This window comes from Erythranthe guttata, chromosome 10 (genome assembly GCF_056151865.1).
Source record: "Erythranthe guttata isolate IM_541 chromosome 10, IM_541, whole genome shotgun sequence".
In the NCBI taxonomy this organism is placed as follows: Eukaryota; Viridiplantae; Streptophyta; class Magnoliopsida; order Lamiales; family Phrymaceae; genus Erythranthe; species Erythranthe guttata.
The window spans coordinates 6,958,031-7,030,119 of record NC_142542.1 but is presented as its reverse complement, the minus strand read 5'-3'; the positions used below and the strand labels follow the sequence as shown (position 1 = coordinate 7,030,119).

The 72,089-nt window shown below is 35.3% G+C and overlaps 1 protein-coding gene, 1 long non-coding RNA gene and 2 pseudogenes across 3 annotated transcripts; all 4 read left to right on the top strand.

Moving 5' to 3' along the window:
* The first annotated feature begins 20,508 nt into the window (after positions 1-20,508).
* On the top strand, positions 20,509-28,405 carry LOC105971463 (uncharacterized). The gene is made up of 15 exons (XM_088824594.1): positions 20,509-20,579; positions 21,208-21,263; positions 21,779-24,014; positions 24,087-24,392; positions 24,475-24,574; positions 24,671-24,731; positions 25,545-25,644; positions 26,035-26,112; positions 26,214-26,372; positions 26,455-26,699; positions 26,807-27,010; positions 27,139-27,231; positions 27,318-27,419; positions 27,538-27,909; positions 28,106-28,405. Exons 7-15 carry the CDS (start codon positions 25,548-25,550, stop codon positions 28,403-28,405), a joined length of 1,650 nt encoding a protein of 549 aa, XP_088680720.1. The 5' UTR covers positions 20,509-20,579; positions 21,208-21,263; positions 21,779-24,014; positions 24,087-24,392; positions 24,475-24,574; positions 24,671-24,731; positions 25,545-25,547.
* LOC148767400 (uncharacterized) lies at positions 21,789-24,018 on the top strand (annotated as a pseudogene). Its single transcript, XR_016033919.1, has one exon. The product of XR_016033919.1 is annotated as an uncharacterized LOC148767400 (transcript).
* Positions 28,406-36,779: 8,374 nt separating the features above from the next.
* On the top strand, positions 36,780-38,852 carry LOC148767399 (uncharacterized). Its single transcript, XR_016034073.1, has 3 exons — positions 36,780-36,909; positions 37,013-37,053; positions 38,637-38,852. It is a non-coding gene; the product is annotated as an uncharacterized LOC148767399 (long non-coding RNA).
* A 22,141-nt stretch (positions 38,853-60,993) lies between these two features.
* On the top strand, positions 60,994-62,242 carry LOC148767398 (mitochondrial carrier protein CoAc1-like; annotated as a pseudogene).
* The last annotated feature ends 9,847 nt before the right edge of the window (positions 62,243-72,089 follow it).

Here is a 72,089-nt window from a genome sequence, read left to right as displayed (position 1 = left end):
GATAAATCAATCTGCCAACGAGTCTCCTTTATTTAGTTGGATCATTTAGCAATGGTTCATCATTAGGAGTTAGCTTCAAATTTTGTTCCATGGGGAACTTGTCTGGTCGTGATTCTAGAAGTCCCGAGTCTTGCAAAATGTCTAAGGCGTACTTTCTTTGTGACATGAAAATACCCTTTCTTGAATGAGAAAACTCAATGCCCAAAAAGTGCTTTAAGTCTCCCAAATCTTTTATACGGAAGCGTTTCAGAAGGAATGCTTTGAGACGATTCATTTCTTCAAGATCATTGCCTGTGACAAGTATATCATCTACATAGATAAGAACTGTAGTAAATTAGTTGGATCTTTCCTTGACAAAAAAAGAATAGTCATCCTTAGATTGCTTATAACCAGCATTTTGAATAGTTTCCGAGAAAGTTGCAAACCAGTTTCTTGATGCTTGTTTGAGGCCATTAAGTGATTTGTTGAGCCGACATACAATGTTCTCCCCTTGTCGGCGAATACCAGGTAGAGGTTCCATGTATACAACCTCATGTAAGTCACCATGAAGGAAATATTTTTGTACGTCTAATTGGTGTATGAACCAATTATGAGCGGCTGCAATTGTAAGGAGACAACAAAGTGTGGTGAGCTTGGCGGTGGGGGAAAAGGTTTCTTGATAATCAACGCGCTCAACTTGAGTGTAACCCTTAGCAACAAGGCGGGCTTTATAACGCTCAATGGTACCATCTGAGCGATATTTTTTATACACCCATTTACAGTCGATGGGTTTGTGACCAACTGGTAATGGGATCAAGGTCCATATGTTATTCTGTTTCAATGCTTCTAATTCTGTATTCATAGCTTGCTACCACTTTGGATCAATGATAGCTTGAGCATATGAGTGAGGTTCAACGTGGCTTGTAATACTAGCTAAACAAGCATAATGGGCAGAAGATATACGAGAATAACGAGAGAGAGGAAAGCGAGTACCTAGTTGAAGATTTGGCGTCGAGCAAGATCGATTGACTTGGGCCGACAATATGTAATCATTATGCCATGCCGGAGGTTGATTCGAACGAATAGACTGTCTTATGGGAGGTTCAAGAAGACTTGGAGAATTAGAGATGCCGGGAATAGGTTCAATTGGTTCAATTTGAGGTGAAGGAATAGATGAGGTGGTAGGATTTACAGAATTGTCGGTTATTTGAGGTGAATGTATATGTGATGAAGGGTCTTCTCTGGTTGATGGTTCCTTTTGTCAGGGTGATAAATCTACGAAATAAGGTTGTGAAAAATGCCAATTATCCATGATGTTAGAGGAACTATGATGGGACATTGAACTAGGATTAGAATTAGTAGAAACGGAAGGAAAATTGTTTCATAAAATTTGACATCATGACTTACAAAAAAATTATGAGAATCCAAATCGTAAAGTTTGTAACCCTTTTGAATAGTGGGGTACCCAACAAAAATACAACGTCTTGTACGAGGATCAAATTTATAAGTCGGATGAACAACAGTGGCATAACACAGACAACCAAAAAACTTTTAAGTGATCAAGGGATGGTAGACGTTTCTACAACATTTCAACGGTGATTTGGCACACAATAGGGGTGATGGTAATCGATTTATAAGGTACGGAACAACTAACACACATTCACCCCAAAAGATGAGAGGTAGATTGGATTGAAAAAGTAATGCACGTGCTACGACCAAAATATGTCGATGTTAACGTTCAACAACTCCATTTTGTTGCGGAGTGTCAACACAAGTGCGTTGGTATTCGATACCACGAGATTGGATTTTTTTTCTCATAGATATGAATTCAGAACCATTGTCTACTCTGATAGTTTTAACGGAAGCGTGAAATTGATTTTGTGCAAATGCAATAAAGGATTGTAAAATTTTTTAAGTTTCGGATTTGTATTGCATAAGAAATACCCGTGTGCATCTTGTAAAGTGATCAACAATTGTAAGAAAGAAACGAGCTCCTGAGTGTGTGTGAATTCTATGAGGACCCTTAATGTAGCCATTCAAAAGGTGCATTAGTGGAAATAGAACTTAAAGAAAATGGAAGTCTAGTTTGTTTAGCCACGGGGAAAATACTGCAGTTATTGTCAAAAGAAATGCTTTTATTCGAAGGTAACAATAAAGAAACTAACTTCAGACGAGATGATGAAGGATGACCAAGACGCATGTGCCGTAAGTTTGGATGATGAGAAACTTGATATGAGACAGGTGTTCTGTGCAATTGGAACATGTAATAGAGACCACCATATTGTCTACCCGAGCCAATCATCTTCCCCGTAGCCAAGTCCTGTAAGACACAAAAAGTGGGGAATAAAATGACACATCAATTTAACGCACTAGTAACTTTACTAGCAGACATTAAGTCTAAACGAAACGAGGGAACACATAAAACATTGTCTAATGTAATATCTGGTGTAAATGGTACGGTGCCGATAGAAGTAATTGGTTCACAAGATCCAGTGGGTAAATTTACTATGGGAGTTTGTGATGACGTAGTTTGAGTAAAAAGTATAGGATCGAAAGTGATATGGTTGGAAGCTCCGCTATCCAAAATCCAAGGCTTAGTAAGTACAAAATTAATTGAGGCATTAGCGATAAGAGACAGACCTGCGGCATTTGCATAAGCATTATTGTTACCTGAAGTTTGATTTGAAGATATCATAGACAAGGTGTTGGCAAGTTGCTGAAGTTGTTCTATAGAGAACCCATGAGTGGAGTTCGCCATATTGGTAGTTTGTGATTTAATTCCAAATTGTGATGAGTCTGTTGCATTGGCAGCAAGAAAAGTATTTGACCCTTGAGACCCTCATTGTTGTCGGCTTCCTCAATTTCCAGAGTTATTGGAAACCCATGTGCCACTCTTAAATTTGCATCTATCCTCGGTGTGACCCTTCATGTCACAGTACCTGCTATGAAAGTTCAGGGTTCGGCGATTTTCGATTGTATGGCCTTCTCTGTTGCAAGTGTTCACAATACTTCTATATTGAACTTATTTGGCAGATTGTTGGAACGATCATGGACTGCAACAGCGATAGAGAAATTCTTGATTGATTCCGAGGTCATCTGTCGTTGCGTTTCATCTTGTATGACAAGACAATAAGCTTCACGAATGTTAGGCAAAGGAGATATCATCAGAATATTAGTGCAGACAATATTATAGGAGTCATTGAGTCCCATAAGAAACTGTATCATTCGATCTTCTTATGTTTGTTCATTATGCGCCTTCATTTGATCGCAAGTCGGACTAGGTCGATATGCCTCTAGCTCATCCCAAAGACCCTTGAGTCTTGTGAAATAATTTGAGAATGACATGTTGCCTTGAGAGAGAGATGCCAATGACTTTTGAACTTAATAGATTGCCGGAGCATTCTTTTGTGAAAATTGGTCTTTAAAATCTTCTCAAACCTGATTGGTAGTCTTTGCATGAACTACCCCTTTGGCTCACTCTGGTTCCAAAGAATGGGTAAGCCATGACAAGGTCATGCTATTGCATTGATTCCACAGAGCATAATCTGCAGGTTCTTCTTGTTAGAGTAGGTGACTGAAGAGACAACTTATTGTTGTGTTTTCTCACGCTACTCGTAAATAATCTATTTCGTAATTATGATAAAACCCCCATTTGGCATTCTATATCTTTGTCCCTTGCATAAGCATAGATATAGTCCTTACAGTTACTTAATTACTATAAATAGATCTAGTCGAATCATGAGATTATTTATTTAAGTATAGTAACTGTTAAACGTGGTTCCTAGTCAACGAGTTACGCCACTAATGAGGATATCGGCGTTTCCCATTCGAGACTAGCACTAAGTGTATGTGTATTGCGTCTCATCAGTCAACGGTGTTGTGACATCGGCATACATAAGTGGGTGCTCATAAGTTGATGAGTTCACTGAACTCCCTCATCCTAGAAATCTCTAAGTGGTTCTCAATAATCGAGTAGAGGTTTCTATGATATAGTTGTACACCATAATCCTTAAGACCCAGACATCACCGTGACTTCACTTGAGGACTAGCTGTATCGTGACCTGTCCCTGAGTTCCACTGAGGACAGGGTCTTCACCACCTGCCGTCGCGCCGTCACCAGCCGCCGCCACATCAGGATCTTCATTTTTCCCTTCGTTCTTCTTCGTTGCACTTAGCCTATCACGTATCTAGTGCTGCGTGGATAGTGGATTGAATATACGAGGTGAAACCTAAGAGGAGGCATATTATTATGCCGCTAACGCCGCCACCAGGGTCGCCTCCACGCGCCGCCACAAGCCGGTGATGCGAGAAGGCAATTATGAAAAACTGGTCTCCGATTTTCTGCGCAGTCCGGCGAGAAAATTTTCCATAAATCAACCGGTTATCGGATGGACGTGAAATTTTGACTGAAGCTTCAAGACTCATAGATATACAATAATCCGGAAGGAGTTGTCCATCCAGTAGATAAACATGGAGATATTGAAGTCGGAACAGGGCCGTAATTTTAGATCAACAAATAGGTTGGATCAGTAGGAGTGGGAAGAGCAGCTAGCCATGTTCTCGAGTCTTCGTTCGATTTACGCTTCAAGGGTAACATATCGTTTTCCCTAATTAATAGTCATGTATTAATTAATTTATATTAATTGAGATTAATGTATATTAATTGATTATTAATCACATGAATCTATATGTTCAATTATGTGTTTATGTGAATCGTTCGTTGAGCATGTTAATTATTTGATTTAATTTCGCGAGCATGCTATGATGATTTAATTTATGTCATTTAAATTAATTATATATGCGAGCATGTTTGTCGGTGATTGGAAGCGAAAAGGTATGTAATTAATTGTAATTATTGTGCATGTGTTTGTTTATATAAATTAGTTTATATAAATAAAATATAAAAATTTTGTTTTCCGCTGCGTACACGTGCCTGATCCCCAACACTTCTATCTCAGATAGCGGCTGCATAGATCCATCGATAAAACTGATTTTGTTTTTGGCTGTGAGAGCATGAATCATGGATCTACTCCATGATGGATAATTGGTGCCGTTCAATTTTGTTGGTACAAACATGTGACCGGGAGTGATGGACAAAATATGGTTGTGAAAGATCTATGATTTTTTGATATTTGGAATTTTCTGTTGTTTGATCTATAATTTTGGTAGTTCCAGAAGCCTGCTTTGATGCCATCTTAAATATAAGATGAACTCAGAAGATGATAATATTGAAAAGGGAGAAAATAATATTAAAGAGATGATGGAATGTGATTGAATTTTCTTCTGTGTAGTTTATTCACTAAACAAACCGTAATATAAATACAATACAAATTAACAGATTCATTGGCTAAGAATCCGTGATCCAGTGTTACAGGGATTTGATAATGCCTATTCTAGAAAAATAAATTATACATAAAATATTCTAAATATTAATACATATATTTACAAGATATTTAATAAATTCCAAGACTCTAGTTCCCTTATCACACACTTTTTGTTTACAAGTTTACTTGGTTGGTTTATAAATCAAATTCTACAGTTATATATAATACTTCGTGTATCTAATTGATGATATGATTGATTTAATACTATGATTGAGAGTGGTTTTGTAGAGCATTTAATATTCTAGTTACATTTTAGAATGTAAGTATAATTGATAGTTCATAGGGAACTACTAGAAATTTTTACAACTTGGAGACAAGTTCCTACATACGAGTTTTTACTAATGGTTTTTCTTTTGAGCTAGTTAGGTTATTCTAGTGAGAACCTATTTAAGAGACCAAATATCATAAAACTTGATCTAATGTAGGTGGATCGTCACACAGAAGGGCTAGTTGATATGAGCGAGAACAACTAAAAGATAAGTGACAAAGAATCAGTATAAGTTGCAAAAGGAAAAGAAATGAGAGGAATTGATTTAGGCTAGTACAAACAAATTACATGAGTAGCATTGTGATATATCATCTAGCAACGCTCCTCCTCCGAAAGAGTCCGGCATGTCTCACAGTCGCGTGGAAAAGCAATAACTCGATATGCATTGGTAGCTGCTGAGCTTCTTGGCACTCATAAAGTTTCAAACCGGGAAGAGGATGAGGAGGCATCGAGAACTATTAGTAGGATCACCACGTATTTTATTATTGACGACCGATATAATTTCATTTTTCTTCTTCGGGATGCACTTAGTCGAAGGTTGGAGATAAATAACGATATGGGATGTAAACATGGGAAGGGCTTGAATTTCTTAACACCATACAACTCACAAAATTGCAAAACATAGGGAAGATCTTTACCCATGCAAAAAACATATAGAAGCTTGACATAAACATTGCATTTGAATGATACTGGTAGGTAGAGTTGAAAGATTTCCGCAATTTTGGCAAAGTAAGTGGTATGGGAAAAATCAATCCCTATCAAAATTGTTCTAGAAATCAAGTGTTGTAACAAGTATAAGATTAAGAGGACGATATGCCTCTCCTAGCTAGGAGGAAAACCTCGTAATAAGAGGGAATTCCTAGGTTGGATATTATATCGTCTATATTATTCGAGGTAACTAATTTAGAACCCCAGTAGTCCCCGTCGCCGGTGGGAGAATTTGAGGAATTTGAAAGAGAGGGAGATGCATGTTAAAGTTCTTCCCATGAAAAATGATCTACATCTGATTCATTTCTACCCTAGGGGAAGTATGAGGGTTCGCTCGCGTTTTCCAGATTTGGGTAGGATTTAGGAAGGCAAGGAATCAAAGCCATTGCCGTCCTCGTCTAGCGGATGGAGACGGGAAGCTTGAGTTGATAGTTCATTCGATCGGGTTGATAAGCGCATAGGACTATACAAAGAAAAATATAAAACTATAGCGAAACGAGGAGAAAAGTTGGCGAAAGGCAATAACTTAAAGAAAACCCTAAATGATGCCGGAGGAAATTGAGATTTTTTTATCAAATAGATGCCGGAATTGTGAAGTCCTAAGAGAAGGAAAAGATTGCAGAGGGTTATCAAAACATGGGGTAAAAAATTAAAAATCCATAGGAAAACCGCCTTTATATAGGAGAGGAATTCTTAAGGTTATATAATCCGAACTATCCGATTTAACGACTCAAATTAAGTAAGAATTAAGTTTGGCTGGAATGACGCCAAGTGCCACTTCGGGACTCAAATTAAGTAAGAATTAAGTTTGGTTGGGATGACGCCAAGTGCCACTTCGGGCGGTTAACGCAACAGGCGAAACATAACTTGATATTGGTTGTTGATTGATTTGCTCAATGGTCCGATTATTAAATGGTCAAAACTAGGGTTTAGGGAACCGTGGTGTGCACAACTCATTAATTACAGTGTGTGTTGGACAACCCTCATGAGCCATCATTATATGGACAAGTGAAAAGACACGAAGAAAAGCCTCCGTGCAATTCATACTCCCGATCGGATTCTTGAAACCCAAACGTCCCAGTAGGGGGGAGTCGATGACACGGACGGAAATTCCCATATAAGCCAATTGATACGATCTCTTGAGTATCATAAGAATTCTTTACGAAACGTAAAAACTCTTCTTTATTATTTCTCTTCCCAAAAAAAATCTAGCACAAGACGACTATTTAAAGATAAGAAAAACCTAAAATCCTAATATAACTAGAAAACACTAAATAAATACTAACTATACTACCACTAACACACGGCAAACATAAACACTAACCTATACTTTTCTAATTAATTAATTACTAACTACTAAATAAATCAATAACTAAACTATTAATTGAAATAATAATTATAATCGTAACATTCATCCCCTCTTGAAATGAACCTTGTCCTCAAGGTTCGATCAATTTGGCTGTGTTCGGGCTCGAAAATCTAAAATAGCCTCTTTTCTCTTTTCTAATAAATTTGCGCATATACTTCTCCTTTCTCTTATCTTGTTGCACTCATTACCCCTTATCAATGTAAGTGTGTCGACAATCAACTTACACATATATTCTGTATATAAATGTATGTTTAATATTTTATTTCATTCACATTCATCAAATATAACATTGTTGTGTTCTGAAAATTCCCTATGTTTGTGGTTCAGATAATAGAAGGCACGGGAGGGGCACATGCTATTTTCCATCCAACTTAACTAAAAGAGTAAACGGTAGACCAATTATGTCAAAAAAATGGCATGATTAAAGACTAATATTGTAACACCAAAATATTTAGGGACAATGTTGAAAAGTTGATAAAGTTGGAGGACGAAAAATGTAATTTTCTCCAATATCGTTAACCATAATGCCTCCTCATAAACACTTCTGATAGATGATAGATCAGCACAATCATTGGATCCTACCATTAAGCCTTGATTATAGAGCATATATTGTGCAGCAAAATTTGGCTAGCAAATACGTCTCATTCATTATGTAATATTCCATATATATATATATATATATATATATATATATATATATATATATATATATATATATATATATATATATATATATATATATATATATATATATATATATATATATATATATATATATATATATATATATATATATATATATATATAGGGTCCATTTGATATACACCCCTAGAATGGAAAATATATAGGGATAGGTCCACCCCTAAAATTCTTTCTTTGAGATACCCCCTAGAGATGCAAAAGTACTATTGTGCCCTTAAGTGCAATTTTCGCCCAACTACATTCAGTATTTCCGTCCCTACATTCAGCATAATGCTGAACTGCATTTAGCATTTTGGGCCTGCATTTATCATTTTTCTAGATTATTTTAATAAAAAATATAAATTCTTATTTTCTTATTATTTTTTATATATATCGTATTTTGTATTTTTTTAATTTTTTTAATTTTTAATTTTTATATTTTTTTATTTTTGTAATTTTGTTAATTTTTTTTTTAATTTTTTTAATTCTTTTAATTTTTTTAATTTTGTAATTTTTAATATTTTAATTTTTTTAATTTTTTTTTTGATAAATTTACAGTATTGAATTGACTATATATGACTACAGTATACCACAATCATGTATAGTTATATGTAATCATGTACTGTCTTTTTACCCCAAAATTAATCTAAACAAACAACAAAATTCAGAATTTAATCTTGATATTATAAATCAACTAACCCAAAAAACAAATGAAAAAACACAATCACATGCATATAATCTTCAAAACATGAACACGCATTACTATACATTAAAAAACACATAACATACATATAAATATATGTTACTACACGTGACTATAGTTATATACAATTATCTATAGTTATATAAGTAACATAAGTCTGGAGTACTGTAGCATGAATCCAACTTCACAAAGGCACTTCATCGAATTTTATTCTCTGCATGTCATAAACCTATAATAAAAGCAAAACTTGCGACAAAAAAATACGAGTTAAATAGCAAAATGGAACATGCGAGTTAGATTACATGAAAAATACAAAAAAAAAACATAATTGTTTTGTTGATAAAGTTACTGAACTAAAATCGACTACAAATGACTATAGTATACTACAAGTCCTATATATAGTCATGTATAGTTACATGTAGTCATGACTATACATGACTACATGTGACTGACTATATATGACTGTATATGACTAAATATAACTGTATATTCACCTGACTCAAATCACTCATGTAAGTAACCACTACTGGTTAAATTTCTATTACAGACAAACAAAGCTCTCACACATTAGGCATTTCAAATCATCTTCAAATAAATACAAAAAAAAAAATTATATATGATTTATAATAAAAAATCAAATTACATGAAAAATACAAAAAAAACATGATTGTTTTTGTTGATAAATTTAGTGAACTAAAATCGACTACAAATGACTATATTATACTTCAAGTCCTATATATAGTCATGTATAGTTACATGTAGTCATGACTATACATGACTACATGTGACTGACTATATATGACTGTATATGACTAAATATAACAGTATATTCACCTGACTCATATCACCAATGTAAGTAACCGCTACTGGTTAAATTTTCATTACAGAAAAACAAAGCTCTCACACTTTAGGCATTTCGAATCATCTTCAAATAAATACAAAAAATAAATTACATATGATTTATAATAAAAAAATCAAATTAATCCAAAGAAAAATATTTTAATATTAATTGTTCATAGATCTTCAAAAACATAGTAGATCTGGTTTTTTTTTTTAAATAAATACAGTAAATATATACGAATCGAAAACCACCAATTCCAGATCTAAAATTCACCATTAGATCTGACACAATTTAAAATTTTCGAATTCAGTTTGTTTATAAAAAAAAATAATAAAATAAGGTGAAATAGTGATAAGAATTCAGATCTTCGAAAAATAAATTAAAAATGGATTGGCATTCATAAATTAAAAAAAATAACTTAAAAAAAGTGAAGTGGATTAGTATCGAGTTCAAGACGGTGGGAGGAGCAACGACGGCCGGCAGCGGAGCAGCGGAGCACGGCAGAGCAGCGGAGCACGGCGGAGCACCACGGAGCAACGGAGCACGACGGAGCACGGCAGAGCAGCAGAACAACGGATGATTGGGTAGAGATATTGTAACCAAATATACCTTACTTGAATACATTAAGGATCTGAACAGCAACATGAGGTTTCCATAGAATCCAAATGTATTGATTTATGTCCGCCCTATGCATAAACGAAGGAAACCCTAATTTCCAGGCAAAAGTTTTTAGCCTTGTCACTGGGAGTTTTTGTTCTAATATTGCGAATAATGTAATCCTCTGATGTTTAACTATGGTTTTGAGATGATTGAAAATGGGTTGCTGATTAACCTCGCGTGCGTTCCAAATCAAGCCCGACATATTAATCTTGTTGGTTGGTGGAGAAATTTACCAGTGACCATGTAACTCAATATGTGGGAGGCACATAGTATCTACTAGTAGGTGGTGGAATTGTTTTCTTCTTAACTCCACCTTTTCTAGCCACTTGAAATTCGATGTCCGATTTTGGAGATAACGAAACCTCTGTTTCTTCGTCATCTTCTCAATTAGAATGATAGACTGTGAGAGCATAGTTTTCTTCCCCTTGCACTTGTAACGCTATCATCCACTTTGGGATCATTCCTCCCGTTGACAATTTGTTCCACGTCCGTTTGCACGACAGGGTTGTTGTGGATGCTAGGGTCAGATGTTGGCTCAGGAACCCCATCACCGGCTGATTTTGAGTTATTATTCTTAGTTTCAATTGCATGGTTGTGTTTACTCGTATCATCTACAACGGTGTTTTTAATCGGGGGCTTTTCATTGTGCGGGTTACTAATGGCAACAACGACGGGAGACTTGATGGTATTTTCCTTTTTTTTTCAGGGTCACTGCAGAGGTTTGTGGAACGGAGGTGGCAGCTAGTTGCATATGTTTTCCTACTTCTGACAACTTAATCATCGGCTCTGATTCACCTCTATGTAAGATACGTTAGGGCTGCTCCATTGTTAATTTGGTTTTGGCAGGAAGCTTTGTCAACCCCTGATTTTTCCGACAAGCTCAAACAAGATGCCCTAAAAGACCGTAATGGGAGCAGAACATATGATTCCCGTCGTACTCCACTTTCTGCCACCATCCATCTTCCTTTGATGTACAAATGACTATCGATTCCGGGCTGTGCTACATTAACCTCGATACACACCCTTTCATAATGAGTGTGTGTAAAGGCTAGTTTCCGATCATCGCTTGGAGAACCATACCTAGGGCTACATGTTGGTTGAAATACCTACACGCAAGTGCATGTATCGTACAAGTAATATAGTGGACAATTAAATTCGGATATCGAACCCACAGAGAATATTTAATTACTTAATCCTAGGCGCTAAATCCTAACAATTATTATCAAGCCCACCCTACACAGTCGAATTTTGAGAGAATTAACTAAATCAAACTAAATTAAAAAGCAAGCAAAAACTAGAAAGCAATTTAAACACTAAGATTAATCAAAGTAGACAAGCCTAGGATTTTATTATTCCCCCTATGTGATTATTACTCCCCCAATTCCTTCAATTATGCAAGCAATTAAACCGAATTTTTGACCTGAGATACTAAAATAACCATAACCCGCTTCCGTGTGTATTACGATTCTAATACTCTAGATTCAATTACTATATTTATATACAATTAATTCTAGAACACAACATTACACACAAATCTCAGTAATGGCTACCTAAGAGATTAACTATATTCCTATGTTAATACCACAAAGGCTCTTCTACCACAGTTGTAATTATTAACCCGATCTTCCGATTCATGCGATTAACAATAACATAAAAGCACATAAAGTGGCCAGTTTCATGAACTTAATAAAACAAGTAGAAAAAATAATCTGAAATTAAAACTTGCATAAAATCATAGAATTGGGTTGATAAATCCCACATAGGGTTCCAAATATAATCCTAGAAATAAAGACTTAGCTACTCATGATTCTTATGATAAAGAAAATAAAATAAATAAATAAAATAACAAAAACTATGCTTGAGTCTTCGTTGATCTCATTCCTCGCTTTTTGTGGTGTATAATTTCGTGCTTATGGTGTAGGGACTTGTTGCTTTTATAGGCTTTTCTTGATAAGGAAGTAGTGGAAACCTAATAGGAATCAATTTACGCCACTTTCCTCCATCAGAATTTGTTCTTCGATTTTCTCCATTTTGGAGTTCGAAATTTGGAATGTTGCGTAAATAATAATTGTAGCCCTTGAAATTAGCTTTCCAATGCCGCAAAATCAGCTGATTTGGAATTTGTATGAGAGAGATATGCTCGAAATGGTGGACACTGTCAAAGTTGTGGCGAGATTCCTTCTTCCAATTTGATTTATTTCCTTATTTGCAATTTTTTCCTTTCTTTTTGATCTTTTTTCCTTCATGGACACCTAATTCTCGTTTTCACCTATAAAACACAAAATCAATCAATTAAATTTTGTAATTAATGCACAAATATAATTAAATCTAAACAAAAGATCCACGTAAAGTAAACGTATTGAGCGTAAAATTTACACTCAACACTACACCCATGCGTTCCAAAGACGACACATTAAAATCCGTTAGTGGTAATTTAGGGAGTCTCACCCAAACTGCCACTTTGCTGCTATCTTTACCAATTGCAAATTCCGGGGTCCAACGGAACAATCTAAACATGCAATTCTATATACTGTTAGAGTTGCGAGAAAGAGCTAACTTCGCGTCTTTGACATAGCCCATATGGATACTGATGTGACGTGGGTCAAGGAATCCTATGGCTGGTGCCGAAGTAAGATTTCATTCCGAATTGATGTGTGTGCGGATATATTGCAAGCTCGCGCGTTCTGCCCAGAATTTCATGATCAAGGTGTTATCGACGTGGCGATTCAACTGATCCACCTCTAGGAGCGTAAAGAGTACCGCCGATGATTGCTCGATAGAGGCGGTGGGCCTTGGAGCTAGGGCGACAAGAGGAAGACGGGGAGGAGATATATTTCGGTGTGAGGATAACATCGCCGCAAAGGAGGGCCGTGGTTGTTGCCCTGCAGGCGCCAACGGCTGATCCGGTGGTTACATGCCGCCGGCTGTAGGGGAAGATGCAGTTGAAAAGACCTAGGGTTAGGGTTAAGGACAGGAGAGAGGGGAGAGCGTTTTTTTAGTCAAAGCTAGTCAAATCAATTAAAATTGTCCGACAAAGCTTTGATTAGTCAAAGCAATTAAAATCGTCCCACGCACGTAATTCACCAAACAATACTTTAAAAACGAATTTTTTTTTAACCATGAATAAATTACGATTTAACCGATTCTTGATTCTTGTATCTATTTAATATAATATAATGAGATAGATATTTAAAAATTATTTCTCCAAATTAAAAGCGGGTTTATCTTAGTCAAAACAATTAATATCGTCTTAATTTACCAAAAAATAACTTTAACCACGAAAATAATTTTTAACATGATTTAACTGCCTTTTGAAAATTGTATCTATTTACTATAAAATAATAGATATTTGAATTATTTTTTCAAATTCATACGGGTTAATCTTAGTCAAATCAATTAATATCGTCCTAATTAACCAAAAAATAACTTTTAAAACGAAAATATTTTATTACCTTTAAAAAATTGTTATTTAATCGCATTTTGAATCTTGAATCTATTTACGAGAAGAAAATAAATATTTCAAAAATTATTTTATAATATTAAAGCGGGTTTATGTTATTTAGAACAATTAAAATTGTCCTAATTTAGCAAAAAATAACTTTGAACACGAAATAATTTTTAACCATGAAAAAATTAAGATTTAACTGCTTTTTAAATCTTTGTTCTATTTAATATAACGAGATAATAATTTTAAAAATTATTTCTCAAAATTAAAACGGGTTTATCTTAGTCAAAGCAATAAATACCGTCCTAATTCACAAAAAATAACTTTAAACACGAAAATAATATCTCAACCTTTAGAGTATTATAATTTATTCGCATTTTGAATCTTGAACCTATTTATGATAACGAAATAGATAGTTTAAAAATTATTTCTCAACATTAAAGCGGGTTTATATTAGTCAAAGCAAATAGACTCTAATTAAAAAAAAAATCATAAAAGATGCTCTCTTCTCTCTCCTACCTCACGCTCCCAGTAACCCTAAACCTAAGTTTTTAAAGGCCGGCAACATGTAAGAATCACCACGGTTTCTTGCGGGTGGTCCTGCCCCCTCTGCAACTCCATCGTCCTCCTCTTCTCCGCCATCTTCACCGGAAAATATCAACCTGTTGGGTCGCATTTTTGCTCAAGTATCGATTCCAACATCACCTATGCCTCATCCCTCTTGGTTTCATCCTATCGCTTCTTCGCTTCCACTACAAGAGTTTACTTCTATTGAGGAGGTGCCAACATGTTTCTTCTCCCCGCTTGAGATGGACCTGACATCAAAGCAATATTGAAATTTTCCAGTGGTCTCCACGAGATTCACTCAAGGATATATTATCTTCACAAATCTTGCTTAATCGATCCTCGCCATGTCTTGATCATCCCAGGATCATATGAAGATATGATAACGGCGCTCGCTCGAGATTCTAATTCCATAGGAACCTCCATGTTCCGAATTTCTCGCTGGACTAGAGACTTTAATTTTGATAAAGATAGTACCCGCATTGCTGCTTGGATACGGCTAACACTAATCTTCCTGAATCATCTAATGCAGCAGAAGATCGGGCAACGATCTCGGGAGCTGTTCCTACAGGGGATCGTTTTGATGCCTTGGAGCAAGATAATGTAGAGGAGCTAGGAAGACCTGCTCCCGTCGTCATTACATGACCGCCTTCTGAGTTGGAAATATCGACAATCGAGGGTGATTGAGCTAAGAATAATCCAGCTCCTTCACCAACGGGAATTATAATGGGTGATCAAGAGAATAATAATGATGATATTACTATACGCAATGATCTCTTCACAAATCTTGAATCACAATTTGTTGATGAAGGGTTACTCTCCGATGGTCAACAAAGGGAAGTGGACTATGAGGTGACTGATGAACAAAATACTAGGTTGGATAATCCATTGGAAGCGGTAGTTACAACTTACAACCGTTGGAAATCAACAACATCAATCACCTCTCACTAATAAACGGGTCCAGGTCGTCCAATGAAGTTTGTATCTATTTACGATAATGAAATAGATATTTAAAAAATCATTTTTTAACATTAAAGCGGGTTTATGTTAGTCAAAGGAATTAAAATCGTCCGACACACATAATTCACCAAACAATACTTTAAAAACGAAAATAATAATTAACCATGAAAAAATTATGATTTAACCACTTTTTGAATCTTGTATCTATTTAATATAACTAGATAGATATTTTAAAAACTATTTCTCAAAATTAATGCGGGTTTATCTTAGTCAAAGCATTAATTATGGTCTTAATTTAGTCGCATTTTGAATCTTGAACCTATTAACGATAACAATATAGATATTTGAAAATTATTTCTCAACATTAAAGCGGGTTTTTGTTATTCAAAACAACTAAAATCATTATAATCGCAAATAATCTATGCTTTCTTCTCTCTCCTCCCCACCGTCCCAAGACCTAACCCTAGCCTTTTTGACCGCCGCCTGTTATGTCTGTCTCAAGACTCTCAACGCCGGCACTCGTCGGCGACCAACATCTGTCAGCTGCTTGGTCACTTTCGCCGGAGAAACCCAACCATATGGCTCGTACTTTTGCCCAGGTAACCTTGCCTTCAGCCCCTAAACCACTACCAGCCTGGTTCAACCCCATCGTACTTCAAGATTCTCATTGAGTTCTCAAAGGCTCATATAGGTGTTGTATGTTTGTAGGTATACCCGATTTGGAGCCCGAGGAGTGAAGTTGGGAATCGAGTTCGAGAATCGGAAGGAGATCGTATGCAGGGGTTGTGGATTGTGTTGGCTCTGAATTTAGTTATGTGGTTTTATTTGTATAATATGCTTGTAAAAACTTTTGATACATTTTTAGGTATTTTCTACCATTCGCTTCCTCCGATCGATCATAATTATTAAAAGACAATATGTGTAATAGTAATTAGGATTACCCTCTTTTGGATATTTAACCGGTAATCCGTAGTATTTTGTAACCGAAAGAGAATTTTTCTAACTATATGCATGCACGCTTTTCGGCTAGTAACCTCTTCGTGTTTTGTCTCGATGTTTGAAAATATTCTCATATAGATGCTCTGATTAGAAAATAATGAAATTTTAGGAGTCTCTGCATCTCTCTGTTATCATCATTTTTCATAGGTCTTTTGCATGATTTGGGTAAGTATCTAAATAGTTATGATTTATTTCTCACTACTGCACTGAAACAACGTCATACGGGTGTTTTCCAGTATAACTGGAGTTTTACTCACTCAAATGCCTTGTTTCCACTTTGAAAATGTTTTAAACTTAGTTTTCTTCCTTGGGGTAAAATTTGGTATTTTTTGGGTCAGTGAGGAATTGCTTATGCCTCTCGTCAATTGAAAGATTACGAGAAGAATTACCCGACGCACGACTTGGAACTTACCGCCGTTCTTCTCACCCTCAAAATTTGGAGGCACTATCTCTACAGAGAGAAATGTTCGATCTTCACCGACCACAAAAGCCTAAAGTACTTCTTCACCCAAAAGGAACTTAACATGAGACAAAGAAGATGGCTCGAACTGGTCAAAGATTACGATTGTGAAATACTTTACAACCCCGGTAAAGCTAACGTTGTTGCCGATGCTCTTAGCCGGAAGTCCATGTGCGCTTTGATCATTGAACCGCCGCTCATGTCGACTATCAAACCCGCCTAACTCCTTGATGATCAACTTCTAAAATTCCGAGAAAGCTTATCAACCGGTCGAAATCCCAATTTCGCGATCTCCGGCAGCGAAGTCTTAAAATTCCAAGGAAGAATTTGCGTTCCGGCAAACAAAGAGATAAAAGAATTAATTCTTGGCGAAACTCACAAAACCCCCTACTCTTGCCACCTGGGTGAAAAAAAATGTACCAGGACTTGAAGAAATTATATTGGTGGCCCGGAATGAACAAATACATACCCGAATTCTTGTCCGAATGCCTAGTTTGTCAACAAGTCAAGACAGAACACCAACGGCCCGGCGGACTTCTTCAACACAACCTCATACCCGAATGGAAATGGGAAAGAGTAACCATGGATTTCGTTAAAGGATTTCCGAAAACTCAAAAAGGTTCCGACTCAATATGGGTGATAGTTGATCGCCTAACCAAATCCGCTCACTTCCTACCGGTCAAGACTACCTTTAGTCTCGAAAAGCTAGCCGAACTTTACATCCGAGAAATTGTCCGACTCTACGGGATTCCTATATCAATAATTTCCAATTGAGACAACCGATTCACTTCAAAATTTTGGAAGAGCTTGCACGAAGCAATGGGGACCCGTCAAGCCTTTAGTACGGCATACCATTGTTGGGATACAGGCACGTGTACGCAGCGGAAAACAAAAAATTTATGCGATTTAAACAATTTTAAACACATATACACATGCCCGATAATTGAAAACAATTATTGTGTACCTTTGCGCTTCCAGCGAAATTAAAAACAACATACATGCTTAACTATTTAACCAAATTTAAATCAATTAACATGCTCGCGTTTAAATCAAATAACATGCTCGAAACATATAAATCAATTTCATGTAATCACATAAAATCATACAAGAACGAACATACAATTTTAATTTAAACGTAATCGAATTCATCAACAATTGATTCGAAGGTTTACCTCTTGAAGCGTGAGGTAGACGCACCAAGCAAAGCGGGATTGCTACGAAAAACCAATCCGGGGAAGCAACGGCGAGAAGGGCCACGGCGGCGCGTGTGACTCACGCGCGGTCTTCGGGCAGCGCGCGGGGATGCGTCAGGCTTCGGCTCGTGTGCTGCTCCTCGATTCTTCGATCTTCGATCTTCCTCCTCTCGGATTTCACCTCGTATACTTTGATCTATTAAAAACGTGGCACTAGACATGTAATAGTTAGAAATAACGGAAGAAAAGAAAGAAGGAAAGGAATACCGAAGGGGATCGGCCAACGGATGGCCGATTCCGGCAAGACGGCGGCGGCGACGCCGGTGGTGGCCGCGGGAAAGAGTGGCCGAGAGAGAGAGGGACGGCTAGGGTTAGGGTTAGGTCTTGTGTGTTTGTGCAAGACCTATAAATCATGTATTTATAGTGTCTTGCATAAAACCCTAACGGGCTTAAGTTGGACCGTGCCCAACAGCTTAAGTTCGTTAGTTCTTTTACTTGCTCGTCTCTCTCAATTCAATGATCGGAAAATTGTAACGATTACATTTTCGGAATCATTATAATGTCCTCGTCATTACAAATGACAACTCTCAATTTCCAACTTTTCAAAAGTGGAAACCCTAATTCAGTGCACTTTCTAAATTTGGAAACTTCCCGATTTAGAAAGTTCCCTAAAACGTTTGCCTATTCTTTTCCTTTTCTTATTCTCATACATAATTCCAAATTACGAATGTTGGACCTAATCATATTGACTTCCAATCATGCAAAGATAAACTATTTTATCTCTGACCGTTTATTCAAAGATCTCATGTGCACGAGCAGTGTGACCCTCGATGGTTCAGGTGTAAGCTAGGCGTGGGCCCACAACTCTTTGTGGTCAAAACTCGTCCCTTAGAGTTACGATTAAGATGAAGCTCGTTTCACCTTAATCACCCAACGAATCAAGATTGGCATCTAGCAACTACGCGTCCTGATTCCCTAGATACAAATGAAGTGCGTGCAAGAACCTTCAGATATAGTTAACGTACAGTACAGTCCCTTCGATTCATATGTCCCGATTGAACTAGAGGCATTGGTTCGTCGAGACCTCTTTATATGTTCAATGACTGTGCGATCGTTCTAAGTGTTGTAATCATTACGTGCATGACTTAGAGAATCGAATTCTCTAATCATCACTTAGTCAGCTCTGGCCAGAGACTTAGAATGATTACAAAATTTCAGAACACACATGACATCCAAGACTATTCTAGCGATCCAATCCCCGACTACAATGCACAGACCTCCTACTAGATTTCGGACTGTACGAACATTGGCCCTTGGGATGGTCATCGGTGGAACTCAGGGACAGGTCACGATACAGCTGGTCCTATAGTGAAGTCACGGTGATGTCTAGGTCATAAGGACTAATGGTGTACAACTATACCATAGATATCTCTACACGATTATTGAAAACCACATAGAGATTTCTAGGGTAAGGGAGTTCAATGAACTCATCAACTTACGAGCACCCACTTATGCATGTCGATATCACAATACCGTTTACTGATGAGATGCAGTACACATACACTAAGTGCTAGTCTCTTAATGGGAAAGGCCGATATCCTCATTGGTGGCGTAACCCTTCGACTAGGAACACGTTTAACAGTTATAATACTTAAGTAAATATCTCACGATCCTAACGATCAATTACTAGTACTTGTAATAACTGTAAGGACTATATCTATGCTTGTGACAAAGGGACAAAGATATAGAATGCCAATGTGTTTTATCGTTAATACGAATAAAGGTTCGTTTATTACAATCATAAATACGAAAGACCACACCTCATGTTGGCTTCTTGGTCACCTACTCTAACAATCTCCCACTTGACCTATAGCCAACTACCTATGAATCGCAATCCCATCAACTCTCGATGTTTCTGATGGACCGATCTCGGTAAAGGCTTCGTGAAGGGGTCTGCAACGTTCTCTTCCGAGGTGACTCGTTCTACCTTAACTTCACCTCTATCAATGAAGATATGCAATTTATGCAATAAAAAAATACAATATATGCAATTTATTATTCCACATATATCCGTAATTGAAAAGGTCAAGAGAAGATGGCTTGGTGGGCCATAGTCTTAGTGGGGCTATGCATATACACATTACGGAGATACTAAAAGTATACCGCCAATACTTCGCGGTATTTTAGTTTTCCCCAATTCTCTTCCCAAATACACCGTATTTCTCAAAAAAAAACCTGTTGTACGTCTTCCTTCCAACAACGACGGCCTTCATCTTTTTTTTTTTTTTTATTTCACCAGCAACAACGAGAAAGAGAAGATTCTAATCGAGTTCTGAAGTAATTTGGGCACTGATTTTTCTTTACGGTAATTGAGATTGAAATGTATCCCTCCGATTTTCAATTCCCAGTAATTAAATTAGAAGCCCTAAATTGTGATTTTGTAGTTTATATAAGTTTGTATGTATGTATATGTATAAATTGAAAATAGAAATAACAATATGCTAGAAATTAATTCTCATGTCAACCTCTGTGATTTTCCGAAAAAGAGGTTGGGAAATTGTAGGAGAAAAATACTAGTTTTTTCATTAAAGTTCTATAAAGAAATTATTTGTTTTTCTGGACATGTGAAGAAGAATGACTTTCTAATGTGGTACTATTTTCCTTTTTTATTCTTGACTGGTGTGATTTTCCTAGACAAAGCATTATATATATTACTATTTATTTCATCTTACATCCATCTTTCCTGTATGAATATATGTATATATGTTTCTGTAATGTCATCTGTGTACTTAATTTTGATAGTACTAGCTGATAAAATTTTCTATCAGTAAAAAGTTCAACATCGATAATTTCGATGATTTATTTATCTTAAACTAACTAATTGTATATTACGTGATTCTACCAGGGATTCGCTATAGTATTTATCCTACTTGTTATATCTATTTTTCGTTTGGGAGAAGTGATAATAACACATCTATGTTAAATAATTGTAGGGGTTACGCATCGCTCTGAAGTTTTTGATCGTGGAATAAGTATTACGGCTGTTCAGGTTCGTGTTTTTTTATCACAATGATGTTTTATTTTTCAATAAGGTACATTTGGACTATCATAACCTTCTTGCGTAAAATGTGTTCTATAAGATAAGTTTGGTATAATAAGAAGCAACATCTAGGGTGACATATATATTTTCATCTAGATCCAAACTTATCAGTACCTTAGTTTCTTAACGTTACTACAGATCTAGAACAAATGATTGTTTTGTACCTCTAAATCATTGGTTTCTTAATAGCCAATATAGATGTCTTTTAATATTTTTTTTACTTAATTAATCTAACTTGATATGCATCTCGATTTTTGTTATCTTGTTACAAGTCGCAAACGCAAACCTAATAATTATTTGGTTATAAGTGTGACGAAAAAGGTTTGTTATTGCTTTCTTCCCAGCCCTTTTGTTTTATATTATTATGTCATGAAAATTATTATTACTTGAAGCACATCTTTCAGATCATATGAGTATGATGTTCACATGTTTATTTGTTGTTAATGTGCAATATTTTATTTCAGTAGGGTCGTAATGGATAAGAGTTGGATGCATAAACCAAGGTCTACAAAAGTATATAAAAATGGGTTAAACCAATTTCTAGACATGGCTTTTGCTAATGTATCTCTCAATGGAAAAATTATATGTCCGTGCAAATACTGTAAAAATGCAAAATGGGCAAGTAGAGAGATAGCAAAAGAGCATCTTCTTGTAGATGGATTTATTAAAGGTTATACGCATTGGGTTATACACGGGGAAGATACATCATCTAGTCAAACTAGATTTGATAATTTTGATCAATCTGATATGTTCGATGATATGGATGATTTGGTACATGATGCTTTTGGGATTAAAGGTCCAGATGAAAGCACGAGAGAAGAACCTAATGAACAAGCTAAAACTTTTTACAAGTTACTAGGTGATGCCCAGCAAGAATTATATCCTGGGTGTAAGAAGTTTTCAAAACTTGCATTTATTCTACGATTATTTCACTTGAAATGCATGGGTAAATGGTCTAACAAAACATTTACACTGCTACTTGAGTTGTTGAAAGAGGCTTTTCCTGATGTGACTGAGTCTTTGCCTAAGTCTTATTATGAAATGCAAAAGATTATTGGGGCATTAGGACTCTCTTGCATCAAGATTGATTCGTGTCCTAATGATTGCATGTTATACTGGAAAAAACATGAAAATGACACCTTTTGTCATATTTGTAACACACCAAGATATAAGCAAAGTCAAAATGATGTACCTGATGAAGAAGCTTCATCTGTGAAGCCTAAAAAAATTGCAACTAAGGTGTTGAGATATTTTCCCCTTACACCTAGGCTTCAGAGAATCTTTATGTCATCTAAGACAGCATCTTTAATGAGATGGCACAAAGAAGAATGCACTAAGGATGGATGCATGAGACATCCTAGCGATTCTCCTGTGTGGCATGCCTTTGATCGTCAACATAAAGAATTTGCAAAAGATTCCCGAAATGTAAGACTTGGTCTAGCTTCAGACGGATTCAGTCCATTTAAAACTTTAAGTGTCACTCACAGTACATGGCCTGTGATAGTGACCCCATATAACATACCTCCATGGATGTGCATGAAAGAGCCATTTTTCTTTTTGACTCTACTTATACCTGGTCCATCATCTCCTGGGAATAACATTGATGTGTACTTACAACCTTTGGTAGAAGAACTAAAGGAATTGTGGAATGGGGTCGAAACATATGATGCATCAAGCAAGAAAAATTTTAATATGCGTGTCTCTTTATTGTGGACCATTAATGATTTTCCGGCATATGCAAATTTATCTGGTTGGAGTACGAAAGGGGAACTAGCTTGTCCAATGTGCCATAAAGACACATGGTCTAAATACTTATATCGAAGTCGAAAGCAGTGTTACATGGGTCATCGTAGATTTTTAAGCTCTAATCATCCTTATAGAAAAGATGCTAATTCTTTTGATGGCAAAGAGGAGCATGGCACACCACCTTTACCTTTAACAGGGGATAAAATACTTGAGGACTTAGGTGAGTTAAATGTGAAATTCGGGAAGAAAGTGAATGATAATCCTACTCTTCCTTACAACTGGAAAAAAAGAAGTATATTCTTTAACTTGCCGTATTGGAAAGATATCATACTGCGTCACAACTTGGACGTAATGCATATAGAGAAAAACGTTTGCGATAATGTACTTGGTACTTTACTAAATTTGGAAGGAAAAACAAAGGACCATGAAAACTCTCGTCTGGATTTAAAAGATATGGGAATAAGACATGCACTTCATCCTACTATTCTTGAATCTGGAAGAAAGTATTTGCCTGCTGCATCTTTTTCAATGAGCAAAAAGGAGAAAGAAGTATTTTTTTGAGATCCTACAGAATGTTAAAGTTCCAGATGGATATGCTTCCAATATTTCCAAGCGTGTGCAAGCTAAACCATTTAAACTCTCCGGTCTAAAAAGCCATGACAATCATATACTGATGCAACAATTGCTTCCGATTAGTTTGCGTAAACTTTTACCGAAGCACGTTCGAACACCTTTGATTAACTTGTGCACCTTTTTTAGAGAGTTGTGTTCTAAAGTTCTTAATCCCCAAGATTTAATTCGTTTGGAAGAAGAAATTTCCAATATTCTTTGTGAGTTGGAAAAAATATTCCCCCCATCTTTTTTTGATGTCATGGTTCATTTAACAATACATTTGGCATATGAGGCTCGACTTGGAGGACCAGTACAATACCGTTGGATGTATCCTATTCAAAGGTAATTTTTATTTATTTTCTTGATTAATTTGTACTAAAAAATAATTAATTTTATTATGTATTTCAACTACAGGTATTTATCGACATTAAAATCATATGTTTGTAACCGAAGTCGTCCTGAGGGTTCGATTGCCGAAGGTTATTTGATGGAAGAATGCTTAAACTTTTGTTCTAGATACTTTGAGGATGTGGAGACTAAATTTAACAAGCTTCATAGGAATGAGGATATTCGTGGTGAGAGCACATTAGAGTTTCCTATCTACTCTTATCCCGGACGTCATATTGGGAGAAGAAATTGCATAGTTCTTGATAAGAAAATATGTACCAAGGCACATCAATATATTTTGTTCAATTGCGGTGAAGCTGACTCTTTCATTGAGTAAGATATTTTATATAAAAAATTAATGAACTTTATTTGTATTGTTGTATATTTATATTTTTCATGTGTAAATTTTCTACAGAGAACACAAGGCCATAGTAAAAGCTGCAAACCCTCGCCTCAACAAAAGAGATATTGAAAGAATCAGCAGTGAAACTTTTGCCAATTGGTTATATAATCGTGTAAGACATGTCATATAATTTTTTATTTTATTATTTTTTAATTTTTTTGATTTTATATTTCATATGGTTTTCTAATATAGAATCAAAATCAAATAGGTTGAAGGATTACATCTTGCTGGAAATGAAGTTTCGAAAGAATTGAGGGCCTTAGCTCGAGGTCCTAATCCATCTCGAAAGCGATATCGTGGATTTATTATCAATGGTTTTCGGTTCCATGTAAAAACTACTGAGAATAGAAGGAAGACACAAAACAATGGTGTGGTTGTCACAGCACAAACTAGTAGTTTTGCAAGTAGAAGTGACAATAATCCAATTATTGGAGATGTCACTTACTATGGGGTATTAAATGATATAATTGAACTTGAATACTCTGAGGGGAGAAAAGTTGTAGTGTTTGATTGTGATTGGGTCTCAACAGGAAGCGCAGTGAAGCAAGATGAATATGGTTTCACCTTGGTTAATTTTTCTCGAGCACGGCAAAATAGTGAACCCTTCATCTTAGCAAGCCAGGCACAACAAATTTTTTATGTAGATGACCCGAACGAGAAGGGGTGGCGTGTAGTTGTGAAGACAACTGCGAGAGATTCGTTTGACATGAATCCAGTCTCGAATTTTGATATAGATACACTTCATGCTAATAATGATTTTAATGCCCAATTGAATGATGGAGATGAACACATTTGGGTTAGGGGAGATGTAGATGGAGTTATGGTTTAGGAATTTTTTTTATTCCAACGAATATATACTTGAACTATAATTAAGTGTTCCTTTAATTTCTGCTTTCGAATTGTTTTAAGTGCATTTATTTGTCTACTCTTGCATTTTAATCTTTTATTTGAATCTCGTTGATGCTAATTATACACATTACTTGAGTTCTTGGTTGGTAAGTTATTTCTCTTAAAAAAATAATCTCTTTACTTAATAATGTTTATAATAACCTCATATATTTTTGTTTTGTTTTACTTTACAGATTATGGCTCCAAAAAATCGTCCTCCTCATAGCAAGCGTATAACGTGTGAAGCATTTGAGCATCCTGGCCAACCTTCTAACTTAAAATCTTGTCAAAATCGTAAGTTCAGAATAAACTTAATTATATTGCTAAAAAATTACTTTTATGTTTTACTGGTTAATCATATTGTTTCCTGCATTAACTTATTTATTCTAAGTTACAGCAGGTCAACTAGGTGTGAATTCAAATCAACCAAAAGCACTTGCTTTCCTCTGACCAAACTCTAATTTTTTTTTCTCACAATCATAATATTAAAACCAACTTAATTAAATTCTTCTGTTTTTCTTTTATGTTTCATCAATTAATCATATTGCTTATCCAATATATTTTTTTTATTTTAACACACTTCAGCTTGGTACGAGTTCAAATAAACTCAGAATTAAATTAATCATATTTTTGTATTTTTAGTAGTTAATTATATTCATGTTTCACTAATCTCTTTATTTTAAGTTCCAGGTGAACTAGGTAGGCATTCAACTCAGCTCAAATCAACAACTTCGCGATCTGACCAAGCTTCGAATTTAAACCGTAACCTCAAAATCGTCTTAATTATAATTTTAATTTTAATTTTATGTTTTACTACTTAATCATATTTTTTTATGCACTAACTTTCTCATGTTAAGTTGCAGGGCAGCTTGATATGAGATCAAATCGATCCAAAGCAACTACTTTACAGTCTAATGTTCATGTACGTACATGTCAAATAACTGATGGTGTTTTTGCTAATGCTTGTGATCCTACTGGCAATGACAATATGGTCGATATTGTGGAGAATGTGGTTGATATTGGTAGAAACTTTTCTTTATCGCAATTTATTGTATACTTTTGCTATTTTCGTACTTCAAATTGGTATATTCTTAATTAATGCAGTCGACAATAAACAAAAAAGGGTGAGAGGAGCTACATGTATGCCTAAGGTTTGGGGACAACAACCGGATGAACTTGTTGTTGTTTCATTCAACGAACTTGGACAGCCAAAAGATCAAGATAAGACAAGCACTTTGTCTCATTTTTTGGGTACGATTGCTAGGAATGGAAGATATTGTCCCCTTAACTATGAAGATTGGAGACTGATGCCTTATTCATATAAGGAAGAAATGCTTAAGATTGTAAAGGTAATGAATCAAATTTTCAGATATTTTAAATCTAGTTGAAGGTAATGAATTAGTTTTAAACTAGTGTAAATATATATCTTATTGATGTTAGTATTTTATATGCGTAGGCAAGATTTGAATTACCACCGGGACATGAAAGTTACATTTTGAGGTCCATAAACAAAAAGTGGAGAAATTGGAAAAGTTCTGTGAAGAGTTTGAATTTTGATCCAGATATCTCTACTGATCAACAAACAACCAAAATACCCGATCGAGTCAATGAAGATCAATATAAGTCTCTAGTTCATCACTGGATGTCTGATAAGTCGAAGGTATGAATTACACATCACTATAATTAATACATATCACTCTTACTTTTTTTTTATATATAATTTATGATATTATTATTATCTTCCATGTCTTCACTTTACTCTCATACTTAAAACTCCTACTACTTTAGGAACGAAGCAAAAAGAATAAAAATAGTCGTGGTGAGCTAAAGTTGTTTCATTGTATGGGCAAGAAAAGTTTTGCTGTGGTGAAAGAAAAAATGGTAATATTATTTCTTGTTAATTAATATTACTTTCTTGTTTATGATTAATATTTAACTTTTGAATATAATTATTAATTTAGATGTAGAAGGAAAAACTTGGAAGATATCCTACACGAGCGGAATTATTTGAAGAATGCTATTATAAGGAAGATAGTTCATCGACAAGTGAGGCGGTAAAAGGAGTAGTTGTAAGTTTATGTATATAATTTAATTTAGATAATATTTTTATATTTTTTTATGTTCGTAGTTTGCTTGACAGGGGTAGTATTTTATTTACATTTACTTGGATGACTAACTTTGTTTTAGGGAAAAATGAGACAACTAGCTCCTCAATATTCTCAAAACATAGACAATCACCAAGATAGCAACATGTACAATGATGATGATTTATTTGCAAAAGTAATGGGTAAAGATAAGGATGGACATGTACGCATGTATGGATTGGGAGTTACACCAGCTGATGTTTATGGGGAAAAACCTAGCCGTTCTACGCTTCTTAGGAAGGCCATGGAGTACAAAACGAAGTATTTGGAAGCAATGAAAAAATATGATACATTGTCAGCAAATGTTCACGTAGGTCAATCAGATGGACAACTTGAAGCTGAAAGCTTTCCAGAACAGGAAATTGCTCCTGAAAAATCTCCAATCGCGACTCCAAATGAACAAAATGATTCTTTTTAAGTTCCTAATGCATTTTTAAGTGAGCAAGTTGGTGCTCAAAGTCCTTCGTTATCAGTTTCAAATGAGGAACACTCATTTAGAACAAGTTCACTTTCTACGTCTATCAAGGTAACAAAAATAAAACATGTAATTTGTTATATATATAATTTTTTGTATATATTTGATGCACTAATTAGCAAAAACTCGTTCACAGGGTGGTTCTTATGTTGTTTTGAAAAGTTTTGCAAATATGAATGAAATAGTGGCAACTGGTATAGTGGACAAGATGGACCATATCAGCGTAAATGGAATAGATTTGGGGCCCGACTTTTGCCAAGTTGTCATTCAATATCCGGTAAACAAAGATGCAAGATTAGTTTTACCCTATAATCATATTCAAACCATTGGAAATGCTATCGGAGTACCAGTTGCTTGGCCCATATCATTGGTATGTCTATTTGATCCTTCAACATCTTTAACTTATTTTTATATCTACATTATCGTCTTTTGTTGATGCTTAATATTAACTTATTGGGAGATATAGATTGAACTTGTTATCTCTGTTAGTTAATGTTTGTTGGTAAATATTTTAATTTTGCTTTACTTACATAATATTGATACTTAAATGGACCAAATGCATGGATTTTTTTGATATACTGTTGAATTCAACCATGAACAGTACAATGAAATATAACTACCACCAGATCATTTTTTCAATTTACAACTTTGAATTTTAAGTACATTGGTGACCTTAAAAAATAGGAATATAATTGTCAGCAAGAGTTTGATTTCATGCAGAGTGAATGGTTTCCTTTACATAGACAATTGATTTAGTTTTTTTTTTTGGTAATCTATTTTATTTATTGGTTTTCTTTTCATAGGACTAGTTGATTTGGTAATCCTTTTATTATTCTAGTCTATTCTCTTTACTGATGGTGAATGAATTTGTTGATATATGTAGTAAATTTGTCTGAATGGAGATAATATTTTACTATTTATTTATAATTAATACATATTTGTGTACATGCAGGTCGCTTTGGATGATGAATTTCATTATTAATAAAAATCAAGGCGATGGGGGTTGAATCATAATTTGAGTTCGTAGTGTAGTGCGAGCATATAATGATTTGGTAACACGATGTTTTTCATCTTTTTTTTTCAAATAACTTAGGACACTGAATTTGATTCTAGATTTTGTCTCACTATTGTTTTGTTAGAGAATTTCTCGTATCTTTGAATATTGTTGTTCTTTGGAGATTGATTATACTAATACTTTGCCTTCATTGTTGAAACTTTTGAATGTTAATTTTTATTTCTTATATGCACGTTTATTTTCTATGTACTTTTAAAGTGTAGTTATAGCATGATTTAAATTATGCATGTGGATTGGAAGTTTAGTTTGGATACTATCATATGATATTCCAAAAATTAGTTACGACATTTGATTTTACCCATTTAATAAGAATTTTGAGCATCCTGTAATATTTATTTGAATATTTTTAAATATTGTAAAATTTATTCGATTTAAAAATAATTGTGCTGATAAGATTTTAATAGGATATTAAAAAATGTCCTTATAAGTATATTAAGAGACAATTATAAATGTCGTATGACAATCTTTTGGAGACACATATAGATATATGTTCTCTATAATAAGTGTCCCAACACAGTTTATTTATTACGCGTATTATATATTTAGGAGACATATATTTGTGCCTCAAAAATAGTCTATTTGGACATATATAAGTGTCTCGAAAGGAATTTGTTTTAAGGGCATAAATAAGTGTCCCATGAGCTATTGCGACATACAACTACGCGACACATATTTTTTTTGCCCCTAAAACTATAAGTGCCTCAATATGGTATATGTTGGGACGTTTATTTGTGTCCTTATAAGCACATTTTGTTGTAGTGATGTTTGTAGTTGAGTTTCCGGGAATACCAAAGTTCATAAGGTGTGGATTTAACTGCTTTGGTATTAACTCTATTCAGAAAATACGCGGCAGTGTGAAGTGCATGACCCCACAAGTATGCCGGTAAGTTCGTGAACCCCATCATTGATTGAACCATATCCAATAAAGTTCGATTCTGACGTTCGGAAACTCCATTAAGTTGAGGAGTTCCCGGTGGAGTCCATTGAGATTGTATCCCTTTCTCTTTTAGATAGTCAATGAACTCGATGCTCAAGTATTCTCCACCACGATCGGATCGCAACTTCTTAATACTTCGTCCGAGTTGTTTCTCTACTTCGTGTCTAAGATCTTTGAACTTTTCAAATGTTTCGGACTTGTACTTCATCAAGTACACATACCCATACCTAGAATAATCGTCGGTAAAGGTAGCAAAGTAGTTGTATCCACCCTTCGCACTAACACTTAGTGGACCACATACGTCTGTGTGGATCAAATCCAAAAGACCCTCGTCTCGCTCCATTTTCCCTTTGTAGGGTGACTTGGTCATTTTTCCCTTTAAGGCAAGATTCACAAGTTTGTAGTGATTTCACGTCCTCTAAAGAGAACAATCCTTCACTGATAAAATCGTTCATCATTCTTAAAGAGACATGACCTAATCTAGCGTACCAAAGTTGTGCGGGGTTTTGATCTATCTCCTTACGTTTTGCTGATATAACATTAATAGGTATTTTATTTGGATTTAGTTCATACAAGTTGTTTAACAGTCGTCCTTTGCAAATAAAATTCTCATTCTTTTGTATAATGCAAATCGAATTCTCATTCTTTTGTAAAACCTTCAATATGTAATACAGGAATAGAAATAAGGTTTCTAATGAGGGACGGAACAAATAAAAAATCGTTCAAAACAATAGGAAAACTAGAATCCAAAACATTTAAGTAAATCGTGCCAATGGCTTCAGCAGCAACTCTTGCTCCATTCCACATCCTTAAGTGGGTCTCACCCGCTCAAAGCTTTCGACTTCTTGTCATTAGCTGCAAATCATTGCACAAATGAGAGGCACAACCCGTATCCAATACCCAAGAAGAAGAGTTGACAGACAAATTTACGTCAATGAAATATGTACCCTTTTCAGAACTTTTCTTTTTTAGGTAAGCATTGCAGTTGCGGCGCCAATGTCCTTTCTTTCCACAGTGATGGCAAGCATCATCAACTTGCTTGCTGACCTTTTCCTTGGGGCCCCCACTACCTTCACCTACTTCGAACTTGCTGTTTGGGAAGGGAACTCTTTCCTGTCTCTTCTTTTGGGAAGAACTCTTCTTTCGAGAAGTAGCAGCAATGAGAACAGACTTCTCTTTCTTAATGGTGGACTCGAAACTGACCAACATGTTCATTAACTCATCCAAGGGAGGATCTAGTTTGTTCATGTTGAAGTTCACTATGAACGATTCATAGGAACTAGGAAGAGACAACGGGATCAAATCCAACGAGAGCTCGGCCGGGAGGGTGACATTGAGATTCACTAGCTTTTCAAGGAGAGTGATCATTTTGAGACAGTGCTCGTGGACCGAAGTCCCTTCGCGCAGTCTCGCCGTGATCAACTCCTTTGTAGCAGCGTACCTCGATGCCCTAATATTCTCACTATACATGCTATCGAGATAAGCCTTTATATCGAAAGCATGCATGTGAGACTCATATTTCCTCGCAAGCGCGGGCTCCATGGCGGCTATCATATAGCACCTAGCATGTGTGTCATCTTTCTTCCATGCCTCATAAGTTTCCTTCTCAGCATCAGACGCTGTGGCAGGTATAGTGGCGGAAAGTCTCTCGTTCAGAACATAGAGACGCCCCTCAACGGTTAGCACAAACTTAAGACTACGCAACCAATCTAGGTAATTGGGGCCATTGAGTTTATTGTCGAGCTAGGATTGACATTATGGGATTCTTAGACATGATTATGTGAGAGGTATGGAGAAGAGGATTATTAGAAATTCGCGTTAAATGATTGTTACAATTAAATGTTTGGACTTATGTTATTTAATTGTTCTCCCACTAATTTTATCGAGTTCCACTTCCCTCTAGTAGACAAACGAGAAAACTAATTTTTCTTAATGGGCTTTAGGTCCAATAGACAAATATAACCCGTAGTTAATCTAGCCCGATTATATTTGCCCAAAGGTAGATCACAATCAATCATATCCACAATATGACCCTAAATTAATATTCCTCACACTTGATAATGACATAAGTTAATCTCGCGAATATCAAAATCGTCGTGTGTCAAGTCTAACCTACCAATCAATGATGCTCATAGAACTTGATTATATTAAACTAATGCAGTCCCTAGTTAATCTAGCCGACCACGTTAATCTAGCATAACCCTTTTCTATGGCTATCTTCATCGCTATGTCAATTGAATTACAACTTACTTTACCATAGCACTCCCCGCTAACACGGCTTACTGCACTACAGCAAATGGCTACACATAATCCAACTGTTGGCAGAAGGAAAGAAATAACTCAACAGATTGGGTATTTCTTTATAGCTTGAAATGATTCTTAATTAGATTAAGAATGATGGATTTTTATTATAAGTTTTATCTCATCAGAAGGTTTGGATTGGTCTATGTGATTCCTACATCTATGTTCTCTAAAGGTATATGGAAACGCATATTGTCCTAAGAGAAACATACGACCTAACTACATAATTAATTACATTAATTAATTATCGAGTTTTTCAAAATAATTATAGAACCTCAACTACCATAAATCAATCAAATAATGTTGAGGTACTATCAATTAAGTTGAACTACAATCAATATTATATATGTGTTATATTAATTGAAATCAATTTAACAATTTAAATTAATTAATTAATCAAACACCTATTTACTAAAATAGTTGATTGTTGATTCGATTATCTAATTGGGATTAATTGAAAATAATTTTCCAAAAATTAAAATCAATTTGTTTTAAGTTTAATTTTAGAAATCTGATTTTTTTTTTTCAGTGAACCGGTTCGGCCCAACCGGTCTGACCGGTTCGGACCGAAGCGGTCCGATTTTGCCTGGTCCAGTTGACCCAAATCATTGGGCCGGGTCAGTCGGACTGAGAACCGGTCTAACCGACCCGAATCCACGTGGATTCGGTCAATTGGATCGTGCATAACCATCGAATCCGCCGGTTCGACCGGTTCGATCCGAACTATTAAAAACCGACGTTTTAAAAAAAAATCAGATCCGATTTTCCAATTTTAAACAATTTGAAAGCTGGAAAAATTCTAAACAATATTTCAAAAATATTTTAAACTTACGAAAACTCCCAATTACATAATACAACAATCACTACTTTAATAAATCGAACATGCATAAAATCATAGCATATTAAAACGAACACAATTAATTGCGCAACGAGCTCTGATACCACTGTTGGGATACGTGCACGTGTACGCAGCGGAAAACAAAAATTTTATGCGATTTAAACAACTTTAAAACACATAAACACATGCCCGATAATTGAAAACAATTAATTGCGTACCTTTGCGCTTCCAGCGAAATTAAAAACAACATACATGCTTAATTATTTAACCAAATTTAAATCAATTAACATGCTTGCGTTTAAATCAAATAACATGCTCGTAACATATAAATCAATTTCATGTAATCATATAAAATCATACAAGAACGAACATACAATTTTAATTTAAACGTAATCGAATTCATCAACAATTGATTCAAAGGTTTACCTCTTGAAGCGTGAGGTAGACGCACCAAGCAAAGCGGGATTACTACGGAAACCAATCCGTACAATCCGGGGCAGCAACGGCGAGAAGGGCCACGGCGGCGCGTGTGACTCACGCGCGGTCTTCGGGCGGCGCGTGGGGATGCGTGCGGCTTCGGCTCGTGTGCCGCTCCTCGATTCTTCGATCTTCGATCTTCCTCCTCTCGGATTTCACCTCGTATACTTCGATCTACTAAAAAAGTGGCACTAGACACGTGATAGTTAGAAATAACAGAAGAAAAGAAAGAAGGAAAGGAATACCGAAGGGGATCGGCCAACGGATGGCCGATTCCGGCAAGACGGTGGCGGCGACGCCGGTGGTGGCCGCGGGAGAGAGTGGCCGAGAGAGAGAGGGACGGCTATTGTTAGGGTTAGGTCTTGTGTGTTTGTGCAAGACCTATACATCATGTATTTATAGTGTCTTGCATAAAACCCTAACGGGCTTAAGTTGGACCGGGCCCAACAGCTTAAGTTCGTTAGTTCTTTTACTTGCTCGTCTCTCTCAATTCAATGATCGGAAAATTGTAACGATTACATTTTCGGAATAATTATAATTTCCTCGTCATTACGAGTGCCAACTCTCAATTTCCAACTTTCCAAAAGTGGAAACCCTAATTTAGTGCACTTTCTAAATTTGGAAACTTCCCGATTTAGAAAGTCCCCTAAAACGTTTGCCTATTCTTTTCCTTTTCTTATTCTCATTCATAATTCCAAATTTCGAATGTTTGACCCAATCATATTGACTTCCAATCATGCAAAGATAAACTATTTTATCTCTGACCGTTTATTCAAAGATCTCATGTGCACGAGCAGTGTGACCCTCGATGGTTCAGGTGTAAGCTAACCGTGGGCCCACAACTCTTTGAGGTCAAAACTCATCCCTTAGAGTTACGATTAAGAAGAAGCTCGTTTCACCTTAATCACCCAACGAATCAAGATTGGCGTCTAGCAACTACGCGTCATGATTCCCTAGATACAAATGAAGTGCCTGCGAGAACCTTCAGATATAGTTAACGTACAGTACGGTCCATTCGATTCATATGTCCCGATTGAACTAGAGGCATTGGTTCGTCGAGACCTCTTTATATGTTCAATGACCGTGCGATCGTTCAAAGTGTTGTATCATTACGTGCATGACTTAGAGAATCGAATTCTCTAATCATCACTTAGTCAGCTCTGGCCAGAGACTTAGAATGATTACAAACTTTCAGAACACACAGGACATCCAAGACTATTCTAGCGATAGAATCCCCGGCTACAATGCACAGACCTCCCACTAGTTTTTGGACTGTACGAACACTGGCCCTTGGGATGGTACTCGGTGGAACTCAGGGACAGGTCACGATACTGCTGGTCCTCTAGTGAAGTCTCGGTGATGTCTAGGTCATAAGAACTAATGGTGTACAACTATACCATAGATATCTCTACTCGATTATTGGGAACCACTTAGAGATTTCTAGGGTGAGGGAGTTCAGTGAACTCGTCAACTTACGAGCACCCACTTATGCATGCCGATATCACAATACCGTTTACTAATGAGATGCAGTACACATACACTAAGTGCTAGTCTCTTAATGGAAAAGGCCGATATCCTCATTGGCGGCGTAACCCTTCGACTAGGAACACGTTTAACAGTTATAATACTTAAGTAAATATCTCACGATTCTTACGATCAATTACTAGTACTTGTAATAACTGTAAGGACTATATCTATGCTTGTGACAAAGGGACAAAGATATAGAATGCCCATGTGTTTTATCATTAATACGAATAAAGGTTCGTTTATTACAATAACAATACGAAAGACCACAGCCTCATGTTGGCTTGTTGGTCACCTACTCTAACAACCATCCCCAAACTGATCAATCCGAGAGAATGATCAAAACTCTCGAAGATATGCTCCGAGCATGCATATTGGATTTTGGTGGCAATTGGGAAAGCCGACTACCGCTCATCGAATTCTCGTACAATAATAGTTACCAATCGTCGACCGGAATGGCGCCAGATGAAGCATTGTACGGAAGGAAGTGCCGATCTCCCATCCATTGGGATGAAGTAGGCGAGCGAAAATTATTGGGCCCCGAAATTGTCCAACACACCATCGACATAAATAAAAACATCCGAGAGAAAATGAAGTCAGCCCAAGATCGCCAACAAAAATACGCAAATAAAAAGAGACGAGACTTAGAATTCAATGTTGGCGACCAAGTATATCTAAAAATTGCTCCACTCAATGGAATTATGCGATTCGGAAAACGAGGAAAGCTAAGCCCTTGATATATTGGACCTTTCGAAATTCTCAATCGAAGTGCTCAAGCCTATCGCCTTGCCCTACTACCACATCTATCTCGAATACACAATGTCTTCCACGTATCCATGCTCCGAAAATACCTTCCCAACCCCGACCACATCCTTGAATTCGACCCTATAGACTTATCCCCAAACTTATCTTTTATCGAAGAACCCGTCCAAATTCTAGACCGAAAAGTTAGGAAACTCCGAAATAAAGAAATTTGCCTTATCAAAGTTCTTTGGAAAAACCCCTCTCCGGATGAAGCAACGTGGGACCTCGAGGATGAGATTGAGAGTCGGTACCCGGACATAATAAAGAAAGGTACAAATTTCGGGGACGAACTTTCTTTAGGGGGGATATTGTAACACCCCGCATCTCCAATAATTTAATATTTTGTTAATTAGCATATATTTAATTAACATGATTATATCTCTTATGTGCGTTTATTAGTTTAAAATTTTATTTATGTGATAACCGGTGAAATTACATATAGAATGCATTAGTCCGAAATAATTTTGGACGAATTTAAATTGATCATATTAGTTAATTATTATATCAGGAGATTAATCATACTTATTTATTTGCTAGAACTCATTTGTTAGGAGAATTTTAAATCACATATTTTCTTAAATAAAAATAGAAAATTCCTCCTATTCATCCCTCAATTTTGACCATGGTACAACACAAGACAAAAAATTTACTTGAGTACAACCCTCCTCTAGGTGAGCCCATGTGTATTACGATTTTCCCTCTTTGAATTTCTTTTTCAATAGTTAAATGAAATTGCAAAGAAGTCCCTCTAGATAATCCCTAAGTTTGCCTAAATTGCAAAAATACCACTCCTTAACCATTAAGCATGCAAGTCTCCCACACCTCTATGAATAGATCCCAAGCCTTCATCTATTTTCTCATATTCTTCACACATCCTAAAGATCAAAGATCAAAATCTCTTTCTCTTTTCCTCCATTTTCGAAATTAGTAGTGTAGGAAAGCCCCAAAATCTCTATTTCAAGAGTCAAATTCTTGGCCAAAGGAGTGAGTCTTCTTCATCTTCTTTATTTTCTTCATTTTCCAAAATTTCATGAAGCTAATCTTCATCTTCCTGTCTCTCTAAAATTTCTTCTTCTTCTCCTTGTAGAAAGGAAAGAACAACCTTCGAAATTTTCTAAGAAGATTAAGGTGAGAATTTTCAAATTCTTGCTACAAGTGGTTCAACACCAATAGTATTTTTCTTCTCATTAATTTCTTGTTAATGTTCTTGTGATGACCGAAAACTAAAGGATAAAGAAAATAAAACGTTGTGTTTAATTTATACTTTGATCATCCATGCATGTAAGAATCTAAGCTTTAAATGATATACTCTTATATATATATATATATACTAGACCTGCGTGATCTTAAGGAAACTTCGATCCATGGTTTTCGTAAACCTGCGTGGTCAAAAAAAGTACTTGATCCATGGTTTATTTATAATTTATATGTGCTATATATAAGTATATGTTTCTATGACTATATATATCGACCTACGCGGTTGTAAGTGTACTCTCGGGTCGAGGAAGCCTACGATCCATGGTTTATGATCTATGAGTAATAAGATAATATACGAAGATAAAAACAGAGAACAAGATTCATAACAATGGAATTTTGTGTGATTGAATTATTGATAGTTCGAATATTATGGAAAGAAAATGAAATAAATGGAAAATTTGGTGCTACTTGAAAGAAAACTTCAAGTCTCTTGAGAAAGAGGGCTTGAACTTTAGTCAATGAAACTTGGATATAGTAATTATAAATAACCAAATGCTTTGAGCTACTTTTGTTATGTGTGTAAAATATGATCTATGTTCTTTGTTTGAGTTGTTATGTGTCTTACTTGCTTTTGTGATTTTGTGACCAAGCAATGTGCCTTTGTGAAATATGTGGAAATATGTGTGTCTATGTGAAAGCTAACTTTGAATATGTGAAATGAAGAATGTATACTAACCTCACGTGCACGTTTTTAAAGTTGGAAAATCTTGTAAAACATAGATCGAATAAGCACGGAGTATGAGGGGCCGGTACCCAAAAAATGAGATGAAGAGTGTGTGGTTTGATTCAACTTATGAAACGGGTTCAAAATAAATGAAGACTTATTGTCTATGGTTTTACTTGTTTTTTCAAAGGATATCCGAAAGAAAATGTTTTTCTCACACGCCTAATCAAGTTGCTTGAAATGAATGAATGTATGTACTAACCTCACTTGCACGTTTTTAAAGTTGGGAAATCTTGTAAAACATAGATCGAATAAGCACGGGGTATGAGGGATCGGTACCCCAAAAATGAGATGAAGAGTGTGTGGTTTGATTCCACTTATGAAACGGGTTCCAAATAAATAAAGGCTTATTGTCTAATGTTTTGCTTGATTTTTCAAAGGATATCCGAACAAAAATGTTTTTCTCATACATTGTATAAGCACTTGAATGAATATATGTGTAAAAGAATGACTCCCTTGTAAGGGATCTAGTCTTATTCCTTATGAAATGATGAAAGGAAGGTCTAAGAGGTAATCCGAGAAGGTAAAGGTAAATTGGTAAATTTCCTCAATGAAATGACGATTGAAGTAAAATTGAAATGTCTATATTGTGGATATGTGTGATTTGAGATGGGATATATACATGTATACACACCATAATTATATGCTTGTTTGCATTTGTGTATTCGATATTTCTTCGGAAATTCTCATTGAGTCTAAAAGACTCATATAGGTGTTGAAATGCTTTTAGGTACTTTCAATCCCGAGCACGAGTCGTAAAGTTGGAGTTGGGTTCGAGGATCGAGGGATGTGTTCATATGGAAGGCGTGTGGATCTTGTGTGTTCTTAATCTAGTCATTTGGATTCACTTATGTATATTTTCATTTTAAAGACTTTCGATATCGTCTTAGATATCTGTTATCGTACCCCCTCGAGTGCTCTTATTAGTAAGAACAATACATTTAATAATAATGCTTATCGATTAGTTACATAATGCTTATCGATTAGTTATATGTTATGTTTTGCCATGTGTTTGATAATCCGTATTAAATATAGCTTCTATTTGGAATTACATGAAAATTTACAGAGCCATAGTTGTTTCTGTTGGGGTCATTTTGAAGATCTTGTGTATCATTTCGATAAGCCATGAATTTATTATGAATTATTTTACATGACAGTACACATGTAGAGTCATTTTAGGACATGCATCAATATGTGAAGTTTTTCTTACTCGAATCAATCGATTTAAATTGGAGTGTGTTCCTAACTCAATTTTCGATTTTGGTATAAAATTTGGTAGTGTTTAGAATAGTATGGAATTTATAAATAATTTTCAAAGCTCCCTCCTCTGTTCTGGATTTTCAAACTGTACAGTTGCATGTATTTAATTATTTCTCTCAAATGGATAATGATATTTTCAAACTATTTTACATAAGTAATTTAGACCCATATGAGAGTATGTGGTTAAAATTGCAAGGTCTTTGCATGAATTTCTTAAGAGAAATTAGTTTTCTAAGTTGATTTATCTAATCTGTCCGAAATTCCTAATCTTTACTATTGATAATTTAAATAATCTAGTCATGCATGCCTCTTTTGTGATAGTTGGTTAAGTGTATATGATATGGTAATATGTGAACACTCTTCCTCTGATTTTAAAAGAAAAATTTATGCATAACTTTCTATTTGTAGAATGTGATTTTTAAAACGAGCATTCCACACTCATTATTTTCTAAAAATCTTCCGCTAGCATATTCTAAATTACTTAGTAATTGTAATTAGAAAAGGGGCGTCACATTCAATGTGTTCACTTTTGGAGATTTTACATGTTACTTGATGTCTTTTTTCCTATTTCAATTGTCTCTTTGGTATATTTCAAACTTTAATAAAAAAAATAACAATTTATTTCGTAAAAAATAAAAAATTCAAATCATTATTCATAAAATTGGAAAAAAATAATTAATCATTATAGTATCTAAAAGTGAACTACGTTATCTGGTTCAATCAAATAAAGTATGTTGCCAATAATCAAGAATGAATAACAAGACATAAAGGAGAATACATGTGATTGCAATTTACTTTATTATTATTAAGTTCTGATTAAATATGATTATAAAATGAAACCTCCGGTATAAGATTAAAGGTAGGTGAAAAAAGAAAAAAAAATATATTTTCCAAGAACTTGATGGAATAAATCAACTTGAACATTTAAGACACCAAGATAAAGCTTTACAATTACATTATTTATGGGCAATACATTCATTGTTTCTTCCCTTAAATAAATAAGGAAAATTTGAAAATCTCAAAAAAGAAATATCTATTTAAACCATATGCATTGTTAGTGATTAAATCATCCAAAATAAAAAACAGAAAAATCATCACAAACATGAAAGTACTTCAACTTATTGCTTCATTCTTGATAATTTTCGCCACATTACTATCACTTTCACTAAACAATAGCACTTTCACATATGCAGTGGAACCGAAAAAACTTGTGACGAAGGAATTTCTTAGCGACATTTGCTCAAAATCATATGATTCAACCTTATGTAAGGATGTCTTACATCACCTAATTGGGCGTCCTCTTTCCAATACAACATTTTCAACCCTAGCCAAAAAACCGATAAATTTGGCCATGTCTGATGCGAAAAAAACACAACAAATGCTCAATAATATGTATAAGAGTCTTCCCCGTATTCCCCCAATTTCTCCTTATACACTAAAACAGTTTGAAAATTGTATAAGCGACTATAAGGATGCCATTTTTTTGCTCCAGTTTGCAAAACAAAGAATATTGGATAAAGGTGTTGACAAGAGTAAAGTCCAAAGCGCTGTCTCGAAGGCCATTAGAAAAATCAATGCTTGTGAGTATCGCATTGTTTTATCAGAATCAATGAAATTTAAAGTTTCAAATAAAAGGATTAGAGATATTTGTAGTATTATCATAGCTATATGATAAATAATAATAAAAAATGATTATTAATAAATATAAAAAAGAAATTGTGATTTGAATGTCCCAAAAATGAGGCTCTTTCCTCTGTTTTATATATTTTATTTTATTAACATGAAAAGCAAACTAGTATTGAAGTCGAAATACAAAAGTTGAATTTTCACTGTGTAAATAATTTTGTATTGTGTTATTAATCATAAATTTGAGATAATTTACATTCCAATTGTTCCTGTTATTATTGTTGTTCTTTGAGAAGATTCATGTTTTAATTTTAAAATCAAATTTAATTGTAATTAATCTGATTAATGAAAAATTAACTCGTTTAGTGGGTTCATAATTAATGATCTAGTTTCCCACGTCTCTGCTCTGTTTCACCATTTCTTTCCCCAATTTTTCCTTTAACTTTCCGGTCAAGTAAGCTCGATGGTATCTGTTAATATACCATCGATTCATATGAAAATTAAACATGTTCCACGAAAAATTAAAAAAAATGGTAGATGAAAATTAAAAAAATGTTAAATAATACCATAGTTCATCATAGTATATTTATAATCTGCTGTAATTTTGAATTTGTGAGTAGAGGGTCATTTTTGGAATAAATTTAATAAAGGATGTGAAGCAAATTTTAATTAGACTTGTCATTTAGTTCTCATACGGTTTGTCATCAGGGACTTATATCTTAAGATCCCTAAAATAAAATACGTATAGATCAACTTCAGCATTTAAAGGCATCGAGATAAGTCTTTATGTATAACCATTATATATATTATTTATGGCCAACACATTTGTTGCTAATTACTTAAAAAAGAAATGGAAAATTTGAAAATACATATTTAAACCACATGATTTGCATGCTAAGGATTGAATCATCAAACATAATTTATTGAATAAAATATCTCCGTCCATAAAAATGAGAGTACTACCTCATCAACCTATTAGTACTTCATTCTTGATAATTTCCGCTATACTAACACTACTATCACCATCTTCAATAAACAATAGCACTTTCACGAGTTTATTGCAAATACTACCCCTGTGTTATTTTGAATTGGCAAAATACCCCCTGCAAAAAAAAAACTCACCAACACCCCCTTGTGTTAACATTTTCAAAGCACACTGCACCTTTTGTGATTTTAGCCTTTAACTGAAAGTAAAGTGACAAAAATGCCCTTGTGAAATTTTCAGCAATTAATAAAACATATTATAATTTTATAGATATTATATAGTTTTTTATTTTGTAAATACTAAAAATAAAAAATATATTTAAACGAGAATGAAATATATATTATAACATTAAAAGTTTTAATATTTTCTAATTTTTTTTTTAGTTTTACATTATATATTAAATAAAGAAAATAAAAGAAAAAAAAAAACGTTCTTCTTCCCCACCCAACTCTCAGCACTCATCCACCATATCTCCACCGGGTTGCCGCTTCGGCTCCGCCGCAGCTCACCACCATCTCACCTCTCCTTCACCAACACCACCATCTTCTCTAGATCCACCGCCCACCAATAAATTTTAATTTATTGAAACCTTAGTTTCCACCAACAAATTACTTTACACGAGCCTCAAACCTTCCCCCAATCTCTTATTTTGACGGCGGTGGTAGCGATAAAAAAGAGCAAGAGAAGAGAAAAGAACCAAAAGACGCAATTTTGACCTAGCAAGTTCGGCCGTTGTCAAAGTCGTCGCCGTCGAGAGAAATTGCTATGGAGATTTTAGATAACCATTGCTGTAATTGGAGCTTAATTAGCCTCGGGTTGTACGGATTCGAGTCTGATATGGGAATTGTAGAAGGCCGAACTTTTCTTCTCTTGTTAGGGTTGGGGTTTGGGGGTGGGGATTGGGAACGGGGGAAGAAGACAATGTTCTGTCTTCTTCTTTTTTTTATTTTTCTTATAATATTTTTCTGCATTATTGTTTTATTTTGAAATTCTTAAAATTACAATTTGGTCCTATAAATTTAGGTTATTCATAATTTAACCAACAAGATTATTTTTTATTTTATAAAGGGGTATTTATGACATTTCACCCTAAAAATACCATTAAAAATCGCACAACCGGCGAGTGAGTGACACGATTTGCGTCCAGGGGTGTCGATGCCTTGACTTTGTTAACACAAGGGGGTGTTGGTGAGTTTTTTTTCACAGGGGGGTATCTGGCAATTAGAGATAACATAGGGGTGGTATTTGCAATTAGCTCGCACTTTCACATGTGCACAGAAACCGAACCAAAATGTAACAATAACAAAGCAATTTCTTAAGCATTGTAATCATTAAGGATGCCTGCTCTCTTGCTCCCCACAAATCGGCAAGAGAGCAGACATACTAATAAATATGTCAGAATGCACGATATGGTTCATGATGTTGCCATATATATTGCGTCAAAGGAAGGGCTCATTGATCGCAATTATGGCACGGTGAATTGGTAAAGGGAAATTCGAGGAGCTAATTGCAAATACCACCCCTGTGTTATTTCTAATTGTCAAATACCCCTTTGTTAAAAAAAAAAAAACTCACCAACACCCCCTTGTGTTATCAAAGTCAGAGCATCGAGACCCCTAGAGGCAAATCGTGTCACTCACTCGCGGATTGTGCGATTTTTAATAGTATTTTGAGGGTGAAATGTCATAAATACCCCTTTATAAAATAAAAAATAACCTTGTTGGTTAAATTATGAATAACATAATTTATAGGCCCAAATTGTAATTTTCAGAATTCAAAATAATAATGTGACAGATATTATGTAATTAAAAGAAAAAGAAAAAAAGAAAAAAAAATTCAACGTCTTCTTCCCGATCCCACCCCCCAAACCCCAACCCCAACCCCAAGTTCAACACCATCACCTCCTCTTCTGCAATTCACATATCAGACGGGAAACTAACCACAGCCCCAATTACAGCAACGACGATCAATCGACGGACGGGGGAATTGCGTGAATCTTCGGGCCAAGGATATGTGGTCCGGAATGTTGGAACATTAATCCAACGTTGGACTTATATGTGAAATATTATGTGTTGTAAGACTGTCACGTAAAGTTAAGCCCGTTAAAGTGATCGACTAAAGTTTATCTGGATTGGGCTTTAATGTGTCTAATAGGGTGTGGGCCTTTAATGTGTAGAGACATTAAGGTAATTTTATTATAGTGATGGGCTAAAATAAAATTACACAAGATAGCCCATTAGGTTATCTATATATATTGGTCATGGTCCCCGGATCACATGTACGAGAATTCCATTCTCTATGTATTCCATCGACATAAAGAAAACGAAGAGAAGTCTAAAGGGTTCTTGGGTTCGGATGTACATGATGATCTGGAAAGTCTAAAGGGTTCTCGGGTTCGGATGTACATGATGATCCGGAAGATCCATGGTCGTTTATATATCAATTCCACGAATAAATTACCAAGTAAGGTACGCTTCCGATTTACATTTATGCACAATATTCTTGATGATTCGGCATGACGGTTCCATGGGATTTATTCAAGTTTATTCCAACAAGTGGTATCAGAGCCGACCATGTCTAGAATCATCAAGCAATTAAGTTTCGTTGAACTCTCATTAATTTGGTATTATGAACTCGTTTTTTATGGATTAAGAGTTTTCTTGGTAATTAGGGTTCTTGTGCATCTAGATAGTAAATTCAATTTGCGTGTGCAGTTGTTCAGTTGTTCAGTTTATATCATGTTGATTATTGTGGATTAATTGTTACAGATTAAGGATTATGTTTATGAAAAAATATTGAATTATGTTTCTTCGGTTCAACCCTTGAGATGAACAATTATAAGGTTTAAAAGAACAAATCTGAAATTCCGAATTTACGTGAATTAACGACGGTGGCCGTCCGGTTTCTGGGCGCCGTCATCACATCACCACCAGGTTTGGAACCCCACCACCAGTTGCCGCCGTGTGAACGCCACCACCATCATTTCTTTCATATTTCCCACAAACTACAGCCACATAAGGGAAACGGGGAATGGGTTTTTTCAGTTTTCGCCTATCTCGCCATTCGGTTCCGGCGAGACGAGTGCGGCAATCCAACGAGGCAGCCACACTCAGGACCATCTCCGTTCAGCCTTCGGTGGCGGAGGTGGCAGATCTGTGTACCTATGTTGTTCGCGACACTGGCGGCACAATTTGCTGAAAGTGCCTCGAATGGCGCCGCCGGTGGATTCTGGCGGCGTCTATGCTCGTGGGTTGTATGTTTCCAGCGGAAATCAGGGGTGGTGGAGCCGGATTAGGCAGATGAGATGGTGGCGGCGTGTATCTAGTTGAAGAAGTCAATTAGGGCTGTTAAATTAAGTTTTTCGAAATTGCCATTCAGTCCCCTAAATTTAAGTTATTCCTGATTTTTGGGCCGGGGTCGATTTGAAAAAAAAAAAAAAAAACTGTATCACAGCCTCAAGCTTCCGAAAAGTGCATTTCAGTCCCCAGCTTTAAAGTTTCTCTCAAAACTATGATTTACATTCAGAAAATATATTTGAACCCCCAAATTAAGTATTTTTGAATCTCAGGTCCTTTTGAAATTTCAATTATGTCCTTTAAGTTGAAAGATCTTCTGGTTTTGGGGCGAAGGCAATTTTTTTAAGGAATAAAAAAAAAAAAATGATTTTAAGTTTTTTTTTACAAAAGGGTTTTGGGGCCACTTGAAATTTATGTTTTATGAAGAATCAAACGAATAAGTGAATTATTTTTTAATTCTCTTTAAGAACTTGTTTGGTCAATAAAGTGAGATTCAGTTTGAATTTCAATTTAGTTTCCTGAGGGATTTTATTTTGGGGAATTTCGGATTTCTAAAGTTCGTGTCTTTTTGGATTGAAATTTGGATTAATTAGTCAAATTATGGATATGAATTATTATAATTCAATAGGTTTTGACTCATTAAAGTAATGGTTGTTTGTCAATATATGTATGGGTTATCATGTATAACTCAATAAGCTTTGACCCAATCGATATTTGGCACGTAGACTCGTGACTTTATTATAAATTTGAGTCTTCATTGTTTTGTGAAAATTCATAAGAATTTGGATTTATTTCTCCGAAATTTATCGTTGGCTTTAAATCTAATAAGGTTGAATTTGTGAGCTCATTTTTTTACTTTAAGCTCAAATTCAAATAAATATGAATTTTATGATTTATGGTTTAGGTTCATCTTTGGGTTATAAAGTGAAGATTTCTAGTCGACTTTATTTTGACTTTAAATCTAAATAACGTGGGATTTGGGTTCATAAGGTAATTTAATTAGGCCTCTGACTAAAGATTGTTTGAGAAAGTCTAAAGGCTTAAATTCAGTTAAAATTCAAATATTGGTTTGGTTTATGTATTTTGATATGAATTAAGAGAAGCAGCATCTCGCCTAAGTGAGCTCTCCTGTGAAACTTAATTTATTTTAAAATACAAAAGGTTTTGTGCATGTAATAATGTGGGTATTGTGTCGGCCCTAAGGAAGGCCAATACTTTGCAGAATTGCATGTGCACATTGTGGTGGTAAACGCGTGGCGATTATTTGGTGTTTTGCATGTGAATAATAGTTTGGCCCTAAGGTAGAATTATTATTCGATGTGCTCTTATTGTCAGTGTTTGATTACTACACCAAGATATCACTTACAAGTTACTATCATTGTCCAAAGATAAGTTATTAATAGAGTGCCCGATATCTTGAGATGAAATATACCTTTATTTGAATTTGCGGTTATATATAATAAATATGTGACGGTTATTAGAATTTCATGTGAACTGTAAATTGGCCCTAAGGTAGATTTATTGTTTGACACGATAGTTTACCGTCAATATTTATTTATAAAAAGTTGCCGCTTAAAAAGTTAACGAGTCGTCCATAACGTCATGTTAACATTGGGCTAGGTATTTTATGATAAATGAACCCATTTCCGTTTAATTATGTCATACATACATAGATTCTATTTGATATTTTTATGACATAATAGTAGTTGTGAGCATGTCTTCTTTTTTATGTTCTCTATTTAGTTCATGCTTCCGCTTCTGTATTCTCTGTCAATGTTAATTTTGGTTCTTGTGCTTTATAGCACAATTTACTTATTATTCAGGGTGCATAGATCTTGATTTTACCTTTTAAATAGAACGACCAACTAGTTACTTCGGAATTAAAAGTTTCCTTAAGGTTAAGGTAAAAGGGACTTAAAGAATATGATCGTTCTAATTATAAGTATTAAGATCATTTGGTGCACCATTTAAGAAATCTTTAGGGGCATCAAGATTGATAGGGCAAGTACTAGAATGTTTCTTAAGGCACTCTTTTGATACGTTTTATTATTAAAATGACAAGTTTGAATCAAGTATAGTTGTGACTAATCTTGTTTCATAATTAATAAGAGAAAAGAAACATAAATGAGTACATTCAGTATTAGTCTAATCTCATTTTCGGCTTAAGCACTAAAGTTACGATTATTATTAACTTTAAAGTGCGTATGATTTGATTTTTCTTTCTATCTATAGTCAACATAAGGTTTGTTTCAAAACCTGAACAATAAATGAATTCTTTGTCAGCTCTTATTTGACTGTGTAGGAATAAAATGACATAAGTGAGAAAAGACTAAAGTACTCAGTTAGCTACTATCCCATAGAATGACACATTGTTGCAGTAGAGACATCATAATAGATTTTCCAAAAGTAACAGAATCATGTCCGTTTTATCTGTTATTTAAAGATAAGATATGAGTCTCCAAAGTATGTCAAATGACAAGTAAGGTTTTGCTTCTAATCTTAAGAGAAGCACTAAAGACTGCAACATATATATGGTTTAAAGACGGGATGTATAAGATCTCTTAAGGATATTGAGTTTAAGGGGGGAAGGGTTATACTCATTGTTGTAAGAAAGAGAGAATTTATTTTTCTGCTATAGACAATAATAAAAATACTGTCTTCTCCCACATGAAGGAAATTGCTCCTTAAAGGTAAACTCAACAACCTTAAGAGAATACAATATTAAATTGAGTTAAACTTAAGATGATAATGACATTTGAGATCTTATCAATTGTCAAAAGTGTGAAATCATTTGGTCACAAATGTATATTTGAGACCGTTTGAATTTCAATAGGCAATGTTGAAAAAGTTATAACTAAAGTTCAATCACCTAGAGTTTCACTCAATACGGACTCTGTTTTAGAGTTTTAGGATTCCCTAAACGGTGTTACAACTCATAATGATTATCTCATATTTGTGAGGTAAATAAAGTTAATGTTTGTATATACCATGATACGTGGGAGATAATCATACACATCCCACTCAATGCCCAATAAAAGATCTTACGGTAAAAGAAGAATGCAAAAGGTTCCCTATGCTGTCAACTTTGGGAAATTATATGCATACTTCGGTATGTACGCATTCGGCTAAATCGTACATAAAGTTAGGCAGATATTTAAATAATTCTTTAAAGTAGATATTTGAAAAGAAACAAAAGGATTATACAGTAATTATAGAGAACATAAGGTCATTTATGCTCATTTATCGAAATCAGTTCATTTGGGAGATCATTTGGTTTTATGATTTCGAGTTTGTATGATGCTTGTACATTATAGATCCATTTAATGTATACCTAATTAAAAGAGAATTTAAGTACGAGTGTTTAGCCAACACCCAAAACTCTTTTTTAACTACGGTAATCAGTTTATAAAAGCATCTTATTTTGTAATATACAGAGTGGATAGGTGTCTATAGAATACGTCGATATAAACTCCATTATGTGTGCACACTAAGGATGTCACCCAAAAGGTCTCATGAGCATATTGCTTGTATGGGTGTCATATTAATTAAGGATATTCGGTTTTAGTGGGAGTTTATAATAAATGTGTTCTTTTGGCGTAGACACAATGTTTTGGGTTAATTCGGATTAAGGATACTCTTAGGATAATTTCTGCAGAAATAAGGTTTTGGTTTATTCACACTCTGATTTGTTAAGGTTTGATCTCGTTAAGGAGGACTAATTGGAAATAGGTATGTTAAGGTCACATTGCATGACATTTCCATGCTACACATCCACATCATAATCTATGTCATTCAATTGTGTTGATATTGTGACCACTGTTGGGTCCCGTTACGACTAATGTGAACGAAGGCCCCTTTGATTCAGTGTTAGCATGATTGATGGACGAGATTGGTTATAGACACACTTCAGTAATGACAGCAAAGTTGAGCTCAAAATTTATTTATGCAACCTATAATTATAAAGTTACACATATAGTCCAAGTGGGAGATTGTTGGAACATTAATCCAACGTTGGACTTATATGTGAAATATTATGTGTTGTAAGACTGTCACGTAAAGTTAAGCCCGTTAAAGTGATCGACTAAAGTTTATCTGGATCGGGCTTTAATGTGTCTAATAGGGTGTGGGCCTTTAATGTGTAGAGACATTAGGGTAATTTTATTATAGTGATGGGCTAAAATAAAATTACACAAGATAGCCCATTAGGTTATCTATATATATTGGTCATGGTCCCCGGATCACATATACGAATTCCATTCTCTATGTATTCCATTGACATAAAGAAAACGAAGAGAAGTCTAAAGGGTTCTTGGGTTCAGATGTACATGATGATCTGAAAGATCCATGGTCGTTTCTATATCAATTCCACGAATGAATTACCAAGTAAGGTACGCTTCCGATTTACATTTATGCACAATATTCTTGATGATTCGGCATGACGGTTCCATGGGATTTATTCAAGTTTATTCCAACACCGGAATGCTAGCTTGGAGTCCTCAATCCGGATCCATATATCGTACGACGTAATGGAGCTCGCTACAACATCTCCAAATGATTTCTCTCGACGGCGACGAGTTTGACGGCCGAACCTACTAGGTCCAAAAATTGCATCTTTTTGCTCTTTTCTCTTCTCTTACTCGCCTTATCGCCGCCACCACCGTCAAAATAGGAGATTGTTGTAAGGTTTGAGGCACTCGTAAAGTTAATTGGTGGACACTAAAATTTCAAAGATGTTGTGGGCGACGGATTTGGAGAAGATGGTGGTGGTGGTGGAGTGGTGAGATGGTGGTGAACAGTGGCAGAGCAGAAGCGGCGGCCGGATGGACAAATGGTCGATGAGTGATGTTGCATGTGAGCTGGGTGGGAGGGTGGGGGTGGGATCAGCTGTGGCCTGTGAGTTGGGTGGGTGGGCAGGGGATCTTCTTGCCGGAGAAGAAGCTGCTCTTTTCTTTTTCTTTTTATTTTTTCTTTTTATTTTTTCTTTTTTTTCTTTATTTAATATAGAATGTAAAAAAAAAACATATAAAAGCTTTTAATATTAAATAATATATTTTATTCTAGTTTAATTTTTTTTTTTTTTGATATTTACAAAAAAAAAATGTATAATATCTATAAATTTATAATATGCTTTATTAATTTGCTGAAAAACCCCATAGGGCAGTTTTGTCATTTTACCTTCAGTCAATGCCTAAAATCACAAAGGGTGCAGTGTGCTTCGAAAATGTTAACACGAGGGGGTGTTATTGAGTTTTTTTTTTCACAGGGAGATATTTGACAATTAGAGATAACACAGGGGTGGTATTTGCAATTAGCTCGAAATTCGAGTTGTGATTGTACTTGCATTCCCTCTTTTTTGGCAAAAAAATTGAACTTCCCACAGGGTTAAAATTTCCAAACTTCATCTCTTATTGGCCGGTGTAGTAGGGTATAGAGAATTTCCTTAATCAAATATCGACGTGTGGAAATATCTCTTCTTCATTCATTTTTACAGCATCAAACGCTTCAACAATATCTCTTAAGATTTTCGTATTATACTTGAAGCGAAAGATAGGTTTAAATTTCAATTTGAGTGCCACTGAGTCTACAATACATGTCGCCATTTCTTGCACTACATCTGTTGATTCAATTTCCAACGAGTAAGAATAGTACAGTTAACATTGAAAATACAAATTAACATAATAATAAAGTACCAAAAAGTAATCAAAGAACAATTTTGATCGGAGTGAAATCAATTCAGATAAAATATCTTTAAAAGGTGAACTACACCTACGACATAATACGAGTACGATAGAATTCTAATTTTTTTTTTAAATTAGGCTCACTGCTTATGTGCGTAGCCAATAATTTAAAGTTTGAGCTTCTCTCATTTTAGGATTTTAGTTTAATTATGTCATGGAAAAACGAAGGAACGACGATAACAATTTATTTTAATCAAGTGACCATTAATCACATAATTGCATACATGATACGCGTAAAACCTACGTATAAATAACCGCAAGTGTACAGTATCGCGTTTTGCAGAATAGTGAATTCCGGATATCGATGGACAGGGAATTAAGTTCATAAATCTACTAAGTACCGTAATTATACTATCCTAAACTTTATCTAGACGGGAGAAAAAGATGGGAGATGACATGAATCCAAAAGGAAACAAAAATAAAAACAACGGTCCGCCAGTACAAGCGAGGAATTCCGACGTGTGATGGTTTCTAGGGTAAAATCCACCAGTGTACTATCGATAAAGATCTACAAATCCGAATCTATTGTCAATTCTATGTTAGCTAACCCAGACACTAAAATACCCTAACCCCCGTCTCCAGTGTAGTTAGAGTCTACCCACAGGCCCGACGTCTCCGTTCAGAACCTGATATTAAGAGAGCATTTAGGTCAAGTCCTTAAGGGCTACCCGAGGTGCATCACGTCTCCGTTTCCACAACCCGAGCTATGTTTTCCTAAATCAAACGAGAAATCCTCTCTCGAGTTCATTCCCATTTAGAATCAATTCAACTGTTGGCCAAACAATCGAAAGCATTTAATACAGGAAAACATAAACAGAATCAAAGAACGACAAATATATCACAGATCTGGAAATCAAAATCAATATATACAAGGTTTCATTTCCCTAGAAGAAAATGCTTAGTTCATTACAAACATAGCATCAAAATGAAGAACACGAGAAATTATAAACTAAACGTAAAGAAAAGCTTATGAAAAACCCGAGTCGAAACCCTCGTCGAAGCTTCCCGCGAAGAACTGGCGAAAACCGTAAAAAGTCGAAGAAGAAGTCGAGAGATTGTCGAGATTTTTTTCGAGATCAATAAGGGACCTTCTATTTATAGTGAAATGCAAAGCTTCCTCAAGAAGCTTTGCAAAACAAAATATCTTTCTCAAAAGGCGTGCCCAGATCGCGATCCGGGTTGTTTGGATCGCGATCTGGCAGCCTCGGGGAACTGCCCACCGCCATGCCAGATCGCGATCCAGGAATGTGTATCGCGATCTGGATCTTGACTCATTTCAGCTCTGTCGGACCCCCCAGATCGCGATCCGACTTCCTGGATCGCGATCTGGATCTTCAATCATTTCAGCTCTGTCGGACCCCCCAGATCGCGATCCGGAATGCTGGATCGCGATCTGGGCGATCCGGAATGTTGGATCGCGATCTAGGCTTCTGCGTCATCTTCAAACACTGTTTTGACCCTTTTTTAGGCCGAATTTGACAATTTTGCATAGTACAATAGTTGTAGATATTGAAGTTAGCTTTCTAAGGCCACTTGAATCAGCTCAATCGGAGGTCGTATGAAAGAGTTATGATGGAAATACAAAACAGTGCCACAATCCGCGAGAATGCACTTTTGCACGTGTTTGGTTTGATTTTCAGCTTCGCTTCCAAAATCGTTTCGAATCGGCAAAATTAGCTTCTCTTTACCTAAAATATAAATAAAACAAAAACAACATAATATATACAAATAAAGCCGAAACTGGGACGAACGAAGACCAAAACTCGAAGAATTGATAAGTGAAAATCATGCAAAATGAACACTTATCACACCCTCAAACTTAGATCTTTACTCGTCCCGAGTAAATCAAAACGAAACAACAACAAAAAGGAAAAAGAAACAACAAACTAAACCTAGGCCACTAACGTAGGGAAATACGATCGCATTTAGCCTATGCAACAAGCCGTTGAACCCCTGGGTACCCCCAAAGGACGAGTTGTGTCTCGTGAGGGTTTTCAGGCAACACACCCACAAAGTTGCCGGATTGGTCAAAGCATTGCAATTAATTCAAAAGATGAAACGAGCTAGATAACCTAAAATCTTAGAATGGCGTACGGCTTAAGGTATTCGACTTTCTTACCGACGCAATTAGTTGTTTCTACACCAAAATGAAAGATAGATTCAAGAATCCGTAATTAAACAATAAACACAATTATCGAGGGTTTTGAGTTGAAATGTGGGTGAAAAGTAAGTTTTGATTCAGAAATTCAAAAACTCGAGTTGGGCATAAGTAGGTCTATTTATTCAAATAAAAGAAATGACAACTACAATATTCTTTGAACCGCCGCTCATGTCGACTAGCAAACTTGCCCAACTCCTTGATGATCAACTTCTAAAAGTCCGAGAAAGCTTATCAACCGGTCGAAATCCCAATTTCGCGATCTCCGGCAGCGAATTCTTAAAATTCCAAGGAAGAATTTGCGTTCCGGCAAACAAAGAGATAAAAGAATTAATTCTTGGCGAAGCTCACAAAACCCCCTACTCTTGCCACCCGGGTGAAAAACATTGTACCAGGACTTGAAGAAATTATATTGGTGGCCCGGAATGAAGAAATACATAGCCAAATTCTTGTCCGAATGCCTAGTTTGTCAACAAGTCAAGACAGAACACAAGCGGACTTCTTCAACACAACCTCATACCCGAATGGAAATGGGAAAGAGTAACAATGGATTTCGTTCAATGATTTCCGAAAACTCGAAAAGGTTCTGACTCAATATGGGTGATAGTTGATCGCCTAACCAAATCCGCTCACTTCCTACCGGTCAAGACTACCTTTAGTCTCGAAAATCTAGCCGAACTTTACATCCGAGAAATTGTCCGACTCCACGGGATTCCTATATCAATTATTTCCAATCGAGACCACCGATTCACTTCAAAATTTTGGAAGAGCTTGCACGAAGCAATGGGGACCCGTCTAGCCTTTGGTACGGCATACCATCCCCAAACTGATCAATCCGAGAGAACGATCAAAACTCTCGAAGATATGCTCCGAGCATGCATATTGGATTTTGGTGGCAATTGGGAAAGCCGGCTACCGCTCATCGAATTCTCGTACAATAATAGATACCAATCGTCGACCGGAATGGCGCCATATGAAGCATTGTACGGAAGAAAGTGCCGATCTCCCATCCATTGGGATGAAGTAGGCGAGCGAAAATTATTGGGCCCCGAAATTGTCTAACACACCATCGACATAACAAAAAACATCCGAGAGAAAATGAAGTCGGCCCAAGATCGCCAACAAAACTACGCAAATAAAAGGAGACGAGACTTAGAATTCAATGTTGGCAACCACGTATTTCTAAAACTTGCTCCACTCAATGGAATTATGCGATTCGGAAAACGAGGAAAGCTAAGCCCTCGATATATTGGACCTTTCGAAATTCTCAATCGAAGTGCTCAAGCCTATCGCCTTGCCCTACTACCACATCTATCTCGAATACACAATGTCTTCCACGTATCCATGCTCCGAAAATACCTTCCTAACCCCGACCACGTCCTTGAATTCGACCCTATAGACTTATCCCCAAACTTATCTTTTATCGAAGAACCCGTCCAAATTCTAGACCGAAAAGTTAGGAAACTCCGAAATAAAGAAATTCGACTTATCAAAGTTCTTTGGAAAAACCACTCTCCGGACGAGGCAACGTGGGACCTCGAGGATGAGATTGAGAGTCGGTACCCGGACATAATAAAGAAAGGTACAAATTTCGGGAACGAAATTTCTTTAAGGGGGATATTGTAACACCCCGCATCTCCAATAATTTAATATTTTGTTAATTAGCATATATTTAATTAACATGATTATATCTCGTATGTGCGTTTATTAGTTTAAGATTTTATTTATGTGATAACCGGTGAAATTACATATAGAATGCATTAGTCTGAAATAATTTTGGACGAATTTAAATTGATCATATTAGTTAATTATTATATCTAGAGATTAATCATACTTATTTATTTGCTAGAACTCATTTGTTAGGAGGATTTTAAATCACATATTTTCTTAAATAAAAATAGAAAATTCCTCCTATTCATCCCTCAATTTTGACCATGGTACAACACAAGACCAAAAATTTCCTTGGGTACAACCCTCCTCTAGGTGAGCCCATGTGTATTACGATTTTCCCTCTTTGAATTTCTTTTTCAATAGTTAAATGTAATTGCAAAGAAGTCCCTCTAGATAATCCCTAAGTTTGCCTAAATTGCAAAAAGACCACTCCTTAACCATTAAGCATGCAAGTCTCCCACACCTGTATAAATAGATCCCAAGCCTTCATCTATTTTCTCATATTCTTCACACATCCTAAAGATCAAAGATCAAAATCTCTTTCTCTTTTCCTCCATTTTCGAAATTAGTAGTGTAGGAAAGCCCCAAAATCTCTATTTCAAGAGTCAAATTCTTGGCCAAAGGAGTGAGTCTTATTCATCTTCTTTCTTTTCTTCATTTTCAAAAATTTCATGAAGCTAATCTTCATCTTCCTGTCTTTCTAAAATTTCTCCTTCTTCTCCTTGTAGAAAGGAAAGAACAACCTTCGAAATTTTCTAAGAAGATTAAGGTGAGAATTTTCGAATTCTTGCTACAAGTGGTTCAACACCAATAGTATTTTTCTTCTCATTAATTTCTTGTTAATGTTCTTGTGATGACTGAAAACTAAAGGATGAAGAAAATAAAACTTTGTGTTTAATTTATGCTTTGATCATCCATGCATGTAAGAATCTAAGCTTTAAATGATATACTCTTGAAGAACTAAGAATAATATGGTAATTTAATTTTTATGTATGTATATATATATATATATATATATATATATATATATATATATATATATATATATATATATATATATATATATATCTGCGTGATCTTAAGGAAACTTCGATCCATGGTTTTCGTAAACCTGCGTGGTCGAAGAAAGTACTTGATCCATGGTTTATTTATAATTTATATGTGCTATATATAAGTATATGTTTCTATGACTATATATATCGACCTACGCGGTTGTAAGTGTATTCCCTTCGGGTCGAGGAAGCTTACGATCCATGGTTTATGATCTATGAGTAATAAGATAATATACGAAGATAAAAACAGATAACAAGATTAATAAAAATGGAATTTTGTGTGATTGAATTATTGATGGTTCAAATATTTTGGAAAGAAAATGAAATAAATGGAAAATTTGCTGCTACTTGAAAGAAAACTTCAAGTCTCTTGAGAAAGAGGGCTTGAACTTTAATTAATGAAACTTGGATATAGTAATTATAAATAACCAAATGCTTTGAGCTACTTTTGTTATGTGTGTAAAATATGATCTATGTTCTTTGTTTGAGTTGTTATGTGTCTTACTTGCTTTTGTGATTTTGCGACCAAACAATGTGCCTTTGTGAAATATGTGGAAGTATGTGTGTCTATGTGAAAGCTAACTTTGAATATGTGAAATGAAGAATGTATACTAACCTCACGTGCACGTTTTTAAAGTTGGAAAATCTTGTAAAACATAGATCAAATAAGCACGGGTTATGAGGGGCCGGTACCCAAAAAATGTGTGGTTTGATTCCACTTATGTAACGGGTTCCAAATAAATGAAGGCTTATTGTCTATGGTTTTACTTGTTTTTTAATTCAAAGGATATCCGAAAAAAAAATGTTTTTCTCACACGCCTCATCAAGTTTCTATTTTGGTATAAAATTTGGTAGTGTTTAGAACAATATGGAATTTATAAATAATTTTCAAAGCTCCCTCCTCTGTTCTGGATTTTCAAACTGTACAGTTGCATGTATTTAATTATTTCTCTCAAATGGATAATGATATTTTCAAAATGTTTTACAGAAGTAATTGAGACCCATATGAGAGTATGTGGTTAAAATTCCAAGGTCTTTGCATGAATTTCTTAAGAGAAATTAGTTTTCTAAGTTGATTTATCTAATCTGTCCTAAATTCATAATCTTTACTATTGATAATTTAAATAATCTAGTCATGCATGCCTCTTTTGTGATAGTTGGTTAAGTGTATATGATATGGTAATATGTGAACACTCTTCCTCTGATTTTAAAAGAAAAATTTATGCATAACTTTCTATTTGTAGAAGGTGATTTTTAAAACGAGCATTCCACACTCATTATTTTCTAAAAGTCTTCCACTAGCATATTCTAAATTACTTAGTAATTGTAATTAGAAAAGGGGTGTCACATTCAATGTGTTCACTTTTGGAGATTTTACATGTTACTTGATATCTTTTTTCCTATTTCAATTGTCTCTTTGGTATATTTCAAACTTTAGTAAAAAAAATAACAATTTATTTCGTAAAAAAATAAAAAATTCAAATCATTATTCATAAAATTGGAAAAAAATAATTAATCATTATAGTATCTAAAAGTGAACTACGTTATATGATTCGATCAAATAAAGTATGTTGCCAATAATCAAGAATGAATAACAAGACATAAAGGAGAATACATGTGATTGCAATTTACTTTATTATTATTAAATTCTGATTAAATATGTTTATAAAATGAAGGGACTATTAGCCATAACTTCCTCTAGTGTTTTTTTAATAAGGGGGATCCAGTCATATTTTCAATATTAGTGGAAAACCCACTATTTTAATGATTCCCAAAAATAGCCTTCTAGAAGACACATACAAAATTCAAAAAATTGATATCCCTACAATCGCAAACCCTAATTTTTTTAATAAATAATTTTAATAAAACACTAACAATAATAGCTTTAAAAAATATTTTTCTTTTAATTTTGTAATTAAAAATAATTTTTATTTTATTTTATTTTTTTAATTTCCGTTTTTTTGTTCGGAATCAACTATAAAGATTTTGAAACCAATTATAATATTTGTGAAATCGACTATAATTTCAATTTTTTTATTTCATTTTCCTTAATTTTAATTATTTGTTATTTTTGGCATTTTTTCAAGAAAAACAACTATTATTTTGCCATTTTTTTAATAAAATAACAACTACAAATTGTAAAACAACTATTACAAAACAACTATTTTTTGCCATTTTTTTAATAAAAAACAACTATAAATTTTAAAACAACTATTACAAAATAACTATTTTTGTCAACTGTTCGTTTTTTTCGCCATAATCAACTATTAGAAAACTATAAAACAACTATATAAAACACGGTGATTTACAAATAACAAATTTACAAAAAATAAAAACAACTACAAATGCACGGAATCTGCTATAAAAGAAATGGTAAACAACTATAAATTGTGTAAATTAACACAAAAATCAAAAACAATTATAAAACTATCGAAAGCTACTGATAATTTTACAAAAAAATAAAAATATCAAAACCGAAATCAACTACAAAGTAACAGAAACAAGTATAAACAAAATTGAAAAACATCATAGCAAAAATGATATAAAGAAAATCACAATAAACAAAAATAAAATATAAACTTTTTGCTTGAATTAAACGGCACCAGGTATGAACTTAGTCGCGAAGCGTTTTGCATCGTAGGGTTTGTCGGAATGACGAATACAAGTGTGCCTAAATTCAACACTGAAAAAATTGAAAAAATAAAATAATTCTGAATTTGAATTAAAATAAAACTAGTACCAGAGTACCAACCCCTGTCATAGGAACCAACACGGGTTGTAAACACCACTTGGGGAGAAGGCGGGGACAGTGTGGTGGTGGGAGGGGAGAGTGGAAGTCGGGCATCCACTCATTGGCCGCCGTCACCGACAACGAGACGCTTGAATTGGTTTTAACAGGGCCGCAAATTTGAGAACAGCGGTTGCAGGGTCTTTCCTCGTCATTGTCGAGATGTGTCGTCGCCTTCGTTGCCGCCTTCATCGTCGCTTCCATCGCCATGAATTTCCAGTCCCAGAAAGAAGAGAAAAAAATGAAAGATTAATAGAACGGCGGTTTAATATAAATTTGGAGGCTAGGGTTTGTGATTATAACATCTGACAATTACGGGGTAATATATGTATAACATTTGATAATTATATTAATATTAATTTAAATAAATCATGAAGGGGGGTCTCACTAATATTGAAAAAGGGTGTAAATCCATCTTAATATATCCTAATGTGGTGGGGAGTTCTCACTAATTATCCCTAAAATGAAACCTCTGGTATAAGATTAAAGGTAGGTGAAAAAGAAAAATATATATATTTTCCAAGAACTTGATGGAATAAATCAACTTGAACATATAAGACACCAAGATAAAGCTTTACAATTACATTATTTATGGGCAATACTTTCATTGTTTCTTCCCTTAAATAAATAAGGAAAATTTGAAAATCTCAAAAGAAATACCTATTTAAACCATATGCATTGTTAGTGATTAAATCATCCAAAATAAAAAACAAAAAAATCATCATAAATATGAAAGTACTTCAACTTATTGCTTCATTCTTGATAATTTTGGCCATATTACTATCATTTTCACTAAACAATAGCACTTTCACATATGCAGTGGAACCGAAAAAACTTGTGACGAAGGAATTTCTTAGCAACATTTGCTCAAAATCATACTATCCAACCTTTTGTGAGGATGTCTTACATGACCTAATTGGGCGTCCTCTTTCCAAGACAACATTTTCAACCCTAGCCACAAAACCGTTAAATTTGGCCATATCTGATGCAAAAAAAACACAACAAATGATCAATATTATGTATAAGAGTCTTCCCCCAATTTCTTCTTATACACTAAAACAGTTTGAAAATTGTATAAGCAACTATAAGCATGCCAATTTTTTGCTCCAGTTTGCAAAACAAAGAATATTGGATAAAGTTGTTGACAAGAGTAAAGTTCAAAGCGCTGTCTCGAACGCCATTAAAAAAATCAATGCTTGTGAGCATGGCATTGTTTTATCACAATCAATGAAATTTAAAGTTTCAAATAAAAGGATTAGAGATATTTGTAGTATTATCATAGCTATATGATAAATAATAATAAAAAATGATTATTAATAAAAATAAAAAAGAAATTGTGATTTGAATGTCCCAAAAATGAGGCTCTTTCCTATGTTTTATATATTTTATTTTATTAACATGAAAAGCAAACTAGTATTGAAGTCAGAAATACAAAAGTTGAATTTTCACTGTGTAAATAATTTTGTACTGTGTGATTAATCATAAATTTGAGATAATTTACATTCCAGTTGTTCCTGTTATTATTGTTTTTTTGAGAAGATTCATGTTTTAATTTTAAAATCAAATTTAATTGTAATTAATCTGATTAATGAAACATTAACTCGTTTAGTGGGTTCACAATTCTTCCAAGAAACATTCTAATCAAGTAATTATTATCACTAGTATTTTAAACAACCCGGTTCTTGGAAGAATTGTTCTAATAATAATATTCGAGTTTATATTTTCAAGAAAGAAAGCCTCCTCTTTTCATCATGTTATTGAGTTTGTTCTCAGGCCATTTTTTCTGCCTGCCTATTTAGCAAAAAGTGTTCTCCTTCTCTATCCCAAGAGATGGGATAAGCAATTTTACCAATTACATTGTGGATAAATAAGGAGAGAACAAAGAAAATGTTTTTTTTTTTTGGCAATTATTTTGGAGAATTTAAGGATTTAAGAATTCAAGTATGTTGACAGAGTTCATGTCTTTGTGTAGGATTTGATTGCTGGTGCTGGTGCTGGTGCCGGTACGTTTGCTAAAATCGTAGTTGCTCCGTTGGAACAAATTAAAATATTAGTACTACAGGAGAATGCTATGAAGTTTACTTGGATTTTTTTTTTTCAATGGAAGTAAGCTATGGTTTATTTAAGTTGTCTGTAGAAGTTCAACCGAGTTTTTCATTCATATTGATCTGCAAAATGCCGATTTTGAATCTTGTTGTTGGTATTCCAAGTCACCCATTTTGCTACCTTAATGTGTTTCTAAGGTGAACATGACATATATATTTTGATACATATCTCTGTTAGCAAGATTAATATTTGTAATGTGATGCAGCTTTTGTTTTCTTCATTACATACATGTCTTTTTTTGTCGGTGTAAATAATATATTCTACACATGTCTTTTTATTTTTATTTATTGATTTTGTGCTGTTATAGACTAGAACACAATAAGGTGAAGCAGGATTTTAAAAGGAAGCTTTGTCACCATAATTTTCCCTTCGACCCTTAATTCGTTTTTAAGTTTAAGAATAACATTATGGAATATTCTTTTTCTTATGACACCAGAGGAAACGGAGCTAGAATAATTCCCATAGTTCCTTTAATACATTTCATGACATACGAGCATAACCGTATATGTATTCTAGATAACTACCCTGGAGTACGAACGGGGCCCGTTGTGGATCTTTTAGTTGGTACGTTGCAGGTGGGATTGCAGTTTTATGCACTTATCCACTAGATTTGGCTCGAATCAAACTCGCTTAATTATACATTTTTTTATTAAACAAATTGGTTCTTTAAAATAATTTTTTTTTTCATATTAGAAAAATCTAATGTACTGTTTTTTTTAGATTGTAGACAAAAGAGGAAGTGTACACAATCGAGCGAGACAGTTCAATCCAAATCACGCTTACAGTGGAATTAGAAATGCAATGGAGAGAGTTTACATAGAAGGAAGAGTCCGTGCACGTTATCGAGGAATAGGTACAAAAATACTCATCGAAAATAAATAATTATTTTCATTAATTCTATTTGATATTATGATGAAAATTGATGATCATTATTTGTGTGCAAGTCCCACACTGATTGGTATTTTACCATACGCTGGTCTGAAATTCTATGCTTACGAGGGGCTGAAAAGGAATGTTCCAGAAGATCACCAGAATTCGATTTTATTTCGATTATCTTCTGAAGCTATGGCCGGTTTACTTCCGAGTCCCGTTTTTAATGTTTGGAATCAAGGTTGAAGACAATTGTTTGTTGTCCTATAAGCATTAATTATATCAAGGTAACTAACTCTTATTTGATCTATTTTTTTTTTTTTTTGGGGAAATAAGAATAAAGATGTCATCCGGTGTGTGTTGCAGATTGTACCGTCGATTGCAAGATTTACGGCTTACAACATGACAAAGACATGGCTTAACATACCTCCTCGCCAAAAACCGAAAGCAATTTCCGCTGCCTAAATTTGCTGCGTTTCTTTTTTATTCTATTTAAGACAACTGGAATGATTTTCGGCACATATAATGTTTCAGTTTGTTTGGTTAGAAAAGTTGTATTTCTTCTTCATATTGAAACAGTTATATAAGTGAAGTGGAATATTTCAATAGTGTCAATTGGATAAATAAGCGACAATCTCGAACGAACATTAGTCGAACCAAAAGTTTAGAAGAGAATAATCCATCCGTATAAATACGTATAACCAATATTTAAAATTAAAAAGAAATAGAACATAATAGGAGATTGTTTCACCTATATTGAAATTACACCTGATGTAAGCACGAATAAACTCTACTTTAAAAATAGGGTTAAATACACTTTGCACTCCTGAAGTATAGCCTATGTAACACTTACCTCTTAAAATTTCATTTGTAACACATACCCTCATCAACATCATGTATTTTATATTTTAAAATTTAAAATATAATAAGAATAAAAATCTAATGATTGTTTGATCATATAAAATTGAAAAGTAACTAAAATTAAAATATTGAAAAGTAATTAAAAAGCAATATATATTGTATAATAATGAATGAAAATATGTACATACTACACACCCAAACAACAACTTATGACAATTGAATATATAACATACTCTATGCCGAAAATCATTTGAAATATAAAAAACATATACCTTCATTGCGAAAGCCAACACAAACTATCTACAAAAGTAATAAGACATTGAATTTTAATGAAAAAATCTCTAACAACAAATCACTGGCATTGAGTCAAGATTCTTAAAATAAGCTGACACTTTTATTGGAGTAAAAAATATGGCATTGAGTCAAGATTCTTTCCTTTTTCATTTTCTAACTTTAACTTTAGGTCTTCTTTTCTTTTTTTTCTCATTTTCTCTAAGAAAACTTGTCCGGTTTTGAACTACAACTTGCATTCCCAAGAATACAATTGTGAATTGGCAAATCCAATTAGTACAAGTTCAAATCGCTATTGGCAAATCATATCCATAGTATGTTACTCTTGGAACATTGTTTTGAAGTTTCCGAGCAAAATTCACGTTTCAATTGCACATGTAGATTGATATAAAATTTATTATAAAATATTTACATATGATGTAAATGCTAGAGTAGGTGACCAAAGAGTCAACTAATAGTTGTGTTTTCTGCGCTACTCGTAAATAATCTATTTCATACTAACTATAAAAGCCTACTTTGACATTCTATATCTTTGTCCCTTGCATAGGCATAGATGTACTCCATGTAGTTACTAAATTACTGTAAATAGATCTAGTAGAATCGTGAGATTATTTACTTATGTATAGTAACTGTTAAACATAGTTCCTATTCAACGGGTTACGGCACTAATGAGGATATCAGCCTTTCCCATTCGAGACTAGCACTTAGTGTATGTCCACTGCATCTCATCTGTCAACGGTGTTGTGACATCAGCATACATAAGTGGGTGTTCATAAGTTGATGAGTTCACTGAACTCCCTCAATCTAGAGATCTCTAAGTGGTTCCCGATAATCGAGTAGAGGTTTTTATGATGTAGTTGTACACCATTAATCCTTAAGACCCTGACATCACCGTGAATTCACTAGAGGACCAGCTCCAAGAGCCAGTGTTCGTGCGTCCAAAATCTAGTGGGAGGTCTTTGCATTGTAATAGGGGATTCGATCGCTTCATCAGTTATGGATATCCTTTGTGTTCTTGTGACTTATAATCCATGAAGTCTGTGTCCACAACTGAAAGTGACGTGATTAAAGAAATATGTTTCTCTAAGTCAAACACAAATGGATTGTATAATCTAGAACGTGCACACAGTTATTGAACTCATAAAGAGGTCTCCATGAACCAATACCTCTAGTTCAATCGGGATATATGTATCGAAGGGATCGTACTGTACGTCAACTATATCACACGGTTCTTGTAGGCACTTCATTTTTATCTAGGGAATAATGACGCATAGTTGCTAGACGCCAATCTTGATTTGTTGGGTAGTTAAGTTGAAACTAGCTTCAACTTAATTATAACTCTAGGGATGAGTTTAAACCACAATGGGTTGTGGGCCCACGGCTAGCTGACACCTGAACCATCGAGGGCCACACTGCTCATGTACTTGAGATCCTTAATGCAACGAGCTAAGATTATTTACTTAATCATAGTGTAATTGGAAGTCAATATGATTGAGTCCAACATTCGTAATTGTTAATTACGTATGAGAGTAAATAGAGGAAAAGAATCCGAAGGAAATTTAGTGAACTTTCTATATTGGGAAGTTTCCCGATTTGGCAAGTCCTAAATTAGGGTTTCCAATTTCGGAAACTGGTAAATTGGAGAATGGCACTCGTATCGACGAGAATTTTTGCTCGTTTTCAAAATATAATTGTTATATTTTTGTGAGGAAAAATGAGCCGAGAAAGAGAGTGGACTTAAGCTGTTGGGCCCAGCCCAACTTAAGGCCTGTTAGGGTTTTCACAAGTAGCATATAAATAGGATTTGTATGTCTTGTGAAACACACACATCACAAGTTTGAAACCCTAGCCTCTCTCCCTCCATCAGTTGTCCACCATACAGCAGAAACCCTACCTCCGCCACCAGTCGCCGCGCCGCCGCATCGACATCTACCTTTTCCCATCGTTATTCTTCGTTGTACTTTGCCTATCACGTATCCAGTGCTGCGTGAATAGTGGATTGAATATACGAGGTGAAACATAAGAGAATGAAGATTCTTCGGCCGCCAACGCCGCCACCAGGGTCATCTCCACGTGCCGCCACAAGCCAATGATGTGAGAAGGCAAATCTGAAAAAAAAACTACTCTCGGAGTTTCTGCGCAGTCCGGCGAGAAAATTCGCCATAAATCAGCTGGTGATTGGATGGATGTGAAATTTTGAAAAAAAATTCAAGACTCATGGATATACACTACCGCGGAAAGAATTGTCGATACAATCAATGATTATGGAGATATTGACAGTCGTGTAATTTTATATCAGAAAACAGGTTGGATCAGTAGGAGTGGGAAGAGTAGCTAGCCATCTTCTCGAGTCTTCATTCGATTCACTCTCCAAGGGTAAAATCTTGATTTTCCTAATTAATATATATATATTAACTAATTTATATTTGAAAGAATTTATGGTCACGAATTCGTTTTATACAGAGGTGTTATATTAAGTGTTATGACACTTGTATAAACATGCAGCGGAAATATAAAAACAATACTCAGATTTAAAAATGTTCACAAGTAAAACTTGTGAACTTGCCCTTTAAAGGACGTAAACCTTATATTAAAACAGTATTACAAGAATACAAAGAGAAGAAGTACAAGAACTTCTTTCTTATAAATGAATCACTATCTTGATCATTCTTACAACCAAATCTAGAAACATAAAAACTATATACTAAACAATCTTGACTACAAAGAATGTACTCATGAGGAATACGTACAACAGATTCTAAAAACACACTAAAACTCTCAGGTATTCTCTTCAGCTCTCGGTTTTTGTTTCTAACAATCGATAAACTTCCTTGAGTCTTGAAGCCGGTATTTATATACATTCCAAGCTTCCACTCCTCAGCCCATGATCTGCAATAAAACCGACTACAAGAACACTCAAGAACATGGGTTAGTGGGTTAGTTTAGTAGATAAGATAATATCCTCAATTTAGCCCACTAAGCATTATACTTATCCCACTAAACACTATACTTAACCCACTAAGAACTACTTATTCTATAACTAAAATTTAGTTTAAAAATAAGAGAGTTAAAAACAAATTGTGGAATTCTACGTGTTTCAAACTCCCCCTTTTTAACTTTCTGATCAAAACTAAATTTTAGCTTATCTCCCCGTGAGTCATTGCTTGAACTCCCCCTGAATTTGATAACCAATATACCAATAACAAAATATTGAAGATCAATTCAAAAACAAATTCAGCAAAAATAATCCAACACAATTCAACTAACATAAACCAACAAAAGAGCAATCCTAACATAAAAGTTCAGAGGAAAAATAACAAACTGAACAAAAACAAATATTGTTCATAACAAAAATAACTTTATAGCAGAATATCCAAAGTCTCCTCAGCATCAGCTGCTGCTCCTCCATCACAAGCACTAAACCCACTACTTTCATCTACTTCTTCTTCTTCACCCTCATTCTTTTCTTCTTCTTCATTAAATCCATGCGCTCTGCCTCTGGCATCCAAAGGATGAGAAATCCCTACCTCAACTTCATGACTAGCTTGTTCTCCCCCTTTTTGATCAGAAAGAGCTATCTGGAGCATCTCCACCATGGACAAATGATAGGTGATCTGAGCTAGGGAGTGAGTAAGCTGTCTTAACAAAAGATCTCGAGGAATAGAGATATTAGTAGCAAAGATGTCAGTGGTGTTGTCAACATGAGGAGCAACACCTTCAGGACCAAGATTATTTTGACCTGATTCAGTTGGGAGAAAATTACCTCCATTCTAGGGAAGATCTTGGACATGAGGGTCTTTGAGAAAATTGGGAGAGACAGTTATGGTGCCAAGTGGAGTGTGAAGTTATTTTATTCATCTTGGCCCAAATTTTTAGAAAGCATAATGGAGTAGATGAGTGAAGGATAGGTAAGATGAGTGGAGGAAGAAATTTTCTGTGCAAGATTACCTATGTTGTTGAAGAAAAGTTTGCCAAAATCAACAGGTAACCCCACCCCCAATTTGTACATGAGTACGGCATGAGGTTTAGTAATCACATAGACATTTTTGGATGGAATCCAACTCATCACTGTGATTCTAAACAGGACAGAGTAAAATGCAGTAAATTGAGAAACTATGAATTTTTTGGGGTGAGCAGGCCAAGATTTGAGACGATTTCCAGACCGAGTTTTACAAACCTCAGTGAAATCACCATAATTATCCTCATCAGTCACAGTCGGAGTTTTTAAGTGAGATTTGATAATTTTGGGAGAAAAAGAAAAAATAGAATTGCGCACAAAATGTTTTCCAAAGTTTGGAGAATTTTTCTTTAAAAAAGAGGTTTGTAAATTGGCATAAAATTCCTTCACAACAGAGGGATCATAAGGACATGCAATCTCAACTAGACTAAGGATGTTTCTTTGATAAAGAAAAGCAGTGATCCTATGCCTATCAAACTCATCCTTGGAAATTTTCTTTTCCTCAATAAATTGGCAAATTCATGATTTGAGGACCTATGTATGAATCAGATTCAAACTAAAAAGTGGGACTGAAAGCATTGTTTACCTCAAAAGGGGTTGATAGATCATTCCCATCCAAGTCTAGCTCCTCATCCTCTGAGGGTTCCTCTTCTTCTGAGTCTTCAAGCTCATTTGGGATGTATGCTGGCTCAGGTGATGCAACAGGTGGAGCAGCATCTTCTTCCATCTGGGATGAGTCCTCAGAAGAGTCACTGTCTGACTCTGAGGGTGGCAGATTCTTTAGGAAAGAGGCAAGGGGCACATCCCAGATATCATCACTTTTCTCTTTCTCTTCAGCCTGGGAAGATGGTGCATCCACTTGAGCAGCTGTCTCTCCCAGAGTTTCTAGAGGATCTTCATTTGGAGCTGAGGGTGTAGGAAGTGAGGTTTCTTTTGTGGTGGCAAAGTCCTGGACATCAACAGTGGGGATATCTACATGCTCTGCAGAGGACAACCCAGAAAAATCTGGCATTTCCTCATCTTGGTAAGGAGCAGCATCCTCAGCAACACTCTGAGGGGCATTGTCTAAGACAGTAGGTGCAGCAGCATTTTCAGGAACATGTGCAGCAACATCTTCGGAAGAAGGATGTTGAGAAGAGATTGCTGCCATGTTAGTCTGAAGTGTCTCCCCTGAGTTGATGCTGTGGAGACGAGCCTTTAGAAGATGACTCAATGGAGCTTGAGGAGAGAGCTTGGGCTTCTGGTTCTGCAAAGGTAGGATCTCCTTCTTCATCATCTATTTCTTCATCAACCAAATGGAGACCTCTTGGTGGGTTTTGTCTAATTGGAGAACGACCGCCTCTGCCGCCTCTTCTTCTACCTCTACCGCCTCTGCTTGGAGAGTTTGCTACCCTCCAGCGTTGTGACCCAGTAGCATTCAGATCTGGGAAGGGATTCAGGCGCTTAGACCGGCGAGTAGGGAACCTTCCTGCAGTGGAAGAGGGACCCGGGTTCTGGGAAACGTCTGGGTCAATCGGATTCAGCTCGTCACCGGGATCAATGAAGCTGATCGGCATGGCTTCAAGGTTGACAAGATGAACAATGATAGCTAAATTAGGGTCTGCTGGTTCAGGTGTTGCAGCATCGTTGTGCACATCATCAACGGCCGGAAGCGGATTTCTAGGAGGAGATGCCATGGTACAATAGAGAGAAGGTAAAAAAAATTGAATTGCTTCTTATGCTTTTGATTTTTGAGGGTTAATTTTCGGAGAGAGAAGCAAGAAATTTATAAGCCCAAATTTTTGCAGAAAAATTGAAGTGGAGAAGGTGAAGAAGTGGCGTGCGATTTTCTTGAAGAGACTGTGATTAAGAGGAATAAAAGTTATGCGGCAGTTTAAAAAAAACGTGACACATGGCACAATAAGGAGTGGACTTAGTGGAAGGAAAAAGACTAACCCATGTACCCCATGACCCAAATAAATTGTGATAATTCAATAATAATAATACTCACGAAAATTTACACATAAATAATAAACATATCTTTTATTGATTAATAGTGAGAGAAAAAAAAAAAAAAGAAGAAAAAATGGCTTACATGCATAGATATATAATTTTATTTATTTATTTATTTATTTTATTTTTTTATAAACTCTTATTTTCAAGTGAATCATTTCACATGGAATATGATTAAGTGTTCAGTATGAAAGTTCTTTAGTTACTAAGATTTGACTATTCAAGATAGAAGAGTTTGGCTTATGTGATTATGATTGTTCTCAGAATGTTTACATGAAGCATGATCACGTTTCAAGGTGAAAGACTTTCAGTTACTTATTTAGAAAATAATATATCACATTGAAGCCATTATTCAAGGAAGCTAAGCTTCAGTAAAGTATGCTGCAACTTAAGATGTTTGATGAGGTGCTGCAATATGCTTGATGACATGTTTATTGAGTACACATCCTGAGAGATTTTCAAAGTTTAGAGAACCTCTCATAATCTAATGTCTTTGTAAAGATGTCAACCAACTGATCTTCTGTAGGAATATACTTTATGCACACTATATTTTTCTCAACTATATCACGAATAAAATGATGTTTAATATCTATGTGTTTTGTTCGTGAGTGTTGAACAGGATTTTTTGAAATATCAATAGCACTTGAATTATCACAATATATGGTCAAGGTTTCACTAGTTAACCCATAAGCCCCCAACATTTGTTTCAACCAAATTAGTTGGCCACAACATCCTCCAGCAGCTACATATTATGATTCGGCTGTTGAAAGTGATACACAATTTTGTTTTCTACTAAACCATGAAACCAGATTATTCCACAAAAACAAACATGCACCTGATGTGCTTTTTTTGTCACTAATATCCCCAGCCCAATCAGAATCACTAAAACCTATCAAATTGGTATTAGTGTCTTTGAAAAAATGAATACCTAAGTCTACTGTACCTGCAACATACCTAATAATCCTCTTCACAGTTTTTAGATGAGTGACTTTGGGATCAACTTGGTACCTGGCACACACACAAACACTAAACATAATGTCAGGTCTGCTTGCAGTTAGATACCGAAGGCTTCCAATCATGTTTCTGTTGGAGTAGGTGACCAACAAGCCAACTTGTGGCTGTGGTTTTTCCTTTTATCTTGGAATAAAACAATCGTTTTTCGTTCGTAATAATAAAATATCTTATTTGGCATTCTATATCTGTTATCCCATGCAAGTAGCATAGATATAGTCCTAACGAGTTACTCTATTACTGTGAGTTGGTCCAATAGAATCGTGAGATAACTCAGCAATGTAATGTAACTGTTAAACCTTGTTCCTAGTCGATGGGTTACGCCAATAATGATGATACCGGCCTTTCCCTTTTGAGACTAGCACTTAGTGTATGTGTATTGCGTCTCATCAGTCCTCGGTGTTGTGACATCGGCATACTTGAGTGGGTGCTCATACTAGATGAGTTCACTGAACTCCCTCGCCCTAGAAATCTATAAGTGGTTCTCATTCATCGAGTAATAGGTTTCTAAGATATAGTTGTACACCATTAGTCCTTAAGACCCAAACATCACCGTGACTTCACTAGAGGACCGATTGTATCGTGACCTGTCCCTAAGTCCCACCGCGAACCGCTCCAAGGGCTAACGTTCGTGCAATCCGAAATCTAGTGTGAAGTCTGTGCATTGTAGTAGGGGATTCGAGCGCTTGAGTAGTCATGGATGTTCTGTGTGTTCTGACGGTTTATAATCCAAGGAATCTCTGGCCAGAGTTGATAGTGGGGTGATTAGGGAAATGTGTTTCCCTAAGTCGCACACGAACGGATTTATAATACCCAGAACGTTCGCACGGTTATTGAACTTTATAAGAGGTCTCGGTGAACCAATGCCTCTAGTTCAATCAGGACATGTGCTGCGAAAGGATCGTACTGTACGCTAACTATATCATAAGGTTCTTGCATGCACTTCACTTGTATCTAGGGAATCATGATGCGTAGTTGCTAGACGCCAATCTTGATTCGTTGGGCACCGATTTGATCGGGGATTAGGTAAAATGAGTTTTACTCTAATCGGGACTCTTGGGAGGAGTTCGTATAAGAACAATGTGTTGTTCGAATCACAAAGAGTTGTGAGCCCACGGCTAGCATACACCTGAACCATTGAGGGTCACACTTCTCGTGTAATATAGATCCTTGATAACAACAAGCATAGATTAATGTGTTAATCTTTGAACGATTGGATGTCGATATGATTGAATCCAAGATTCGTAATTGTGGATTGCGAATCGGAATAAACGTAGAGAAAGAGAGACATGCGGAATTTAGTGAACTTTCTAAATTGGGAAGTTTGCCGATTTAGCAAGTCCACTGAAGTGGAAGTTTCCAATTTTGGAAATTGGAAATTTCGAAGAGGCACTCGTATCGACGAGGACTTTGAGCTCGTCACAAATATAATTTTGTTATAATTTTGTGAACGATCGTTTATTAGAAACGAGGCCGACGAGGGAATGGGCTTAATACATCAGTGGGTCAAGCCCAATGACTTAAACCCACTAGGGTTGAAAACCCTAAGTATAAATAGACCTCAAACAAGAGTTTGAGATCAGATTTTCAGCACCAAACCCTAGCCGCCCAAGCCCTAGCCGCTCCTCCACTTCGGCCGTTGCTGCCCCGCCACGCCACCGCCGATCACCGCCGGTTTTCTCCTCTCTTCTCCTTCGTTTACTTGTTGTTCATCTAACTCGTTTACATCTAGTGTTGTAGTTCGAGTGGATCGAGAATACGAGGTGAAACCTAATTGGAGAGGAGTTGCTGCCCCGACGAATCCACGCACCACCGCTGCACCGCCGCACGCGCCGCTATGCCGCTCACGCGCCGCCGCTGCTGCTGCCACGCGCCGCCGCTGCTGCTGCCACTCACTGTCGTTCGTCGCTTGCTGGATCATCTTGTTCCAGCCGTGAGTTGCAGCCCCGAGGATTGGTAATTTGCAGCTTGTACGTGATTGGTTCTAGGTTTCGATTCGTCGAAATCTCACGCTACAAGAGGTAAATAAATCGAAAATTTCGTAAATTAATTCCAGCATGTTTGTATGAATTGTAATTTATGATTATGAGTAATATGTGATTAAGTTGTTCGATTTTATTGAATGATGAACAAGCATGTTTCGTAATTTTCGATTTTACGTGTTTTTCAATTAAATCGATAATTACCATATGTATGGCAGAAGCGTTAAGGTACGTTGACTATGTGATTAGTTTATGCATGTAATCGAAACTAGTTCGATATAAAAATTTTAAATTCCGCTGCGTATACATGCACGATCCCCAACAGTGGTATCAGAGCCACGGGTTAATCGTTTATTTGTCAACGTGTTTATCGTTTTCGAAAGCATGCTTCGATTTTGTGGATTGTTGAATTATTGGTGTTATCGAATTGGGTGTTTTAGTATTAATTAAATATTTTTAATATTTCAGAAAATATAAAAAAAAATTTAAACTCGATTTTTCTGTTGTTTTTCAGCTGACCGAACCGGTCCGGTCAGAC

What these genes read in the sequence shown, in the direction of transcription:
- LOC105971463 (XM_088824594.1), top strand. Translation starts at nt 25,548, where the DNA reads ATGGCTCCAAAAAATCGTCCTCCTCATAGCAAGCGTATAACGTGTGAA. An exon ending in AAATGCTTAAGATTGTAAAG is followed by an intron (nt 26,700 to 26,806) that starts GTAATGAATCAA and finishes TTATATGCGTAG; the next exon opens with GCAAGATTTGAATTACCACC. An exon ending in AGGCGGTAAAAGGAGTAGTT is followed by an intron (nt 27,420 to 27,537) that starts GTAAGTTTATGT and finishes ACTTTGTTTTAG; the next exon opens with GGAAAAATGAGACAACTAGC.